Source organism: Passer domesticus, chromosome 6, assembly GCF_036417665.1.
Source record: "Passer domesticus isolate bPasDom1 chromosome 6, bPasDom1.hap1, whole genome shotgun sequence".
Lineage (NCBI taxonomy): Eukaryota > Metazoa > Chordata > Aves > Passeriformes > Passeridae > Passer > Passer domesticus.
Window position 1 is genome coordinate 18,410,021 of NC_087479.1, and position 72,089 is coordinate 18,482,109.

At 35.9% G+C, this 72,089-nt stretch overlaps 1 long non-coding RNA gene across 2 annotated transcripts; it reads left to right on the forward strand.

Moving 5' to 3' along the window:
* The first annotated feature begins 15,597 nt into the window (after positions 1-15,597).
* LOC135302085 (uncharacterized) lies at positions 15,598-47,148 on the forward strand. Of its 2 annotated transcripts, none has more exons than XR_010363777.1 (4): positions 15,598-15,741; positions 42,718-42,883; positions 44,416-44,509; positions 46,863-47,148. It is a non-coding gene; the product is annotated as an uncharacterized LOC135302085 (long non-coding RNA). The 2 variants fall into 2 exon arrangements; XR_010363776.1 differs by lacking the exon at positions 15,598-15,741 and adding an exon at positions 33,474-33,676.
* The last annotated feature ends 24,941 nt before the right edge of the window (positions 47,149-72,089 follow it).

Sequence of the window (72,089 nt, forward strand, 5' to 3'; positions counted from 1 at the left end):
GTGGCCTGTACTTTATCTCTCCACTTTCTCCTGGATGGTGGCTCATGGCCTAGGGCGGGTGGCTGTAGTAATGAAAGAAAACCAACTGAGAATACAGAAGTCATCTGGGCTGCTGCACTGTGGCAGGACATCACCACACAGGTAGAAAACACGACTCTGAAAGTACATCGTGTAGATGCTCACATGCCCACTGAAGAATATCCAAACAATGAACAGACAGATAAGATTGCCAGTACTGAAACAACTAAGGCAGATGTAGACTGGGTGTGAAAGGGTAAGCTATTCATAGCCTGATGAGTCCATGAAACATCAGGACAACTGATATGGTGAGGCCTGGCAAATTGACTACGTTGGACCACTCCCATGAATATGCCAAGGCAGGAGCCCATGAAAGGGTAAAATATCTATCTGTGAAAGGATTTGGGATGTAGTTAATGAAAACGTATGTTTGGTATAGATATGGTTTAAGGATTTAATTTAAATTGTAGGTGTGGGTAAGATGGGATTTCAGTAATGAGAATTGGAAGATATATAAATTATGTGGAATCTGAGTATGATGCAAAATGGCATGGCATAAGGGAATAGATTGTATTGGGTCTGGCTGAACTGGAGTTCATTCTCTTATTCAGCCTTCACTGTACTGTGATTTGCATTTGTAGTTGGAAAGGTATTGACAAAATGTGTTTTGGCTACAGATAAGCAGTGCTGGCACAGCATCAGGGCTGTCTCTCTAACATTCACAAACCCATCAAGGTGCTGCAAGTGGGCAAAATCCTGGGAGGGGACACAACCAGGCCAGCTGACCCAAATTAGCCACAGGGATATTCCATATCAGATGATGTCAGCTCAGATATAAAAGCTAAGGGAGAGAGAAGGAATATGGGTGGGAGTTATTTTTTCTTTTGCACTGTTTGTCTTCTGAAGCCACTGCTAGTGTCCTGGAGCTCTACTTCCTGGGAAGTGTGTGAATGTTGCTTAGTAATGGAAAATAAAGATTAATTTTTCCCCCTTTGCTCCTGTGCAGGCAAACTTTTGCTCTTATTTTTTTCACTTAAGTAAACTGTCTTATCTCAGCCTACTAGTTGCTTTCCGTCTTATTTTCTTTCTTCTGTCCCAGGGGAGAGTGATACAGTGGCTTGGTCAGCACCTGCTATTTAGCCAAGGTCAATCCACTACAACAGCACTCACTTCTGCTCCTTAATCTGCCTGTCCTTTCCACCTCAGAGTCAGTCAACTACAGGCAATGAGTGAAAATGTTGACAGATGGGACAACTTCACTCAAACTAAACCAATTTTCTATAATAATTTTAACATCTTCCCTCTTCAAAGTTTGTGTTTTAAGTGTTTTGCAGACATTCATGCATATTTGTCATTTTTGTTATGGAAAGATTATTGATAAGGTCCATAACCAATTTGTTGAGACAATAAGGAGGGAAGGAGAATTAGTTAATTAGAACTAGAATAACAACTACTCCTCCAGACACTGTGCAATGAAGTCCATGACTGGGATGCAAGCCTGCAGTAGTGGATGTCACCTTGAGTACTGTTATTTAATTGTCATGTCTTCACAGGCACAAACACATCCTTACAGGTAGATGCAAGGCATATTACAACATACACTGAAGTTTGGGTGTGGAGTCAAAGCTCTATGCAGCTGCTACAAACTTGGAGAATGCAAAACAATTGTAAACTTCAGTGGATTATTTTTTCTCACAGAATCAATGACCAAGAGGGTGTAAAAACCTGAATTAATCATCAAATTTTCTGATGAAACATTGCAGCAGTGAAGACAAGTAATCTTAGCGGCAGAGATTACTCTGGTTACAGAAATTTCCATTATTGTAGGTAACTGGCCATAGTGTTGGTTAGAATTTTTTTTAGAAAATAAAATTCTAGATTGTACAACTATGTAGTTTTATTTTTTCTTATTAATTCAGTGAGGTTTGCTGGGTGTTTTTTTGTTTGTTTTTCTTTTTTTCAGGAAACTTATAGAAGCATGCAGGAGGAAAAAAAAAATACCATTAATTTTGCTTTGACTTATATATCTCTTTTTCCTGGATCCTGATTTTTCAAATTTTACTTTGCAGATTTCAATGACCTTTTAAAAAATTCTCTGTGTACGTGGTACAGAGAAATATAGCCTTATTGCTCATCACATCCAATACATACAGTTATCCTTCTTAGGCAGTATCTCAAGGGCAAACTGTAATTGGTTGGGAGCAGGAGCGTGCATGAGCACTGAAGTATGTCAGTATCTGACTGGAGTACATTGGTATATGAGTAGATTCTATAAGACTGCAAAGGTTGCCTGAAACCTCCCAATAGGTTTTCCTATGAGTTATCTGCAATCACCTAAACATGTTATCATTTGAGTTACACTGGGAGACATCCTTTCTTAAAGTTGCACAGTGCTCCAATCCATATCCAGGCACAGGACAGTAAACTGACTTTGTATTCTACTGCAATCATTAGAGAAGAGCTCTCCCACAGATAAGCCATTGTGACAAATTTTTATTTCATCTTACAGGAACTAACATTACATAACAGTTCCTAATTCTGATGCTTCAGACAAGTGTAAGATATTTTACTTATTTAAGATTTTGGAAAAAATGGAATTATTTATTTTGAATGAGAGAATTATGGAAGCAGCTTGATAGTCATTCCCTGTGGAATTAAACGAATAATAAGATCCTAGTTATCTAATTTCTCCAAAATCCCTGGCATCTATAGATCTGTTATAAGGAAGAACTTGGGTTTAGATTAGAATTGTCATAAATTTACCTTAAGTTTCTAGATGGAATGAAACCAAGGCTGATCAACATCTACAAATTACCCTTGGTTTAATGTCAAGTCCTTAAACTCTCTGTGGTTTTCATGAGAGCACACACATTAGCCTGGGATTAGCAAAAAAGTGCAACTGTGGTTTTGCCCTTTTATACTTTCTGCTGCATTTTATTCTTAAAGCAAAATTCACGTTATGCTAAGGTTGCATTACAAGACTTCTGCAGTAATCTACCAAAAATAACCAAAATATATACATATATAAAAGCATAGTATGGTACTTTTGTAACTGTATGTATTTTTTTCTATCCTTTGTTTCCAAGTACCATTTGAAATTTCTCACTGCATGAAAAATTGTCTTGAAATTTCAAATACAAGACAAAAATGCATTTTTAAACTCTAATTTGTCCATAACCATTGTCATTGAACAAAGACAAAGCTAGTTTTGAAACCATGTTCTATAATAACAAGAGGAATGATAATAGCACATGCTGAATGCATAAGTAAAATACCAATGACTGGAAGATTAAGGCTCTCTCTTGACTTCATGGAACGCATTTCACAGCTGGTATTTCAGCAGAAGCACGCTTTGTGCAAAAACTTGTTGCCAAGGAAAATATTTCATTTTAAAAGCTTTTTTTTCTTTATCGGTTGTTTTTTTCAGAGTACCGAAGGGCTTACGGAGAATATTTTGGTTTAAAGCACAAAAAAAAAAAAAAATTGATTCCTTTAACAGACTTGCTCAATTAATCTTTTTCTTTCCTCAAGTAAATTGATTTTATTTTCTAAAAGCATGTTAGGTGTAGAGGCACGTTGGTTGTACAAGTTGAAGGACATGGAAAAATTCAACTTCTGTTTCTCATACCCAGATTCATCCAAGTTTCAGCACATCCTGGACCTGGAAATCAACAGTCCCCCCTTCTTCCTCTTCCATCCTTTCTTCCATGGCATTCCCTGTTGCTCTCCTTTCCAAGTGCTCTACAGTCCTGCAACTATTATCTCCTATTTGCCCATAAAAGTAAATATAAATTATTCTTTGAATCTTTCCCAACTTGAAGCTAAGTGATGCTTCAGAATGGTGGATGGGATGAGATTTTAGAAAGTTTTCACTCAAATTAACCTTTAGCCAGTGCTCCAATGTAGCAGCTCTAGCTTTCAGAGCACCAAGTCTTGGCCCCATAGTGGCCAAGGTTAGAACTTTATTATTTTCTATCGGGTCACTATTTAATAATGAGTTTATGGTCAAATAGGAAATATACCAAAACTGGTTTTACCTACACATGCAGAGAATTTCTCAAGCTTTTTGGTAGAAAAATCAAAACAGTGTTTTGCTATGAACTCCATATAGCATACGTTATTCATTTCAAGAAACATGAAAAATTACAGCTTCTGCAAGCATTTGCAGCCTGGGTTTTTACCTAGTTAAGGGTCCTCTACAAGCCAAGTAGCATATAAACTCAAGATGAGACATAACAGCAGTGGGAACTTGCTATAGCTCTCCCTGTTTCCCTTAGTAGTCCACCACGAATAATTTTCTAGCTGACGTAAGGCACATTGCTGGACTGGAGAGGGACATTCAGCGCTTCACTGCTGCAGTTTTGAACAGAGAATCTTTTCTGCAGCTTCCAAGAAAACATTTATTCACAGAAGGACCAGAAAAGTGAGGGAGAGTAACTGACAAACCACAGATAATATTACGAAGATGCTCTTGTTGGCAGTGTCAGTTTATGCATTTTTTTACTCCTTTTAGCTGAATGCAGGCAACACAGTACCAGTTACCTTCAAGGTATTAGTTTGGAGGCAATTGCTTTAAAAAGCTCAGCCTCTGGGAATTCCTGAAGCTATATTAAGGAAATGGATCAGTGGATATTCATAAATGGATCAACTCTATCATTTAGAAGTTTCCAGATGAAGTGAGAGTAAATGTGATTGTAAAGGACAACTACATTAATTATTATCTGAAGAACAACAGAAACAATTTATGGGAGTGAAAAACCTGGTACAAGGAGATTAGATTTCAGCTAAATGATGAGACAAAAAAAAAAGGAGAAATAAACTCTAAATCCACTGTGTGATGCATAAAACACTGACCAAGAATATACTAAAGATGGTTTGGATTATTACCTCTGAAAAATCAAGCTGGTCTTCATGTTTATGAGCCTCAACTCTCTACAGCTTTCATAAAAATACTGAATAAACTCTACAAGCATATTAGTTTACTATTGTTATTGCAATGTCTCTAAAATGCAACCTACTATTGTTTTTATTACATTTTTAGATCAGGAAAAGAGAAAAGTTTTCACTTTTTTTCATTTGTAGCATTGAGCCTTGTAAGATATATGCTACTGCAACTCCCAATTTTCAGATACATATTAATACATTACAGTTAATAACTTTACAGATAAAAATTGTGTTCATGAAGCTATGGCCTGAATATTAGCACTATTGTGCAGAGAGAGGTCATTCAGAGTTCTCAATAGCCCCTTCCCTGCATCTTAATCCCCACTTAATCCCCTGGCTATTATGGGCCCACAGTTTTCACACATTGCTTTGCCAACATACATCAATCCTGGTCTGTGAAGTATCCCCTGTTATTCCTGTTCCACATCTTTCTTTAGGAGAAAAATATATGTCATTCTTAATGGTACAGTGAAATCTGTAATATGGATAAACTGCACCCAGGGGATCAGACTGAAGCCATTAAAATTATTTTCACTATGAGTCCTGACTCAGAATTGGAACACTAATCTCCAGAGATAAAGGGCATCTAGCTGATTTACCACTTCAGTCCCCACTTTTAGCTTTGATTTTATTATTTGTTTGCTCTGTAACTTTCATCTATATTCTAGACCCTCAAGTGTTCAGCAGATCTTGGAAACATAACTGTATCAAACATACTGTGTCTGACTGATAGCTCTGAAATGTTCAGAGCATACCTTCATTATCCAAAATGGAATTAGCTGACTTTTTGTAGCTCAGAAGATATTGATATGAAATAGGCTATTATACAGTAGGAATACAGCATTTTAAGAACTTATGGAAGGGACACAATGCTTACTACCTTTGTATTGATTTCTCCAAACAGGAATTATGATTAAAACCTAATTTCAAGCTGGGTTAGGTTTCTCTAAGAATGAATAAATCTTTCTATTAGTTCAATTATTACACACCAAAGAGTGAGATAACATTCAAAGAATAGCAGCTTTTTCAGAGTGATTTCTAGATCACTGAGATTCTCTTAAGAACAGGTTTTAGGATTTACAGCATGCATTCCTAAAAACCTCAAAGCTTGATGCATCACTTTTAAATTATTCCTTCTCTCCTTATAGTTAGCAACTTTGATTTTCATTTCTTCTTGTCAATTGAATAGTTGGGAGAATACAGATATTACATACTTTTCTTTGCATGTCCGTATGGTTTCTTCTACATACAAATAAAGAAATTTTAAACATTTGGAATATCTAAATTAAAGAGGCAATTAAAAGAAAAAATGTGTCATTTTTCTTATGCTTGAAGTCTGGCAATGAATTCAATGACTTCACTGTATCCTAATAGGATACTGAGTGTGAAGAGCAACACTTCTGGAGACAGATTTTGAAACATTGCATAAATCATGGTCTCCTGAAACAGTGGATGTAAACTGTTTTGATGGTTCACTGAAAAAATCTTTCAGTGGCCATTTGGTAAAAGAAATGCTGTTTCCCTCCCTTTCTATTTGTCTTGGATGAAGCATGTAAGGACTGAGACATTGATTAGTGATTTGGGAGACCTTGCAAGAAGAAAGGAAAAAGGAGAAAAGGTTTAGCAAAGGAACTGCAGTTTCTAACAAACGCCTCAAGAGACAAGCTATGATCCATTTGTCTTTGTCATTTTTCCATCAGTTATATTCAGATATCTGCCATAGCATGATCTTATTGTCAACAAATATCAGTACATAAAGTATCATATGCGGTTATGGGCACAAACCCCTGTAATGACTAGAAGCGTTGCTAGTAGTATATTTGGGATAAATTCAAAAATTTTGTGCTTGTAAGTGTATCAGAAAAGATGCACTGAATGTAAAATATTTCCTCAATACACTTCTCCTTTGGACCAAATCTATTTATTCTTCTGAGGTGTAGGTATCATACCCAGAGTTTTGATTCCTACTGTAAACAAGGCTACTGCTAGTCAGAACATGCCAATCAATAGAATTTTCATTCCACAGGTTGCAACAAGTCCCAGCTCTTTTCCAGTCTATGGATGAATTAAAGTTGCATCTACAACAAGATAATTATATGCATCTAAATCCTACATATGAAAATGCTCATACTCTTAAGAGTATGAGTATATGCTTAAGATCTTGTTCCCTACAATTTCCTGTAGAGGGGAAGTGGAGAGGGAGGTGCAGATTATCTCTCTGGGACTCAGTGATGAGAGGTATGGGAATGGTTCTAAGTGTCATCAGTTGAAGCTCCAACTGGACACAAGGAAGCATTCCTTCACCAAGAGGATGGTCAAATCCTACAACAAGATTTATAGAGGGGTGACAAGCCTGTCAGAGTTCAAGACACATGTGGACGATACCCTTAACAGCACCTTTAACTTTTGGTCAGCCCTGAATTAGTCAGGCAGTTTGATTAGGTGATGGTTACAAGTCCCTTTCAACTGAAATAGTCTAGGCTAGGCTATTCTAGTCTGGTTTAGTCTTTTCTATAGATCCGTTGGACATGTTCATAATTAGTCCATATTTCTTTAAGTATTAAAAACATGTTAATGTGAATGAAATTCTTTATGTATATTATTTCCTGAAGTCCTCTAGTTAACTTATACACACAAAACAGACTCAAGAAGAATCAAAGCAAGTTTTTTATATCACATGTCAGACAACTCATTCTTTCTTTCCCAGGGACATAAGATGCGGCTTCAGGTGGAGAATGGCTGGGTTTTTGTTGTGTTTCTTTGAAGAATACTTAATGGATGAAAGCTGAACAGGAGAAATAAAAATACTTGAAAAACCCAAGCCAGATAACCTACAAACATCCCCAGCTAATAAAAACATCAGAAAAGCTTCACCCCCACAACAAGCCAAGAAACCAAACGTCAATTTATAAAAATCACTATGATGGGGGAAAGGTATTGAGTGAGTTAACTGAGAAGCTGTTATTACAGCTCCTTGTGCTATTTCAAGTATACTTTCTGTACAATTGCTGATACTGAACTGATCCATGGGAAAAGTGAAAACAGGCCAGAAGAGACCACTGCAAAATCTAATTGGATTACCTCTCCACTCGGTACGCAGTTATACGTTGATATTCTTTGACACAAACACTTGTACACTGTTTGCTGAAGTGAGAGGAAAGTAGCATTACTCTAAGGACCTGGAAATTTTAGGAGGGACTGAATTTAACATATTTAAGATACTAATTAGGAGTTGTTTGTAGTCACAAAATAATAGGAAAGAATAGTGAGAAAAAACCCATCCCCCAAGCCATCTGTAGGCAATGTAAGGTGGCATTACGAATTACATGTATAAGACAATATGAAATAATTGCCTGCTTTTATGACAATTGAATTCACTGACCTTGCAGGTCCTTGTGAGTCTATATTTGATGTCTGTCTTTTTGATCACAGCAGTGGGAAGGGTGGTCCTGCCTTTGGCCCTTGTCTGAGACTGAAACTCAATTTATCATTATTACAGAATCATCTAACTCTATAATTTTTTCTCTTAATTCCTCTTTTTTAAAATTTGTGATTTAAAAAATGTTTTATAGCAATTCCATGTTTTTGCACTCCAGATATTCGTGTTTTTACATTAAAGTAAAATTTAGTTTTACTTGAGTCAAGTCTAAACTCACAGAACATGGAGATTAAGAATCAGATATAAGTATTTATCCCTGTTTTAACACAGGATATTATGATAATAGGTGGGCACTTGGCAAATGTAGAAATTTTGTTGTACAACTGTGCATTTTAACCAAGTTTGAGACATAAAAGTAATACAGTATGACAGAAAGGTTTCCCATAATAACTTTGCTATGTCACGTTGATAGCACAGTAGCAGCTAAGTAAATATGGATGGTTAATGGAGTATACTGCTAGAGCATTGTATATCAAATTAATGGCCCTATTTATAACTTGCTTTAAATTTTCCATCATCTTCTCTTAAGACCAGAGGCTATTTTTTTAACTTGATATGAGGTGTTCTTTTTTTCACCTTCCTCTCTCTGTACCAAGATTAGGCATCACATTCTGAGCTGGCATAAATTGCTGTCACTCTTCTGAAGGCAATGAAGAAATTCAAATTTACATTAACTGAAGATTTGTCCAAATAAAATTAAGATCCTGATCTCTAAAGGGAAATAGGTACACAGTTTCTCTGACTACAGCTAGAGTTGGGAGTGTGAGAACAGTTTAGGATTTAGGTAAAGGTGACTTATTTGTAAAGCTAATTTCTGTAATTGGGAAATTTTATTTCCTTGTTAAGGGAAGCAATTCCTGTTGGGTCATACATAGGTTGCCAGGCTATAAGAGAGAGGATACGAGTAATTATAAACAAACCACTTTTGTACACTGACAGTCAAAAGGAAAAGAAGGCAAAACTAAAAAGTGACCAGCCAAAATAAGAAAAAAAACCCACAAAAAGAACACCACAAAAAAAACCCCCAAAACAAACAAAGAAAAAAAAACCCACACACAAAATTCCTCAGTTTTTAGTTCAAGAATAGTGTCTATTCATGTGCAGTAGTCACATTATGTATCAACTGAAATAGCCATGCCTAGGACAAATATAATTTAATATCTCATTATATCATACATGACATTACTATGCAATGTTCTGCATAGCTCCCAAGTGCGAAGTTCTAGGCCTCAGCACTGGAACTACAATGTACTGTCAATGATCGACTCTATTCCTAAAGTAACAAAAACACATACGGAAGCAGTGCTGGACCCTTACTTGGCTTTGTATACATTCTCCTTTCACAGAACAACTTTACTAAATAATCAAAATGGGTTTATAAGCCCCGAATGATGACATGAAATCCCAGAGTCATTTGTCTACAATCAAACAATGTGACCTTTACATAAACTTGAAGTCCTGACAGTCACAGTGACTGCAGATCAGTTTACGGCATCACTGCGCTGTAGCAGCAGATGTTTGCAATTGCACTTGTTCCACCACCTCTCTAATGATGTGCAATTGTCTTGGGGGAAAAACGAAAAGCCAGCTTAATTTAAGGATCGAAAAAGTGTTTGTTTGAACAAATTAAAAGAAGACAGACAAAGCAGACAGTATGAGATCTCTAAATAAGGCAAACCTTTAGGGATGAATTAGTTTGACTATATCATTCATTAGCTTACAGAAAAATAGAGCTGCCAAAAGTACATAATAATATGAATGAGTGTGTCTCTTCATGTTTTGCTGTTTCATCTCAGTCAATATTAACTTAATATTAACCCAACATAAATCTAGCTGTTCCTAAATGTGTTTCAGATTCACTTCCCTGCAATGAAAGATGCTTTCATTTTCTGCTTCACATAGCACAAAGGGATGCATTTGCATCATACCTTCCTCATTTCACCTCACCTTCCAACACTGTTATTATTTTGGAGATGTCTTATCCTGTTTCCAGTGATTCACAAGCCCATAATTGTGTTCATGGGCCAGAAGGAAAGGAAAATATGTCAAGTTAAGAGCAATTTTGTTACTGACTTTTAAGAAATGAGGGCAAAAGTAAAAAGAAAATCCTCTTAAAATACTTTCATTATTATTTTTTTAATTAAATATTTTTGAAAGGTTGTTTCATCAGAAGATCATTTGCTATATGGTATAGTAAAACATAACTTTATAGAGTTATATTTTGAAATAATTTAAATATAGTGCTTTTAGAGTTGTATTTGATTTTGCCCCTTTCCCCCTTACTTCCCTCTACTCTCTGTTATATTAGGACTGATTGGGAAGCAGATTAATAACTTAATGCATCCTCGTATGTTGATCTCTTGTCAAGGTGTAACCCAGCATTTGTCGGTATCAATGTTAAAAAAATAAGATTTTTTAAGCACAGATATTTCTTTTTCATAAAGTCTTAGAACTACAGCAGATGCAAAGTCAACTAACAAAAGAGAATATTGAAAACAATCTATTTTTCAAGCCTCACAAATCCAAGAGCCCTCTCTACCTTCTCTTCACTGTAGAGCATAAACCTGCAAAGTAGCAAATGCTGTAAATTTCACACAGCATTTCACCTACTTGGGTTTCTGAGGACTGGAAATTCTACATGAATCTTTCCAGTACTCAGAAATATTTCCTTCTACAATTTCTGTCAACTTTTTGTTTTTTTCTTTTTCTTTTTTTTTTTATACTAAAACAAATTTTTAAAGAAGAAGATGTGTTGACAAGATGTTCAAATGTTGACACACTTTCTGAGCTTGTACCTCAATATTAAATGTTCTTCTACCAAGTGATCTACATAACTCCTTCCCAACCCCACCTCCGAGAAATGAGTATACTTAACAGTGTGTGCACACACACACAGACACACACTCACATACAAATCTGTAATGTTTCAATTATCATTCTTTCCATCTCTTTTAGATGTTGTGTTCCAGGTAGAAAAAGCTATGAAACAGTAGTCTAGCTAGGCCCCTCCAGACACTGAATTAGCATCAGGCCACCAAGCAAATACATCATCTCCTCTGTTTCACTTCCACAGCTGTACAATAATTAAATCACTCCTTCAAAAGACTCTTTTATGCTAAATACATTTAATACATAAGAGAAAAAAAATTTAATAACTTAATATGCCCCAGGAAATAATGTTGGCAATGGAATCGCCTCCTGGAGATGCAGACACTGACAGAAAATGCCACAGTTATACTAAGAAGTGGACCTCACTGTCTAAATGAAGGGGAAAAGTCTATAATGTCATTGCCATTCTAACCAGGGAAAGGAAAAATGATAAGCTGTGACGTTTTCCTAACTGTAAATCTGGAAATGGGGTCTGACTCTGACATATTATTGGCTTAACAAAAGCAGACTGAACCATAGTATATTATTATATAACAAGCAAATCACACTAATCAGTCCAGCTAAAATTTTTCATTACTAGTAGATTCACAGAAGTCCTTACCTATGGGCCGACTGGGATCCATGAAACACTTAGAGCACAGTGTTTAAGACTCATGGTAAACATTTCTTGCACTTTAGCTTGTTTAGAAAAACAGCCTTCTCCAACAATAATAAGTCATCAAGGACATCAGTTTCTTCTTTCAGTGGCAAAACAGAGTCCATCTTCCAGTAACACATAATTCAATACATTGATAAAGCTGATCCAATTTATTTGATTTTTTTTACCTGTGCCAAACTTGAACAGATCATTTATAAAGCAAGCCTATGGTTATAAGAAAGGACACCCCATTCTCATTTGTCTTTACCCTGTTGGAACATTTGGGTGTTGTACTGATTTAGTGAATAGTCCAGCATTTCCTCACAATGTGCACTGTGTGTGTTAAGGTACTAAACCTCTACAATGCATAAATATGACTGACCATGTGAGTTGTCTCTTTAACGACATGTTAAGCAGGAGTGGTCAGAGAGTAAAGTTTTCTCTGACGTTTACACCTCTAGTGTACTACCAGATATATCAATAAGAAACGACGGCCCCAATGGAATGTTGTTGCTCTTAATGGGTATTTAACTTTCTTCATATTTAAGGGCAACAAATTATTGAAAATCCATACTCTTATCAGACTGATCTAATATCAGCCATTTAGACTTGTGGATACTGATATGCAAAAAGGAGAAAAAAAAATCCTCTTTGGCTCAAGGTGCTCATCTGCCATCTGGAACAGCTTCACCAGTTTCATCCATTATGTAAATGAGATGTAGTATTCATTATGTTTCATCTACTGATACTAATACATTAATGTGGATCTTACAGTTTAAACCCCTGAGAAGGAATTAGCTTCACATCACTCACTGACTTGAGATCACATCCCGTTACTTTTATTGGCCCTGTGGCATTTAAAGTCACTTGATTTTTAATAAAGCAGGTTTCTGTGGTGTCAGTAAAATGGTAGCTGCCTCTTTCATTTCCTTATCTTTCCTTTTCTCTTCCCAAGAGGTTATAGTATTTCAGACTATTGTATATCTTATTTGTTCTACAAAAGTAGTTTCTTCAATTACCTTCAAGTCTTTTTGCTGTTTCATAATAAAATAGATGAAAAGGTTTTTTTTCTCTATCCTTAGGATAAAAAAGGGGGTGAAAGTGCCAGGAAAATTGTTAACAGAATTAGTAAGGAGATATAGACTGGAGCTGAAAACCAGTTCTGTCAATGTTTCATTTGTCTTTGATTTTTGATATGTTAAATGAGACAAATTCAATCTGGTAATGTGATACCTGTGTAAACAGCCCTTAGTCACTCAAGTGAGTAAGCTGAAATCAATGTGTAAATAAGCATTATAGCTGTGTCCTTGAAAGACACAGTTTGAAACTGTTGCCAATGCAGTCAGTCATATTTATAGCGATGAAGCACCATCCAGGACTGAGCCCTGACAGAACAGAAAAGCACACTTTGATGGAAACAGTAAGCATACTCCTTTCCAGTACCATTTACCTTTTAAATAAATACTCACTACATGCCAGGGATTTAATATACTTGCTCAATATTCCAAATCACTATAGTGTAAAAGAGGAAAGAAAAGTATGAAGTGCAATTAAAATCTGTCATTTAGCATGGATAATTTAAATATGATTCTTCCGTATTAAAAGACCGCTTGCCAAATTCAGGATGGAAATGAACTTTAAATGCTATATGAGCTTTCACTGAGCTTTATGAAGAGAACTATCTGACTAGAAAATATAACCAAATTGGTTTTTTAAGTTATGGAAATGCATTGCAATAAGCAAAAGTAAAAGTAAAAGTAGTAGAAGATGCAGCTGCATTGAAGGAGGCAAACATGTATGTTAATAATAAATAATTTCAAACCTCTATTTTTTTTCCTACTCAGCTCCCTTCACTACTTGATCAAACTCAAGGTCTACAGCAGGACTGTTTAAATGAGAAAAGATAACCAGGTGTGATTCTAGAAACTCTTCCTTTGAAGATGAGGGGTTTTTTAGAACAAAACAGTTCTGTAGAACAAAACAGTTCTATAGAACAAAAAAGCATTTCATGAGGATGCACCACTACATTTATTTAATAAAAACACACATGTAGATTTCAAAGTGAAGGAATAAGTTGAATCTCAATTTTTACATGTTGAGGTTGGTTCATCAGATCATAAATGATAAGATGTAATAATATACATTTTGGTATTAAGACAGATACAACCACATTATTTTCCTCTTTTGGATTATTCTTCCATTTTCTGTACTTATGATCTTGAAACAAATCATAATGTTTTGCCTAAAAATTTAATTGAGAGAAAAATACATTTTTTGCATTCTTCATTTTATTATAAACAATACCAGCAGACATTCATTTTAACTTTAAAATCAAAATGACAATGATAGATAGAAATTATGTTTCTGAAGGAATTGTCCCCTTTCACATCCAAGAAGAACAAATTCTCTTCACTGATATTAGGAAGGAGCTGTAAACAAACTACATTTTTACTATTCTGTAGGACTACCTTTCATATGATGTAAGGATGATTTAATACTGTCATATTCTGCATATTCAACACAACTATTTTTTTACACCATGATTTAGTTTAACAGGGATAAGGAGATGTTGCCAAATGTATCTTTTCCTGTTTGGTAAAGGAAGGTTTTCTTAAATTATAGATGTGCTACCCTTTATCTGCTTTTTCACATTTTTGCTGCACTTTTTTTGCTTTCTGAATTCAGTTACAGGGGTGGTATTTAGCTTCATGGCTACACTATCAAATACAATATTGTTCTTTACTCCACATATCCTATTTGAAAATTATTTGTGTGATAGTATATACTGTGCACTTTCTACCTTCAGCAGCACCTAATTATAAACACAGTTTGCCTCCAACCGAGAGCCGGAGACTTTTGAACAAATTATGATGTAACACTGCTATCAAATAAGCTTGTAAAATTTAAAGCAGAATTGGGTTCAGAGTTTTGCAAGGGAAAAATAATGCTGGTTTTGTGGCTTCTGCTTCCTATATTGTTATTCACTAATGCTAAATGGAAGGTATGAAAAGTCACCGGTACCAATTAACTGTTTAATTAGAATTGCAAAGATAATTGTGCTCTTATTTCATTCAGCTGCAAAAGTTTGCTACAGATCCAAATTAAACAAAAAATAGAGTAAAACCAAACAATTTGAAATACATTCTTTGAAGCTGTCATGTTGAAGTTAAAATATAATGATTAATTCTTGACTGGAACATTTTACAGAACAATACGAAACAGATTATCAAACATCATGGCACAGCTGGAAAGAAACAGGCTAGTAACACACTGGTTTCAAAACAGGCTAATTTGATCAGAACTAACTAATAGCTTTGAATTTCTGCAGCAAGTGCAATTTGCAAAGTCAGAATGATCTCACTGAATTCAAGCTTGTATTGTACTTGTTCACAAAGAGACACATTCACTAATTCAGATTCCACTTGTAAATTAGGAATAGAATCCACATATTTGAGACCTGGGACATTATTTTAGTTTTGTAAAAGGACCACATTCTCTAATATACTGTAAAATAGATTGCACCCATGGCAATAAATATAGTGAACAGAGAAAATCAAACCTTCATTTTTTAATATCTCAATTTTGTATATCTCCCTGTTTTCCATCTGCTCACAGTGCAGGATGGGCTATTTTGGTATATATTAATAGAGGATTGAGTATCAGCATGCTCCTAATCTTGAGCATTCTCCATGCCAAAATGTAGTTTTTTCTGCAAGCACTGTGGGTACTGAACAAGTCCAGCCTTGAGAATGGGCTTAGAGTTGTTCTCCAAAGCCTTGAAGGCAATCAGAAGTGGGCTGCTTTGGTTCCTCAGGTAAGTGAATTAGTATATGTAATTTCTAGTGCTTATATATTCTTATTTGTTCTGTCAGGTTATAAACATTGCCCTGCAATGAGCCATGTGTGAGGCACTGCACTATCTGTGCTTCAAGATCACACTATGATATTAATTATCACTGTTAACAGATTTGAATGAAGCACGACAGTTTTTCTGGTAACTCTGGTTACAGACAGAAGTTCTTTGTCTATGTAAGAAGGATTAATGAAAGATAATTTTACAGCAGGAACATAAAAGAACTTGGCTATTCTAAAACAGGCTTAAAATTTTATAGAAATCCAGATTCTGTTTCTATATGCACAATCATGGTATGACTGTTTAGTTAAAAAGTGCAATCAGATTATAAAAATCTCTGAATCATTGTTCTAATTTACTGTTTCTGTCTAAAAAAAGGGAAGATAGTGAAAATGGTCTATGAAAGAAGCAAATCCTGAAGAATGTCTTAACCTCTGCTTGCAAGCTGAGGAGACAATTTTCCAATGAAAAAAGGCTGCCTGTCTTCAGAGCAACTTAGCAGCAGATTCTGAAAAACTCTGAGAACATACACACTGAAGAAACCTCCCTGAAATCATACTGAAGCATTACTGGATCGATGGGACAAGGCAGATTCTGTGTATGTCAGTCAGCTCAGAACAGTGCTGTACCAAATCCCGGTGTGTGATAAATGTGAAAAAGGATCTCTACTCTCTTAGAAAATGGGTCTCTATCTTGTTGTGTGCCCTCATCTTGCTTTTCTATCTTAAGTACAGATCCTTAATGAGGTTGACATATGTTACATTTGCTGCACTTGCTCCTAGTTACAATTTTTAAATTTTTCTGGTCTTTATCCAACAAACAAATTTTAAAGAAATTACTGGGAAACAGCTAATGGCTCATGGAGCAGAACCTTTATGTAGGGAAGGGAAGAGCTGCCTTTTCTTTCCAATGAAAATAGCCATTCAAGGTAATTTGTCCAAGAATCATCTGGGACTGGTAAGTCTCTTATTACAAAAACACAGATGTTGGGACTGGAAATTAATTTACTGGCTTTGTTTGTCACCTTCTGGAATGGAATTAAACCAGTGCCCTGAAGACTGCTCTCTGTAAAGACTAGTCTGTTTTCTGTTTTGCTGGTTTCTTCCCTCTTCAACATCCACACAGTGTGAAAATGAAAGACATCCTCCCTGCCTCTGTAATGCTGAAATCCACTGGTGCTCTTGCTTTCAGAGAGCAGGAGGAGGCAAAGATCTGGGTCTGAAGAAATCTCTGGCATACCAGTTTACTTGGTGCTACCTTTTGTTCAAACAAAGCCATGTACTGAATACAAAGGCAATTCCAAATGTCTGCAGTCTGTTAATCAGCATCAGTACATATCACAGCAGTTTCAGCAAATTGTTTATTTTGGTACATGACTCATTGCTGCAGGTGAGCAGTGCCTGAGAATGTACTGACAGGACTGCCCCTAGACAGTTGCACTGAATGCCCCTATTTTGAAAACACTTGATTCTCATTCTCCTTCTTTGCAAACAGCTCTAAATTGAAGATTATCAACTGTGTAAAATCCAGACAGGGAATTTCAAGCTGCTGACACTGTGGCATTGAATATACAGAGCTCAGCAGCAAGACGCCAGCAGCAATCTGAAATAACCTTCACTAGACCCCCCATCTAATAACTACAGATTCAGAACGTCATTGCATGTGCAGCCTCACAAGGTTATTGAATAACAATCCTATTTCTGCTAATAGTAGATGCTCCTAGTTCTCTTATAATTAGTCACTGTGGAGGTTTTATAAAGGGTATTGAATTGAAAGTTACCACTGTGAAGGAAAATACACATACACATACATAGAGCAGACAGAATTATTTTTCTACCACTCATTTACAATAGTCACAGCTACCTCTGGCACTTTCTGTGTACACTGAGGGCCTTTTATGCTCCGCACTCTCTGAGTGATTATTGTTCTGGGAGAGGCTGGGACCTGAACATCTGCAGCTCCCCTACAGCCTGCTAAATCACTTCCCTCTGCAATGGTCACCTAACTGAAACAGAACAGACATTCCTGGTTCTAACAGGGAGAACAAGAAATCTTTCCTCCAGCAAACAACGTGACTGTGCTTCCCACTCTGGGTGACAGCCAGTGTAAACTGGACGAAATGGCTGAAGAGCACAGAGAATCTCCTTAATCAGTGATGATCTTTATAATTTATGCTGTTTAAAATAAAAGTTCCCAACTTTGCCAGGTGAATCAACAACGATGTGGTCAGCAGGCTGGCATGACATCAGATTGGTGCCATGAACATCAGTCTGTTCCAGACTTCCCCCTAAAGGTCAAAGGAATGAGGCGTGAATAGATAAACAGACTCATCAATAATAATATCTTTTATTTTCCAGACTGATGAGCTGTAAGTTAGATTGTTAGCACATTGTGATGTGTGGATGTTGGCAGATTTTAATACTCATAAAGACAGCTGTATCTGCAACATGGGAAACTTAAATTTTAGTGTAAATATTTGAGGGATGAATACTGAGATGACAGATTCCACAGTGCTTCCACCATAATAAGCACTGAATGACCTAACCAAGCTAGCTCAAACTGGGTTTGGGTCCCAACTGGTCTCTTATTTCACTGCTGAAGAAAAATAGAACCCAGTTCAGGTGCTCTGCAGAAATCTGACACAAAAAGTGTTGCCTGAGGGGAGTGCATGTGCATGTTCAGTGCTACAATAATGAGTGGTCTGCACAATCTTGGGGATATGTGCTTGCTTTGAATGCTCAGATCTATGCAAACACATCAGCATCTGCCTGCCACTGCCCTTGACTTCATCAGTGACTGCATCATTTGCATTTTAATGCAGAGGTTCTCAGTAGAGTTTGCCTAAGCTGCACATTTGTGAAAAGGAGTTAAATTACTCTCTTTTCTTGGTTATTCCAAAGTCTCAGAGAGAGCCATAAAGTAAGATTTCTGGCTGAACATCAGAAAACACACATGTTCTTTTTTTCCAGCCATGTAAGGCTCAGTGCTTTCAACATTTTCTGTTTGCAGGGGTCTGTGTTGTGTGAATAACTAGAAAGCTATCCAAACACAAGCGATTCATTGCTCTGTAATAATATAATTTGTTTTCTAAAACAACCAGAAAGCTAACTCAAGCTTCTTTTCCTATAGTATTTTATTATGAAATTTCTTCCCTAAACTACAGAAATGAAACTATTTATTATTCATATTTTGATAAAGTAAGCAAATATATTTATAAATCTTATACGGAAAACCTCTTAAAGCCACTTTTGCAACCTAAATATCTGTCACTTGAGACCCAAATTTCTTTTCTCATTGCCTCATCTATATTTTCACTTCAAAGGCTGTTGTTTTGTATTCAGCAGCAGCATGCTCAGCTATTGTTTCCCCTATCACTCTGCTATCAGGGGTTCTGCAGGTTGACAGCTATTACCGTGGGCCAAGAGAAAATGAAGTCAGCACAGCTACATGTGCTTTTTCTGTGACTGGCATGCATGATATCCTAATCAGTTATCATTCAGTGGTCTTCTCACCTCGTTTCCAGCCTTGATTTAAGAGACATTTTGAAAGCACAAAATCAGTGTGTGTGACATTCTGTTCTTTTCTACTCCAGTACGGAAATAATTTTAAAAGTTACATATTGCTGAGGCTACCTGTGATTCATTAAATTAATATTCTGCTCCTGGCAAATGACCTGTGTCCTATGGAAGGATGTAAAACAAGAGGAAATTAGACTTGAAAATTTCTTTCTTTTTTAAGTGACACTGGAAAGATAAAATTTGTGAAATGAAATGTGATGAAAACTTATTGCTAATATGTAACAGTACTATATTGTTCAGAAACATTTATTCTTTGTATTTCATCATCTTAGACAATGTCTCAAGATTTTTTCATCTTTCTTATACTCCTTTTTTTCTTTTTGGTGATTTTTTTTCACTGACATGGTATTACAGTGTTCTGATATACCAATATGTAGACTTTTAAAATTTAAATATAGCACTAAATGTAAATAAAAATAAAAATTTCTTTTAAACTAGTAAAGATTTTTGAAATGGAGCATTGAGAATTTACAATGTTGACATAGAAACTTCACATATTTGAATTTTTTCCCCTTTTTTTGATGAAAGAATCAATAATTATTTCTCCAAGAATCTTTAAGAATATTTTCTTTTAGAAGTCTTAGGAATGAGTGCTACAAAACAAAATTTTTCTAAGTTTTCAAATAACAAAATTCTGGCTTCAACTTATACAGTAAAAAAATTAAAACCAAAACCTTTTATAGAAAAAAAAGATTATTAATAAACTACCCTGTACTATCAGGTTTTATTCTAATGTCACTTAATAAAGAAACACGTCAACAGGGAGTTTCTCCTTCTGAAAAAAATAGGAAAGAAAAACTATACAACCCTCCTGACCTTGTGGCTAAAAAAGGAACAGATCTTCCGATGAACTGGGTTTCATCTGCAGAAAATTGAACATCTTAGTGATGAAAATTATATATTCCTCAAAGCTGGAAAGTAAGAGGTGTTTACCATGTTATTTATTTTACAGCTCATTTGATCTGGCTTCAAGCTCAAAGGTCAAAACCAAAGAGTCCTCCTCTGCAAGGTTCCAGGAACTCCAGGACCTAACATCCTCTTCTTATCACAGATCAAATTATCACGGAAAACTGTAGCACCCCAAACACATCTAAGAGAAGAATGGTCAAAACATTACAGTCCATGTTCCTAGGCAATGTAGGCTGGAAGACAGACAAGGGAGCCTCCTCTCCATCCCTGCTGCTGCCAGGGCCCTGGGGGTACCCAGGAGTCCTGACTGACCTGGCCAGGGACCCAGGACCCCCCAGCTCCTCTGCCCCTTCCCCAGGGCTCCATTTCAGCTTCAGCAGATGATATTCAGGAATGTCTCAAGGGAGAGCTGGATCCAGCTAGATTCTGGCCCTCAGTTTGGGTGAGACGACATCGGCTGGGAAACATAAGGAAGGGGAATGGTCCAATGTGCCGGACCTTGAACTATGAGCTCTGCCTTCAGGCCCAGTGAAGGGGCTTCAGTCTGTTCCATTTATCTGTGTAACACTGGCCTCAGGACACTCAGGGACTGTTTCTCTTGGAATATTTCTTTAGGGCATTAAAGGAAGTGAAGAGTAAATACTACCGAGTATGTGGCAGTCAGACAATTGTCATCAGGGCACAATGACTTTCAAATATCAGTGAAACACCTCACAAACCTCAGGTCTGAGGCCTCACTTCTGGGCCAGAACATTAGCTTAATAAAATAAATGGAATGCCTCTTGCTGTTCAGAATTTGTCAGCACATGTAGTTTTCCTGACTTTATTTTTGGCACAGTTATCAATCTGCTGTTCTCAGTCCCTCATGTAGACTCCAGGCTGCATTACTGGGCTGTGCGTACGGAGGGAACCAAAGAGATCATTGCTTTGTCATGGAATTGGCTTGCCAGAAACACATGAAAAGCCACAGGTCCGCTATGGAAAAGAGAGAAAACCTGTATTTCTGGTATTTCATAGTTACTCTTATCAAATGACCTTCCAAATATGTAACAAAAGCAATCAGCTTCTGCTGTGATGCTCCCTGGAAAACACTTCAGAAACCAGCACAGTTTGCACATCTTAAAACAAAGCACAACTTTGTAGGAGCTTGTCTATTAAACACTCAAGTGCTTGTCACCATTCTCCTACAAAACCACTCCTTCTCTAATCATTGTAATATGAGAAAGTTGGTATTTGAGAATGCAGCACTGCAGAGAGACAAAGGCTGGATGTACTTTACTCATCAACATGACTTATTTTACTATTGTTCTGCATTTGTTGAGAATTAATCCTAAGCTAGGTGATGTTTGTCACAGTTCTAAACTTACAGAAATCAATGTGATATGACAGTATTTGCTTGCCTAAAAACTTCAGAGAAGTTTTGCTGTTTGTTCCAAGATATGTCTGCTATATTTGGGTGAAAGAGGGCATAGAGAGAATGTCTATGTGACAGATTTTTTAATTACTTCATCTTTTCAGCCATGCAAATAAGAAATCAGTACAATTTAATATATTTACTATAAATTTGGTGCCTGCTATCCTCTTTCCTCCTCAGCCCAAGTATCCTCAACCTTTACAAAATTTAGACCCTCTTCTATATATTTCATCTGGCAGATAGTTACAAGTAGAGAAAGGTAAAAAACATGAGGTAAAAAGTAGGGGTGTACTTCAACACACTGCAACATATTCTGGGAATAAAAAAAAGAGACATTTCAATAATGGTATAAGTGAACTTTTAAGGCATCTTACAAAAAAAAAAAAAGGCTTAAATAAGCAATGTTTCTGAGAGCACAGTTTCATGGCCCCTAGGCCCAGAATAATCCTGACAAATACTCTCTGTTTAACTATACTTTTTAACTTAAGCAAATCACTGGATTCTTGTAAGCAATCAGAAAATATGGCATCTCTAGAGTTTGAAATGACCTTTGTGCAAGGCTGTGAATCCTTTGTACCTCCACTGTTGGCTGACGAAGATGTGTTAAATGAGGTGCATTGCTCACAATCCTTTCTGGCAGACTAGTACTCTACTTTAGCCTCACAGATTCCCTGCTTTGAATATGGGCCTAAAAACTCCTTTAAAGCACTTTTTTTCTTACTACATTTTCTAATTTCTTTGTTCAATAAAGAATTCAGAGTTGAGATTTGCTAAATTGTGATCTGTGCATCATGACAAATTATTTAAGCCAGTTCTCAGTTCCTTTCTTGGCTTTGAGTAAGAAATGTAGAATATGTTTACCCACAGACATGGTCTGTCATACTGAGTTCATAAAACAATTTTGAAATGCCATTCTGGAGACACATGTAGTCAGTTATTCATCCTCTCTTACCAAGGTAAGAACTGATAGGGGCCTGCTTAGCTGAGAACTTTCACAATGCCTGTTGTTCAAGAGTAGTCTAACTTTTTTATGACTTCTAGCAGAAGCAACTCTGATTCCTTAAACCTCTGAACTGTTGTTTAACTACTCCATTTCTGACCTAGCAAATAAAAGCATTTGAGACTTACACCTTACTTAGCACAGGTGAAATCTACAGTTGGAGGCAGTAAGCAACAAATTTAAAATGCAGCTAAGTATAACTGAACTATATTTTCTTTTTCTTTTACAGCAAATACAGAAATAAAGGTAAATACAGTAATTCAAATTGTGCAGATGAGTTTATTAAAATGAGTGTATTCTCCTTCAGTCTCACAACACAGTCAGTGGTACCATAAAGAGAATTAAGGAGTGCCAACCCTTTCTGTCATTGTGTAAATCACTTTGAGGGAATTAATTTCCTTGAACTTCAGACAAACTGCCTAGCTCTTAAAAGCCTAAAGTAGTCATTCAAGCACCTTTAATAGGGGATAAAAATGACCATGCTCAAAGGCAATTACCCATTTTCAAAGCCAGGTATGCAATGCTGTAGTTTTACAATCAGTTTAAACCAGATTAAGCTGTCAGGGTTCTAATTCTCCCTTGTGTCAGCACAAGCATTTACCTTCTGGTTAAAACTAAACAGCGGATTTTTTGCTATGTTAGTTTTAAGCAAGATCAATTCACCGACCTGGTTCACTGTACAGCTATACAAAGCTTTCCCAGGAGGGAAAAGATGGCAGGGAGGTGAAAGCGGGGTGATAGATACACTTCTCTGGGCATCAGTGCCAGATGCTGCTTCTGCGAATTGATTGTGAAGTTACAGCATTAGAGGCAAAAGGTTGCTGTCTCTATTCATTACAGATGGGACCTCACTGGCTGACCTGGGCTACAGGGCAGTAGAAAACACCCTAAAGATACAAGTGTAGAGTAGCTGAAAAGACTAACTTGAAGACATTAATTTTTTCATGTAGAATATATTTCTTGATGAAATGGAAAAGTATTTTCTTTTTTTTTCTTTTCATCTTAGATCACTTCCAAACATTCTGTGTGCATAAAACTAAAGAGGGTAGTTTTTTACAGAACAAAACAAATTCATTTTCACAATACTACAATATGAACACATATTGTACTTATATTTTAATTTAACTAGGCACAGGGGAACTAAATACATAGTCTAAGTCAAATAGAAATATGGGAGAACTAGACCCACAATATATCTTGACTACAGTTTCTATCAAAGGCTGAAGCCCTTTGGGATTCATATGGATTGATAAAAAAATTAGAAAGGAAAAAAACAATAAACTCTAATGGAAACCATGTTTCTGTTCTGTTGCCAGAAGGGGTTATAATATTCTTAGTACTACAGATCTCTCAGAATGAAAAGCGGGCACAAAGAGGGAAGACGCAACATGAGGGGAGGGGAGGAAAACAAGCTTACATTTGGTTTTATATCTTACAGTGTTAATGATTGGAAGGGGGTCATTTGATGTGACAAATAGGTCTGTCATCTTCTAGCTTACCAAAAAGTGAAAAAAATTCAGACCAGTGGCACAATTTGTTTAGAAGATGATAACAGAGTAGAAGCTTCCACATAGTTTGGAAATGGCATTTAGAGGCATTTTCCAGAGATAGAGGATTGTGTTTGTGAGACTGACTTGTTTCTCTGCCCTCTAAAGACAGCAGTAAATTTCCTCTGCCCATGACAAATAGTCTACCCTTAAGTGCAGTAGACCTGATCCAGACCCAGGGACAGAATTTCTCTACCATTTAAGGGACTGAAGACTAAGTTCTGCAGGAGCCTTTGACTTCAGAAGTCTTTTCTGTTGCTAAATTTTGTTATTATTTGTCATTTAGCTACAATTCAAGGACTAAATCTGCTATGAGAAACTCCTGTCCCAAGCATGGAATTAGGGTTTCCATGGAACATTGTCTTCAATACACCAGATCTTTAGTGAAATTCAAAGTTTGTTACACATGTAAAACTCAAAGCACTCTGCGCTCATATCTTAAATGAAATTTATCTGAGAGGTATAAATAAAGGCAAGAAGTTAGCTGGGCTAGCAGAAAGGTACTGAAATATACAACAGTAGAGACAGTAGTGTTCTTTTCCTGCCTACAACTTAATTTTTAGGTTATCCTAAATCATGAGCTTCAGGTGGCTGTCAGATACGAGTTTTGTTGAACTAGTTTGGATAAGATCTGAATTAATTTGTCTTTTTAGTCTGTTTGCCCCATGTTGTAGTTGATCCTCTTCAGGTTGTAGGTACCAAGATTCTTCATGATCTGTGGTTCTGCCCCCCTGTTCTGCTCTGGTGAGACCCCACCTGCAGGGCTGCAGCAGCTCTGGGGTGCCAGCACAGGAAGGACAGGGACCTGCTGGAGTGGGTCCAGAGGAGGCCACCAAGATCATCAGAGGGATGGAGCGCCTCTCCTGTGAGGACAGGCTGAGAGAATTGGGATTGTTCAGCCTGGAACAAAGAAGGCTTTGGGGTGATCTAATTGTGGCCTTCCAGAGCCCAAAGGGAACTTACAGGGAAACTGGGGCAAGACTATCTACAAGAGCATGCAGTGACAGGAAAAGAGGGACTGAGCTCATCTTGAAGGAGAATATGACTGAAAAGATCACTTCTGCTACTTTTTGCATCCCTCACCCCTGCCCCAAAAAATTTTCATTAGGTAGGAGAGATACTATGACTGTTTTTGATTGCAATTTTACATTATGCTCTCTACATAAATGCAAAAATATAGAGGATATCAAGTAGCAATGAAAATTCATATTTTTTGAGCTGAATGAGAAATGGTGAAGAAATGCTGAAATGCTTCCTTTTAAAAAGTAGCTGGAACAATGACTGGAAAAGGGGACTGTGCACATCCAAAGTGTGATGCTGTGATTAATTATCTTACTCGTAAGAGGAAGAAAACAACTATTATCATGGTAAAATAAGATATTATTCAGTGGGAAATTATATCAACAGAAGCTTCAGGAAAAGAAAAGAAAGCTTTTGTGTGGTCTTTGGCATGAAAACAAAACAAAACCTGGATCAAGTTATAGTTGATATAAACAATAGAATCTGAGGGTTTTATGACATCATTTATGGAATTTTAATTAGTACAGAGACTCATGAAGCTGTCAGACTACAGAGACTGAAGCAGAAATTAGGAGTATAGAACTCCAATGCATACAACAAAATAGTCATCTATTTTGAATGCTAAAACTTTCCTTTATATGTCAAAATAATACTATAAAATTAATGTTTCATTGCTTCTATTGACAATCTTTCTTTTCACAGTGCTGCCTTGGTTTACTAAATGTCAGTTTAGAGTGCAATGTGTCCAACAGATAAAGAAAAATATATTTTAAAATGTTAAATTATTTAATGTTATTAGATTTGTTAAAAAATTATTATTGTAAATTGATATTATGCAATTTGCTTTACCCTAGAGAAACCCTTTGCACTTTTAAGGACTTTCAGTGTCTGGAAGACACTAAGATAACCTCTGTGACTTTAAAAAGCAGGTGGAAAATAACTCAAAAAAGTCACATCCAGCTCTCTTTTTTGTTAATATGAATTGAGCCTGCAATGAAACAATCAGGAAGGGGAAAAAAAAGCCCCAAGGAATAAAATCAAATACTGACATAAGTTCAAGTAACTAATGAGATCAAATACTGATTTTTTTTTCTTATTTTCTTTCTAAACTGAGGATGTTCAGTCTGTGTAGCATCTCAGGCCCTCAAATAGAAACGGAGCCTGACATTAAAATGTATTTTTTCCTGAAGAGCAGTGCTATCTCCTGTTCAAAGGCAGGAAACTACACAGTATTGTGTCTTCTCAAGTTCAAAAGTAAATTTGAGGTTAAGGATGTGCCTGAATAGAAACCAAGGTCTTCTGATCTAATCCTTAGTAAAGTGTAATCTTGACAGAAAAGGTGGCCTCTCCCCCCATCAATCAAGCTGTATTGTCTTCTGGCAGCAGGGTAGCTATCCTTACTTAGGTGTCTTTGGGAAATGCATACTTATTCTTGAGAAGATACTAAATTACACCAGTCTGCCTGGGAGTAAGTCAGAAATATAGTTTTTGTCTTTTAATTACAGTAATTACTTTTTATGTCAGAAAAACCTAATGTACCTTATTTGCTCTTTAGCTAATTCTCCAACACCAACTCAATGGCTGTGGGAAACAGCAGACAAATTAATTTTCTTTTCTGTGTTGTAAATCTATGAACCTAGGGAAAAAATCCAGTTTTATAATGGTATATGCAGTCTCTAAAGTAAAAGAAGATGGGGATGCAGTTTGAATTAAAATTAGTCAACTAGCATGATAAAGTTAACCAGCCTGGTGTAAGAAAATTAAGGACAAAATTAAATGATAAAACGTGAAAAAACCCCCAAACCTATAAATAAAAAAGAGTATGGGAATTTTCTAAAAGAAAATTCAAAGGCAGAAACATAAAACATTCAATGAAGGGAAAACAAACAAAAGGCTTGAATCATGAGACATTGCACCCTGAAATTAGAGCCACGTATGATAAATGGAGGGAACAAATGTAAGTTAAAAAAACACTGTTAAAAGTTTGGACATATGTGAAACTTTGTCTTACAGCTAAAAAAAGGACAGAGTGGAACAGAAGGACAAGAAAAGGCGACTATATAAATTACAGATAAAAAATTTTGCTTTTGGTTGGTTAGTGTCATCACATGGTGTTAGATTTCAATAGAATAGAACAGCACACATCACTATCATATGAGTACATTTTAACACCACTGAAGAGGAAGATATTCAAAAGCACACAGTTTGAATATAGATATACACAAAGCCAAAAGCCAGCAACAACAGAATTGTAGACAGGAAAAAAAAAAAAGAGTTTAGGTATATTTAGTATGTGCTTCATTATTGCAAATTTCAGGGATAATATTTAGAGCATAGGGCTTCTTTTTGAAGTTAGATGATGTGGCTTTTTGTAAAAAGCATGCTTTCATCTATTTCTCTCCAGTAAGCAGGACAGCTGAAGCATCATTTGAAATAAGTAAGTGACCAAAATATGAATGGAGGTGGTATTCAATGAATAGGAATTACAATAAACAACTTTAATAATTACAAACAAACATAGAAGAAAGGACTCAGAGCAAATAAGCAAAAGCCTGAAACAGCAAATTACAAGAACTGTGGAACTCACCAGAGTTTTCTCAGTGATTCCAAATGTCATCCATAATTAACTCAGAAAAATCCCCTGTTCTATGAAAGAAAAATTTAAAGAGGAAAAGGGTTTTAGACATCTGCGCTAAATGAAAGTAATGGAAAGTGCCATGGTAGAATAGGAATGTAAAAGTACAAGACTGAATGCAGATTAAACACAGATATGATAACTCGTATACAGAACAAATTACAATGAGTTCTCAGTTCTTTTGAAGAGAGATCACGAAGGTACAGACACAAAAAAAAACAACCAGGTAGTGCTCTTTATAATGCCATGTAAATAGCATTCACAATTCACAGGACAGAGAGCAGGAGATGCTAAAACAGGCAAAGGAGCATATTGGGAATTCAGACAGACATCTTGAAATGAACCATGTCAGAAGCAATAAAAATATTTCAGGTCTGGTTTGCTTTTCTTCTCCAACATGACAATAAAATGAAAAGCTTAGATTTTCAGAGATCGGAGAGAGCAACAAGGACTGTCAAGATGATAACGTCTCTTTAAAATCTTTTCTGCATCTTCTGCTTTTGAGTGTGCTCTGGTTATATTTTAGAGGTAATATGTACACTATGTAAATGAATGCTTGAATCTGCATGCTCAAAGGACAAGAATGCCTTAGAAGACAAAATACCACTCCCATTTGTATAATTGCTTTATCTCTGCCACAGATACTTAACATCTGTTCTTGCTAACACTTCTGAAGTTGTCTGGGAGCTTTGACTCAGCTCATTAGCAGGTTTACTGCAGCCAAGAAGTCAATGGACCACAGAGCAAACTGTCTTTTTCAGAGGCAAAAGGGAAACAGACATATGAAAATGGACTAATGCATACACCACTAGAAAGGTTCAGTGTCACTGCCCTGTAACACCTGCAGTGCTTGTCAATGCAGTAATGATGTATTAGTGTGTTAATGAGGACCAAACACAGACAACAGGACTCACAGGCACCATCAGAGTCCCTGCATAAACTCAACCGTGGCACTGAACTAGGATAACAGAAATAATCATCCAAATTTTAACCTATCTGTGCACTGGCCCCCGGCACATATTTATTGTGCCTCTTCTATCTAGGTGGAAGTTGTTACACACATACAGGCTGACAGACAATAGGCTTTTTCTAGTTTACAGGGAGAAAAAAGTCTTGATCTTAAAATTATTTTAGTAACATGTATTTCATGCAGAAAGAACTTGTAGCACTGCAGCTAAGCTGTTCCTGCACCTTACATTCCAGCCAGAGCTGAGGACACATGCAAATAATACCATGTGAGTGACATTAAAAGCTTCCAGAGGGAAAAGTCATAGCAGAGAAGATCACAGTATCAATTCGTGTCAGCACTTCCAGGAGACCTACACCATATTAGGTATCCTAATCAGGCTAAAGCAAATTTCATTGCAGTGTGCTCCATATATTCTTGGTCTTTTACAACATTTTTAGTGCTATACATTTCTTACTCAAGTGGTCACGACTAGTTGCAAATCCTCTCTTTTGCCTTAAAATCTTTTTTTTTTTTGGTAATAAATTTTTGTAATTTAAAATCACTGGACAGCTATTTTCACACTGGAAATAAAAACTTTAATTATTGATACCAAGATATTAAAGTATAATTTTCAATACTTTACTGTTTATTTGTACAGCATTAAGCTAAAAGTATGGTCTAATATTTTACATGTCTTTTTCTTTTTAAGTGCTGTTTACAGACTGCCTTGACTTTTTAGAGTAATATCTATTGCTTACCACCCCTGCCATATTCAACCAAAGAGAAAAAACATTGGGTAGGTTTTCTTCATCCAGAACCACAAAGAGTAGAGTCAATTAGAACATTTTCCTGACACAGCTGTCAGTAAGGTGCAGGGTAGAACTGAAACCATCTTGCTTTTGGGCAGGTGATGTGCATGCCTGAATGCTGGCAGCAGAACACCTTTCAAGTTGAAGGTGAACTAAAGAGCTCAAAAACGGATGCAGCAGATATGAAATAAGAAGAAATTGCTCTGGAATACTTATATATGTTTCAGCATTATGTGAGGTCAAATTATCCCTCCCCAGTATTTTATATTTAGAGCTCACCTGCTTCTAAGAATGGCATGAAACTCAGGTGCTTATCTTTAACTGCTTTGTGCTAGAATCTGCCAAGATTAATTTCTGTGCAGTACATTTCACACAGCTGCATTTAACAATAACTTTCAAAAAGAGATCCCAGACATAGATATGGATTAATAAATAAGCATGGCTCCTGGCTCTGATGGAAAGTGTGGGCCATACAATAGAAAAATACATGGCTTGGGAAACAGGTGGGACTGCTGAACACTTTCAAGCTAGGCAGCTGTTTCTGTATTCTTTTCCTGATAGTTACATCTCTGATCAGTGCATCACTTTACAAGTACAGTTCTATGTAATTTTCCAAAGCATTACTGTTTGGAGTATGTACTGTACGTATGGAAAGCTGAGCTTCCTCACCTTCCTTCTGCAAAATCCCACCAGGCCTCTCTAATCCATGACCTAAGAGATGAATGGAATTAATGGTGAATATCTTGAGGGCCATTTTAAAATTTATCAAAAGTTGCAGGATCTAATTACTTGTAGAAAATATATGTGTTTGACAAGTGCACAGAAAGCAACTAAGACCCCCTCTTAAAGCGTTTTTTTTTTTTTTCTTTAACTGAGAGATTGTCCTTGTTTTATGTAATTTCTCTATTCTAAAATGCGCTAGTATGTTAACACATTATTCAGTCCCACTTGGATATTTTCAGCATACTTAATCACAGTATTCTGTGATAATTTTTTTTTAATCTCTGTATAATCTGATACTAGAAATTTCTGTATTAGTGCTTTATGGCATCTGAAGATTTTTTTTGTAGCTATTTACAGCTATTTGCAGTTACAATGATTTGAAGCAACATAAGGTACTGCATTAAGCACCTTAGACAATTGTTTCCACAGTTGAATTTCAATGACACTTCAAATCAGTGATTTTGTATGCCTAATTGAAAACTTTTTTCCTGAACTTTCTTCTTGACAATAGATAAATTTATCCTTGTAGTTTCCTCTGAGAGAGATGAATACTACACTCTCCCATTTTACAGATGAGGATATGCAGCATAAAATCAAATCACTTGTCCAAGATCAGACAGACAGTCTTTGACAAAACTATGAACTCTAAATCCCAGGATACCAGTGCAGTCACTGGACCACTTTTCAGCTTTAGAGAACTACCCTTTCTGTCAAACATCATCTTTAAGCTTGTTGACTTTTGAAATTACTTGTCCCTTGAAAATGGCAAAGTTGTGTTAAATGCTTTACAATATTGGGAAAATTGTATGTTATTCAATTTTCATCAAAGCTAAATGAAAGCCCTGAAATATGAAAATGACAGCATTTCCCTCTAGTGGCTTTCTCAATATTTCATAGTGTCAGGAAGACAATTTTTTTTCTTTAGCTTTTCTCTTTTGACTTATTCCTTCCATACAGTCTTTTTTTCTCTCACTGAATAACTCAGGTTTTAAATTTCTTTCAAATAAATCTTATTTCTTGAACTGTTACTTTTCACCAAAAAGAAATTAAGAGAAAGAAAAAGGAAAAAAACTATCAATTTTTTTTTTTTTTTTTTTTTTTTTTTTTTTTTTAACTCAACACTTTTGAGTAAGTTAATTCCCACACCACATACAGTTAAAAAAAAATGAAATATCCTCTCCGCTCCAATTTGGTGAAGAGTAGAGTTCTAACAAAAGGTCTTTCCATTCCTCTTCTGATTTCATTCTTTCTCTGTTCATTGCTAATCACTATACAAAAGCATTTGGTCATCCTTAATGCATCTTAACATCCAGGAAAAAAAAATTATAATCAATTAAGAGAATCAGACTTTTTCAAGAACCTAAAGTTGTAAAATAAAGAAATGAAGAATCTATATCCATATGTACTGGCAAATCAAGTCTTCAACTTTTGTTTTATGAATTAAGAAATATACCAATGAAAATGTGAAGTTTGTTTGTTGGGGTTTTTTTTCTAAGACAAATTTAGGAAAAAATAGAGGGCTACTTTTTACATTTCAGGATGCTGAAATGTAAAATTCTAAAAAAAGTTTTTAAAAAGTTGATACTGTCAGTTGCTGGATTTTTGGTTGGACTTGTGTGTTTAAGATTTTTTTTTAGTGTTACTTAAAAATTCCAAAATAATTCAAAATTAATTGCTTTTTACTCAATATGAAATTGGTAAGCCTCAACAGTTAAAGATAACAGCAAAATTACCAGGAACTTCATCTACCTTTACTCCTGCTAAATCCATAGATCTCTAACTCATCCTAATATTATCCTCTAAGTGCATAACACTGCTTTCTGATGCAGATCAGCCAATGCTTTTTCCCTCTTATTTTTCAGAACACAGAAGAGTGCTGGGCTTAACAATAACTTGATGCCTCAATGGGCTTGGCACACCAGTGTATTGTAATGCATTTCTTCCTCCTGCTATTTACTCTGAATAGAGTGTGCTGTTAGAGATAAAGAGCTTTAGTATGGCACTGAGCTTGGTTAGTTTTAGGGATCAGACAGGAATATCAGTAGCTTCAGAAGCATAAGATAAACAGTCAAATGCTTTCCTAGAAGGCCTGTGAAAAATTATGGCTACTGTGTATAGTTTTTAATGCCTTTTCTACAGAGACCACACATATATTTGGCACATTGCAGAGTGTGTAGGGGGAAGGGAGTTCAAGATCTTCAGAATATATGTAACTTCCTACTTTGGCTTTTTAGACTTATGAAGAAAGCAAGAAATGAATTAGCGACAAAAACAGAAATAAGAAATCATTCCACATGTATCAGCCTTGGGAATCATCTAACAATGACCATCCATATTTAAATATAGATGAGTGGTGGGACGAGAAACTGTCTGTATTTTAATGTTATTTCTTAACAGCACTATTCTCAGGAATATCAATGCATCCGCCACTAATTTCATGTAACATTCAAGGTGACCCTGGGAAAAGTCAGATACAGGGATCAAGTGAATTATTGATATTGTTATAGCAGAGAGAACTATTCCAATAATCAACTGTTCAATAAGTAAAAGTAATTTATCTATAGTTCCTTGTACATTGGAATACAAACTAGAAACCAAAGTTTGTTCAAACCAGGACTCATTGAAAAAGGTACCTGGCAAATGACTGAAGTGATCTGTACTCATTACCAACCTAAGTGACATGGACTGTTTATTGAACACAGTGTTCTAAAGATAACAAAGCAACTTTCTGTGGTTTATCATCTAAATAAAACATTGCCTAGGATATTATGGATAATGGCAACTATATTATTTTAATGACTGACTCCTTGAAGTTAATTGAACATTTCTTTGCAAAAACAGCTGTAAATTTAATTAGACACAGTTATTATCCTAGATGGCTCAAAACATTTTAAGGTTATATAAGAGAAGAAAAAATTTGGAATCTTGTTTATTTCTGACATCTGATTGCATTCCAATGTATTTCTTACTTTGTAACCTTGTATGTTTTATAATTTTGTTCTCCTATCTAAAGGGAGAATACATAATCCTTTTTTGTTGAGATTCTGTTCTTTCAATTAGCCTTTGGTGATAGTTTCAAATTTAAAAGGTATTTGTTCATTTTCAGGGAATCTGCTCCTACTGCTTAAAGAAAAATGGAGAAAGACAGGATGAGATGAAGGTGCCTGAAGCTATTGCAGACTCCTGTTGGCTTGTTTGACAAGATCTTGCTAGTACAGATGGGAAATAGGCTATTGCAGAGATGGATATTAGTACAAGAATCACAGAAGAAATACATTTCATACTGAGCCTGATCAAAGATCAAGAGCAAAGGTATGAAACAAGAATAGCCTTTAAAAAAAATCATGTCAGCCTGGTTCTTATGAAACATACAGATAAAAAGAGAGACATCTCACACTAGGTCTCTTCTAAGATAAAGAATGAAAATATAAAGTAAAAATTGCCCTAAAAAATTTATTTGCACCAAGATAGTAGGGTCCTTATAAAACCATAAAGAACTACAGAAATGGATATGAATTTTTAAAATTCCAAATGAAAGTAAAACTTCTGTGTTAATGAAGTAGGTCTAGAAAGTCTTGAAGCTGCTGAAGGAGCTGGCTAAATAAATTAGAATAAAATTTCATGGTTCCTGCTACATGTCATTGAGAGGCTGGTAGTGCAATTCATACTTAACATTAAGAAGATATGCAAATAAAATCACTGGCTGCTTATCAATGGTCTACTCTTGTTAAAACTCCTTTGGGGGCAATAAACGATTACTTAAACAAAAAAGTTTAAAAAAATTGTAATTAATTAAGCCATGCTCTCAATAGTTAAAAAGTGAACACCATTTTGAAGACTCCTAGGGGTAGAATGACACTAACTATTTACTGTCATTCTACTAAACGCTATCAGAGAACAGGGGTTAGGCTAAGCACCAAAGCAATTTCTGACCTGAAGAGCTGTCTTTTCTAATTATTCAGTTTCTTAGAAATTAACATATATTTTCTGACATCTTATTTTCTGGGCAATGTGGTTGAAATTTGTGAGTAGTTTTAGACAAACTTTTGATCAACAAATTATATTGTTTCTATAGTCAGCTGATATATATTGGATCCTCTGAGTGGTGCTAAGCACAGGTATCAGCATCTGTACATAGATGAGGAACAAATTCCCTGTTACACCCAGATTTCCAAAGGTATGTATTGGAGTATTCCCAACAGCCCATATTTTATTTTGGTATAACCTAGAAACACCAGTTGCACCTACCGTTTTTCTACTCAGATTTAAAGGACCAGTTTGTAAGAGATGGAAATTATCACAAAACCTTGTAAGGTATACGTTTAGATGTCTTCTTCCTGCTTCTTTTGTCTATCTTCATGTCATTAAATAAATTTTTTTCTTATAATTTCATCAAGTTGTTTTGGGTCAAGGCTTGTACTGTATCAGAAAACAGCATAATGGAAAAGGCATAGAGAAACAGATAAAGTTTTTATGAGGAGTCTCCTTCATGCATTTATGCAAGCAAGTAAATGAAATATTTACAAACTGGGGACTCAAGAGCACATTTGGTAGTGAGAAAACTCTTTATAAAATAATTTGTTCCACTGTATTTTCTGATTCCAAAATGTCAAGTTTCTTAAGATCTGTATCTTGATCTTCATTTTCTTCTGTACTGGTGAGGGAAAAATATTTCTTTTATCAGCTCCTAGAGAGAAAGAAAAAGGGAGATCTTGAAAATTTCAATAGGTTCATAAGGAAAAAGAGAACCTGAAGGTCTTTTAATACTAATGAAACTCTAGAGTTCAGGTCAGTACAGAAAGCCATTTGGAATGGGAACTGAAATAGTTTTGAAGAAAGTCCTATCTTTCTATGTTTTAAAGGAGTTACTGTTACTTCATTTGGTCTAAAACATATTAATAATATACTTCTTAGTCTTTTAGTTGTTTGGTGAGAGACAAAAAAAGTTGTTTTCGAAGTATAAGGTTCTTCATGAGACTTCACAGATTAAATTATTTTTTTAACCATTCCATTTTCTGTTTTCCTGTCATTTGTTTAGAAAACATTGAAGCAGCCCTTATGATCTGTCACCTATACCTCTAACTTCTTTATTAAATTGAAGGGATTTTGTGGTTTTTTATTACTCAATTATTTTAATATGGAGCAGTTCAGGCCTCTTTGAGACTTCTGAAGTATTTGAGTAGAACAGCTGTCATCATGAATTTCATAAACTCTTTTTAACCAGCTGTTTTCTTTGTGGTTGAGGAAGGCTGGGTTTTGCTGAGAATTCTCAGCTAGTTCTATAGTCAATAGAAAGACCCTTTCTGTAGCAAATTTTTAACTTGTAGATCTCTAATATGAAAGCAGTGTTCCTGTTTCTTCCATTCTTTGTATTTCTTTTAATTAAAATTAACGTTTGAGTATTGCTCACAATGACAATGACAACTAGAAAAACATGACATATCCTTAGTAAACAGAGCAAGAGGAAAGAGATCTTATTTTGTGTTTTAGTAGCAGTGGTGAGTAAAGATACTTTTCTCTCTGGAAACAGCATACAAAGATTCAGGGATAGCTAAGCAAGGCTGAGGACAAACTTGAATTGTCTTTCTTCTATTGATGGACAGAAAATAGTACATAAAAATGGTAAGCTCAAATCAGTGAAACCTGCATTTCCACTTCCTTTTGCTGATACTTGTTTCTAGTTTAAATGTTTATCAATATGGTGAAGAATGTAAAAATTTAAGGACCCTTTATTACCCACAATTTATTTAATTTCAATTATTATTCCTCTGGTGGTCTTCAGAATTCTGATTTTACAGTAATTACGATATTACCAATTGAGAACCAACAATACAACACTTCAAATTTTCAGACTTAAATGCAGATATATTAGACAAGAATTATAAAATTGTTACTTATTAGTCAAGAATTCAGAAATAACATGGAATTAAGTTGGCATAGTGAACACTTCCACCTGTTATTGTAATGAAATGTATGTTTTTTCAGTATCAGGGTAAAGAAATTTTATCTAAATATATCAGAGTTCAGGGAACTGTGCAAGTCTGCACACGTTGCACACGCATGTTGCTGTGACACTCCATGTGTCCACTCAGGGGCTCCCAGCTCGCTCCGGCACAGTGGAGAGCAGGGGACACTCTCCCATTCCTCAGAAGGTCAGGAGGGTGGCTAAGGCTGTTGGCCTTGCTTGGGTGAGACACTTCCAACGATGGCGGAAGTAAGGAGTTGACTCCAGTCGGGCGTTAAGTCCAGGTTTATTGAGGAGAGCTCTAGAGAGATTCACAACCCAAAACAACCAACAAACAGAGGCATCAAACTAGGCTGTGCAAGACAATATAAATGGGGGTGGAAACAGGGGAGGAGATCACCCATCCACCAATGGGAATGCTGAGGGGAGCGGGACAGGGAATACTGACATTGGAGGAGGCCAATAGAGCTACTTCAGAGGAGGGACCCCAGTGCCTGAGCCAATCACTTGATGTCCCTAGTGGAAGTTTCTGGATTGGTGGGACGGGTTGTTGAGTGACTGACAGGACACTGGTGGAGTCGAGGGCATGACTAAGCAACCTTTAAGGAAACTGGGCAGTGGAGTAACAAGATTGACAGGGAGGAGCCAACAGGGGCAAAACCATTTCACTGGGGGGGTACCAGAACAAATGATAAAAAATTGTAACTGCACTTAAGATTACATCCACAACTTGAACAACACAATGCAACATATGCACGTGTAATTCAGGGCAACTGTGTATGGAAAAATGCATTAGCTTCTGGAAGGTTTTTTCACCAGAAATGTTCAATGTTAATTAAGGTACCAGAAAAATGCAGTGCTGGAGGCAATGAAAGTACAGCCATCTAACCTTTCCATTTAGTTTTTGTCACCACGGTCTTTCTGTAAGAGGGGTCTGAAGATTCACTGTCTGGCAGAAGAGCTGTGTCAGCTCAGTTGCAATGCTGTGGAGTTTTCAGAAATTGACCAAAGCTTCTGCTCTTTGCCTGCATCAGAGCCCACAATAGAGACCTTGACAGAACAAAAAAACCAAAAACCAAAACAAAACAAAAAAATCAAAACACTTCTTTATTGCCAAAATTGTGGGCCAAAAATCAATGACAGTGTGATTGTCTGAAGTGGCTGTGTGATTGTCTGAAATGTGATTGTCTGAAATGCAGTGATAGGTTTATAACTATCTTAGAAAAAATAAAATCTAAACAGAAACAAATAAATGTAAGTATTCCCTCAACAGGAAGATTACAATTTCCCTTGTTTGCTTACAAATAACCCCGACTCATGCTCCATATATTCTTTGTCTGCATTTCAATATTGAATTTTCACTCGCCCTCCCCATCTATAAGTTCTTATTGTTTTGAAATACTTTTATTCACTTTTTGGTTTTGTTTTTTGTTAGAATTTGATTGCAACTACTGACTGAACTCATTCAACTTTTATGTTTGAAGAAAGTGATGCAGTTCTAAAATATACTCAAAATCTGCAATCAATTTGTCTTTTTGCTAGTATCTAAGGAACAAGCATTCAGAAAAACAAAAACTCTTAGTAGGACCTAAATAATTTATCAAGTTCTTTGTAATTCCCAAGAGACATAGAAGACAAGCAATAAGAGAAATAAAAAGGCAGCATCTAAGAGATGGGCAGGGGGTGGGTGGACAGAAAGGAGAAAAAACAATTAAGACAAAAGCTAGAGATTTTGTATTTAAGAATAATTTTGTGCTTGTCCAAACACATGCCCATATGTGCATGTGCACGAAAAATTTGAGGGGAAAAGAAAGAAGGCAATGTCTCATTTTTGGCTATTTTCAATGGACGAGGGAAAGAAATGCTAAGATTAAAAAAAATAATAAAACTAAAAACCCAAGCACTTACACTCAATTTGCTCACATAACAATTAAAAACATACAAACAGAACCAAGGAAATAGAAGCTGGTGCAGCTTTTTGCTTTGTCCAGACAAACTATATTTTTCTGCTGCAAAATAAAGTTTCAATTTTTTCTTAGTTTTTGATAGAAGCAAATGTCAGAGACGTGTGTAACTTCAGCACAGTGCAGCTGAGGAGTGGCTAAAAGGGCTTTTTTGTCCTGCACTTGTTCAATATAAAAAAAAAATAAATTAAGAACAGTAACAAAAAAGAAGATCTCAGTTTTTGTTAGCATTTCTGGCTGTTCAGCAAACACAATCAGGAGTTTAATACTTGCTCTTCAGACTGAGAGTTTCTGGTTCAGCATTCCAAGTGAAGTCCCAGTGGCTAAAGAGCAGCTGCACTCAGCTTTGTGTGCAGCACGAGCCCACAGGCAGTGCACCCAAATGTGAGAGCCAAGCTGACTCCACTACTAGCTCATTGACTTTAAATCATTTTAAAGGCCAATACATTTTGAAATTATTCATTTAAACCATGATAGATTGCATCAGTTTATATTCAGAGAAGCAATAAAGAGGAAACCTACATTCACCTCTCAACAATGCATCCTCTCCCAACGCTGGGTCTCAATGATAATAGGAATACTATCCCTTATGGCTTTTCTGATAGTTAAAGACCATTAGAGCTCAACAGCATGCTATGCACTGGTAAACACTGTTTGACTGATGAGTCCACTTTTTTGAGGAGTGACTGTAGTAATATGAAATCAGGTAATAAAGAGTTCAGGAACTCCGGGTTTGCGCTTCAGTTTATTATATTCTAGGAGTGATTCAATAGTGTTGAAAAGATACAGTGTAATTCAAGTGCTTCCCTTTCAGCACACAGTCACTGCTACAAACTGTCTCTTTTTGGAGAGATAGAAAAATGGAAAAGGCTTTTGGAGGTCAGGCAGTCTGACCTCCTGCTCAAAGTAGTGGTGACTTCAAATGTAGACCCCAACATGCTCAGATTCTTTTCTAGCCAAAGTTTTAGAGGCTCCAAGGGGGAAGATTTCATGATTTCTCTGAACTATCCTTTCTAGTGCTTAACCACTCTAGTGGTGAAGATTTATTCTTTTGTCCAAAGGAAGGTTATCTGACTCAAGGCTAATCAGATTAAACAGAAGTACTCAGTGTGGGTCAGGCAAACAAAGATATGATGAAAATAACCCCTGAATCTTAAAGTCCACCAGAGCTGGCTTAAGCTGTCTGGAAAGGAGAAATCTTCTGCCTCCATATTTCCACCAAATTTAGCTATATGTAGTTTTACAATATTGTAACTGATTTTATCATATCCTTTCACTATGCACTTTTTGTTTGCTCACTTCCCAGCAAAAGGTTTTTCCTTCCTTTCCATCTTCTCTGCAACCTTTCTATAGTGTTGTTTTTTTCTCCTGCTTACAAAAACTCAGTAACTCTAGCTCCTAGACATTTTATGACCCTCCACTTGATTGTCTATAAAATTCATGCAGAATTTGGTAGAAGACTAAGTAGAATTACCAGTGTGGAAGGCAAGCATCAAGACTATTAGAACGGCAGCTTTTATTGGCAGCTGACTGTTTCTAGGTCCTTTAACAGAAGAGTTTTCTGGACTGTTATTACCTGACTTCCCCTGTGGCACTGGAATGGATTTATCAGATAGGCATGGGTCTTCCAGAGGCCTGCCTTGCCAGAGCTTGCTCTTTCTCTGCTGTTGACAAAGGCCTGTATTTTTTCCACATCGGCAGGCATAGGATGAGTCATCTAGTGGTCAGAACACACCATCCTTCAGTTTCCATCACTGAGGAGATCCACCTATGCTGACTGCAGCTTTTCTGAGTCCCTGCTCTTGTGTGAGTTAGAACTTGGATTCCTTCTCTCTCTTCCCCATCTTGGAGTCTTTGCAGAAACCCACTTCATCTGCCATTCATACCTCCTTTTCTATGCAGCAAGCTCACTCCATCTCTCACCTGGTAACTCAGTGATTTAAGCAGATCACACACCTATCACTGATGAAGCTGTCACTACCACCAGCTAAAGCTTCAGGGAAGAGCTATGAAATCAAATTGCTGCTGAACAGTCACTTCTCAGCTAAGCTCTCCTCCCACTGATGTATCTTTTCATCCCTTAAGTAGCTTTTGCTTTTTTATTCCCCCAAATATACTAAGATGCACCACATGTAGGACATTGTTGTAGTATAAATGCACCATTAAACTAAGAGATATTCTTAGCTCTGCCTCTTCATTTCCAAACACATAAACAGAGAGAGAATATTTCTCTTCTACACATTCAGGCTTATAGTGATTTGATTTTAGTATGAATCAGCACAGCTTCCAACCCTCTGGCACTTCTTAGAGCTGAACTTCAACGTGTGACTGCTTCAAGCACGTGTTTATGAATGCAGCTAATTGCCACCTCTTTAACACTGATACATGACATCATCATCATTCAAAAATACAGTGAAGAACAAGTAACAGAATCTGTGGATGATCACCAGCCAGTTTACTTTAACATTCAGCAGATAAGTCTTTGAGTATGTTTCCCATCAGGGTAAGTCTCTAAAGAAAGGTCTGCACAATTTCATTATTGGTGAAAGAAAAGGCAGCACCTGCATTTCATTAAAAATTCATAGTAGCTTTAATTTTAGACAATCTCTGTTTTACTTGGTTATATCTTTTGCCCCCAGGATTCTTGACCAAATCTGAATTTATTTGGAAAGACCAAATGCAAATGGTCCAGCCACTTTTACACATGATGAGGATTAGAATATAATTTTTTGTTGTTGTAGAAATATTATTCTATCATTAAAATATTTTCTTGAACATGTATATAGCTTAAAAAACAATTAATAGAAGATTGAAATTTTATTTGGCATCTGAATGGTCTATTTTGAGGAGACATGACTGTCTGTGTCCCAGTGTTAAATAAAATGGGACTGAAAAAATGGAGGTTTGCCTGTAAACACCTGTTCCTCACAAATAACCTATTCTACATTTATAAAGTTTTACTTAAACAGTAGTTGTGTTTTATATCCAGCCATAACTTAGCTTGAAAATTAGAAGATGTAGTCGGGCTGAATAAATGCTTGTTGTTTGGGATATGGAGACCCTGAGAAATGGAAAGTTTTGATGGAAACAAACCACATGATACCCCATTCTTATGGTCACACAAAGCAAATAAAACATTGGTGAATAAGTTTTTGGTTTTGAGTACTATAAACAGATTTTTAAACTCAATATGCAGTTAAATAAAGTAGAAAACAGTCAGAAATTGTCTTTGTTAACAATATAAATGTAATCTGTAAAGAAGTATTCTATACTCCCATTCACTTCAAAGAGAGGATCCAGCACAGAATTGACTTTTCCATCTTTTTTCTTCTTTGTTTGATAGCTTATGCTATCACTAAATAAAATATTATCTTTACACACACTCACTCTCCCCAAGAAAATAAAGATACTTCTTTGAAAACAAGGCTATTTGATATTCAGCCTGATCTTTATTCTCCTTCTATATAAAGTTTACACAATCCACCATAAAAATGTGGAAAAAATACAAGAGGAGAAAAAAAAAAGAATTTTATGCCTTGTGTTATCAGTTTATATATTTCATCCATTTTATATCTCATCTTCAGCATCTTATGAGTCCCTCCTTCTTGCTTTTTGCTCAATAAAATCGTAGCCTGTAAGTCTCTCTTGAATAGAATGTGCAATAAAGGTGCAATAAATTCACATTAACTAACCCCAGTAAGTCTGAGGAGACAAGTCAAGGTCCAGAACTTGGAGATGAGTGTTTACTATACGTACCTTTGCACAGTGTGGATGTAACACTCAGCAACACTTAAAAGAAATCATTTCTCATACAAAATTCATTATATTGTAACTACAGATTTAGTAACATACTGGCAGTTTCTATTGATTAACTCAGGGATATTGTGGAAACTTGAAGCATGCTGAAAGTGCCTTTAAAAGGAAATACTGATTTTTTCTGGGGAGGGTGGTACACAAGCCTGCAAAAATGAGGTGAGCAGTGCAATTCTTCTAGAGCAGTAACAGCAGATGAGCTGGAAGTTTTCCCAGTGCACATGCTCTTCTATGTGAAAACCACTTCTGTTTCAAAACTAACTTTTTCCTTTATAGCAATTTACAATGGTAAAGATTGTAATTTGTATTGATGGAGGTTAAGAAGACAGAGATACATATTTTTGAATGAACAACTAGAACTTGAGGAGAGCCCCATAAATCCAGAAGTTGATCAGAGCACATTGTCAAGCATATACTGCTGAAAACTCACCTTGGGCTTGCCTGATACTTACTACTTGCTGAGTCTTTAAAACATATGGATTAGGCAAAAACTTGATGACTTGCTGCACTTCAAGTCACAAAGATGTTGTCAAACATATCAACTATATTTCATATCTTATAAAATAAATTGGTTTTTTGGGACAAATTTAATATTATTCCATCTAAAACAGGCTATCCAGAGATGTTTTGAATATCTCATCATTGGAAGTATTCAAGGTCATGTTGGATGGAATTTTGTGGAACCTGATGTGCAGAAAGATGTGCCTGTCCATAGCAGTTGGATTGGATCAGATGAGCTTAAAATGTCCCTTTTAACAGAAACAATCCTATGATTTTGTAATTATTTTCTGCAACTTGCCTTATAAATTGATTTTTTCCTATATCATTATCTGGTTTGAATTAGTAATGGATTTTCTTGAAATTACTTAAAAGCAAGAAACTTGAGAGGCATTTTACAGAACTGAACCACCATGTCTTGATGATTTATTTTCACATAATATAATGCAATATCCATCTTTGCTTTTGTTACACACCTGAAGTTTCTGTAATTTATAAGAAAAAGGTATCATTTAATTTATTGAGAATATGCACATGGAATTCAGATGGTAAATATTTATATCAATGTTGAGCATGTTCAAATGAACCACTGTCATTATCATTGGCAGTTCTGTCATCAGTAAAATCACTGCATGACTACAGTCTTTCCTGCGTAATTTTCATATATGCACAATGTCTTGGTTGCAGCCCAGAGAGGGTTAACTTTTTCAGCAGCCAGGAGGGGTGTGGCCAACACCCTGGGTTTTTCCATATCACCTGAGGACATGCAGAGGGGAGACACTGGAGTGGGGACCCTTTTGCATTGATGGACTGTGTGGTCTGTGTCCTGTGAACTGTCCACCTGTATGCACTGCTAGTAGTATTAGCTTTAGTTTTCTTATTTCATTGCTGTTTCCAGTAAAATGTTCTTATCTCAGCCTGTGATCTTTATCTTTTGTGCCTCCATTTCTCCTCTCCATTCCACCACAGGTGGAGGAGAGTGAGGAAAAACACGTGGTCTGTGGTGTTTCAGTGGGAGTACTAGATTGGGGAGCACCATTTCTAAACCATGACACATGCATATATAGAGAGATTTGTGTATGTAAATATACCAACCAAGCTGAAAACAAAAGCTTAAAAATGAGGTCAATCACAAGAGACAAATGACCTTATTTCATAAAGATTCTTCAGTTGTCTTCATTTACAAAATGTTAACACAAGTTTTCTTTTTTTAAACAAGAAGAGCTTTGAAAGTTAAAGATAAGGAGTCTATTTCTTTAGTCTGTCTGGTGTTATTTGACTAGATTCCTCCCTCCACCTACTGTCTTCTTAATGTGATTTGGTAATTTCATGTCTCTGGAATGTCAGCAAGAGTAATAAAATAGCAATTTAAGAACATGTTAAAAGCCAATCTGAATGGCACTGTTCTTCTGAAGCTATTAAAATCAGGACTCACAGCAAGTGCTCATACTAGACAGCTCTGAAACTTCCATGCATAAAAAGAGTAGTTGTTTGGCTCAGGGGATATGCTATAAAATGAGGTGCCAAATCAGAATTTACAGATTAATGCAGATTATGCAATTCACCTTTTTGCACTTCTCTAAAAATGTCCTCCCCATCCATCACTAGTCTTCATCTCATCTTGATTTTTTACGGCACAACTCTTATATTTTGTGAGTCAAAAGTAAATATTACTGAAGAAGGAGAAAGCTTGCACAGTTCAGAGTTCTGGCATAACACCCAAAGACACGTGCTGATTTCAGGTTTTGGATCTGCTTAAGTGGTTTCCAAGTCTTGAAAGACTTATATCTCTTGTTTTGATTTTTTTATAGCTTTAATATGCAGCAGGGACAGCGAAATGATGGACCAGGGAAAAAAATGGGAAAAGGAAGCCTATAATTAGGATCTTTCATTGCGGAGAATAAGGTGAGGAAAAAAATAAGTCAAGAAATTTATTTTGTTAATGTGTGTCATTCCTTCCTCAAGTTTGGAATTGTCAGCTGAATAAGATTATTAAGAAATATGCATTTTCTACATAATTTGGTGAAATATTATTTCTCTGGTTAAAAAAAAGGTTTCCCTGAAAATAGATACACTATCAGAAATTTATTGTGATATGGTTTTTTGTGGTTGTGTCTATAAAATAATTGACATTTGAACCAAAGTGCTCCTGACCAAAGGCTGTAGCTTTAACCCAGGGAGAATTTCACACCACAGACATATTGCACTCCAGGAGAAGAACATAACATTTTTTTTGTCTTGCCACCATCAGATCATCAATCATGCACAGCACCTATCTTGTACACCCATCATAGCCAGTGCAGCGTTGTTTGTCCAGGGCTCAGTGTCTCTATCCTTGTTTCATAAACACATGGCCCTTGGTCAGCATCTGGATCAAAGAGTCAGAAGCCAAGGAACAGATGTGACATTAATGTAACTGTTGTGTGCCTCAGGTGAGGATTTAGAGAGGGTCCCAGTTTAAATGAAACTTAAAAGCATGGGAGAAGAGAGTCACATCTTCCATCGTTTTTCTCATGTGGCTTTTCCCACCAGCTCTTCTTGTGTAGCTAGTTATACTTCTAAAGGAAGGAGAAAGGGCACTTCATGCCCTGACAATTGTTTGAGCTGTATTGAGCTAGATATGAATTATATCCCCATCAGATCCTCTTTCCCGCAGGCCACCCACTACCAGAGGAAAGGGAATACATGACTCCCCATCATTTGACAGCCACTAGCTAGCCAAGTACCAAATGTGTCCTCTTCAAATGGGTAGTTTGTCCCCCTCTTCTAAAAAAGGTGATTTCCTATTCCTTTATTTCTTTTCCTTCTCTGGATGACCAACTATTCATTAAAACTACTTTCTGCTGTGCCAAATCTTTTCTAAAGAGACCATTATATTCAACAAGGAATGACCTTAGAACACAGTTGAAATTTTGAATAGATTTTCAAGGGTTTGAAAAGATGGGACAATATCGATGAAAAAGGGGAAAGAGGAGGACCAGTAAAGCCATTGTAGGCATTGGTTTGCTTATACTTTGTAAGCAAATTTGCTGGAAAGGTTACCATTAAACTCTAAACAACAATTCCAACAAAGTAATTGTTTTTTTTCCACAAAAGATCCATTGTGTTGCATTCACAGTATGTGTAGCAGTTTTGAAATTTCTGCTACAGCAGTTGGTCTAATTAAGTAGCAACTATGCTTGTGGCTGGGTATGGATGGGAAAGGTTGGGTATGGATTAGGAAAGGTCTTCACTCCAGGAGAGGCAAATACAAATACTCAGATTGCTTTTTCTGGTTTTGATGGTCACAAAGAATCTACATGTCTGTATCAAGTACAGAATAAAGTTAATTTTTCCTGCCGGCCATTGCTACTGCCCAGCAGTGGGACCTACCCTGTGTGAAACTCAGAGATCAGATCACAGGCTGTTCTGCTTTTGAAATTTGATTCTTGTTCCAAAGTCTACATCTGGTGATGTCCTCTACTGCCAAAGACAGCATACGTGGCACAAGTATGCATAAAACACCTGGCATTCGGCTTCTTATAGTCCCTTGGAGACTGATGTGGTCCAATTTATCTTTTCTTGTCTCAGTGGCCAAGACACTGAAATCTCACCCTGGCTGAGAAGTCTGAAATATTGGCACTGACCTTAAAAGCTGGGTAATTGGTAAAACACCAAAGCTGGGTAATTTCTTTCCATCTATACATTGTATCTATTATATTATTTATAATTGTGATATATACAGCAAGCAACCCTTGAACCATGTCTTTTCTCCATGGCATAGACATAGGAAGATTTCAGTCCAAGTTTAAGTTGGCACTGACTGCTGCTATAACCTTTTGGAAATGTATAAACCCCCAAATTTTCAACAGTATCTTATTAATCCTCTCTGAGTTCCTGCCAGGGTGGCAAGCACAGTGCTGAAAATGTTTGGCCTTTTCTCATATGAAGTTTTATGTACAGAGGTGAAGGTAAGTGAAATGTCTCTGTGTTGATTTGTAGCTGACAGAAAGTTATGAAGGAAAGATATAGGAAAAGTGAGTTGGAGATAGAGCTGGCAGCATTTTGTCTGTATTGCACAGAAGGGGAGGATCCAAGTAAGCAGTAGCTTTAACATTATGTCACACGGTGGCAACACCAGGCTGATCTAAGAGGGCAGACCAGTATGTAAACTGGTGATATAGGATGTCATGACACAACTATAATAGTATGTAAGACTTCATTATGTCATGAAATAAGAAAATGTATAATGAATTTTCAAACTGCTATTTCTGGACAGCATTTCCAGAGTAGGTTCCAAGTTATAATCCATATTCTGAAGAGAAATCAATTTTCTGAAGAGAAAAATGTTCAGAAGTCAAATTTTTTGAAGACATGCAACTGAGAAGTCAGCAGGATTCTCTTTGCAGGTACTTTCTACAATGAATGAATTGCAATAATATGTGTATACAGGAATGTCAGTTTTCAACAATAGGAAAAAATTTGGTTGATTTAAAAAAAAAAATTATTTCATTAATTTCATTTTAAAAAAAAGTAAATACATACATTTCTACACTACCTTCTATTTATTGACACATTTAATCCAGCAGTTTCAATAAACTTTACATATTCAACCTTTGGAAATGCATATACAGGAGACAACCAATTAAACTGCCAGGAGTATTAAAATGGACAATAGATATGTTTGTAAGAATGTTTTTTAAATAGATCCCCTCTAATAGAGGCAATTTTGCTTTCTTATTTTAATTGTTTTTGTGAAGCTTTGAAATGTATGAGTTTAAATAAATCTTACTTTTTTCAAGTAATGTAATTTTAATGAAGCTAAATATAAATGAAGTTATACAAATTATAAATTCTTTTAGGGCAGCTATGAAAAGAAGATCTTATTTGATTATGGTAAAAAAAAAGTCTTTCAGTTCAATTTGCAATTACATTTCCTTTTCTTGTTCTTTTTACTTTTCTGCTGTACTTGTCTGCAGATGGATTTTTATAAGACTTTCAACTGACATACAAAGCCAATAAACTACTCTTTATATAAACCAAAACTCTCCATTCTCTTGCCCAGGTGTTTAGAAATAAGTGACAGTGTACATTTTGAACTGTAACTCATAATTTTGTATAAATGCTGGTTGATACTAATTGCATAATCAACTTTCTCCTACAACCTCTCTTATCTTCCTGAGTAGATCAATAGGCAAACCTACATATCTGTAGCAACATGAGCTTTGTCCAGTCCCAAAAATTGCTACCTGTTTTAGCGGCATATCTTGTAATAAGGCAGAGATAATGCCTGGGGAGGGTGGAAAAGAAGAGAAGGAAGATGTACCAAGTCTACCTTACAGCTTAGTACCTTGACTAAGTTATCTTATAGCATAGAAAGGGTTAATGAATTGATTTCAACTGTGTTACACCCAAAGGTTTCTTCCTTCTTTCATAAGTTATCACCTCTATCATTTTAGTGGTGAGAGAAGGAATATTATGTTGCAGAGAGGTGGTGGGCACCCTGTCCATGGAAATATTGAAGGTCAGGCTGGACAGGGCTCTGAACAACCTGATCCAGTTGAAGATGTCCCTCTACATTGTAACAGGCTTCGGCTAGATGACCTCTAAAAGGTCACTTACAACTCAAACTATTCTATGATTCTATTCATTCTATTTATTATAGCAGATATACTCTTTCTGGGCTTTTGTCATATTTGGGTGTGGTGATTTTTCCATAATCACTCCTTTATGCAGAAGAACATTGATAAATTTTAATAAACAAGGGTAACTCCTTTAAATATGTGTGTTTTACAGATTCATGAGTTAAAAAATGTGAGGCAACTCCACATCCAGTGAGCGGTTTCAACAAGTAGAGTTTGCTAGATGTGAAAGTCTTAACACCCCTTACATGCCACACCTATGACCTTCCCCAAGCCCAGTCATAGCAACTGCTTGTGTGAGTATTTGCACTGCTTAAAGTCTGCCACTTATTCCTTTGCACCACACTTGTTGCCTGCCTGGGATCACACAGCATAGTGGTCAGCTGAGCCTAACATGCAAAGTGACCCTGAAAGATCTCCTTCAAGTGCCCCTCCCTTCTCTGCTTCATTTTAATGTGGCTGCCATATGGTTCAGGGGCCATTATAAACCCTGTGTTTATCTAGTCCTGCTGTAAATGTTTCATTTCTCCCAGGAAGATAAAAGGCCTGTTCCCTTATATTAAATGCAAAATTGCCTTTTTTGATCATAAATACCCAGCTCAAAGAATTGTGCTGGTTTCAGCTGGGCTAGAGTTAATTTTCTTCACAGTGGCTGGTATGGGGTTATGCTTTGGATTTGTGCTGAACACAGGGTTGATAATATAGAGGTGTTCTTGTTATTGCTGAGCAGGGCTTGCACAGGATCAAAGCTTTTCTTGCTTCTTGTATTGTGAGGTTGGCAAGGAAGTTGGGGACACATGGGAGGCTGAGAGGAGACAGAGCCAGGACAGGTGACCCCAGCTGACCAAAGGGATATTCCAGACCATATGATGTCATACTCAGTGCATCAAGTGGGAGGAAGGAGGGGATATTTGGAGTGATGGTGTTTGTCTTCCCAAGTAACCATTGCACATGATGCTCTACTCTCCCAGAGATGGATGAAAACCTGCTTTCCATGGGAAGTAGTGAAGTAATTCATTGGTTTGCTTTGCTTGTGTGTGCAGCTTTTGCTTTTCCTTTAAAATTTTAAATAGTCTTTTATCTCAACACATGTATTTGGGCTTGGGTTTTTTTTTGGTTGGGTTTTTTTTTGGTTGGGTTTTTTTTTTTTTTTTGTTTTTGTTTTTTTTTTTGTTTTGCTTTTGTTTTTTTGAGGATTCTTTTTGGTGCCAGTGTGGGGCAAAACCACAATGAAAAGCACTGTCAAATAAGTAATGTTACAGTTTCGTATCAGTATGAAGCCACATTGATCAAATACTCAGTTCCACAGCTAAAGGGGAGATGGGAAATTAGTTTCTAAGGATATTTCTTCTTTCTGTTGATCTTGGATATATTTGGAGGGGACATTTATATTTATATAAATACGTGCAAGTCACTTCTATCCGCAGAAATGTTATGCTGTATCATATGAATTTGTGGAAAACAAAGGATTAGCTCAAACAAGATACTAGAAAAGGGATTAGGGACTTGCCATCTTTCAACTATTTACTTTAATTTGCATGCTCATTAACTATGTAATAGAATGGAAGGGCTTAATTACCTCATTTATAAAAACAACATCACTGACAATTTAATTGTAATGATAGTTCTTCTAAAAAAATTTTGGTTAACTTGCAGTGGCAAACACATGATAAAATGAAGTTGCTATACTGCCAGAAAGACATCATAAAATGTTGATATGTGGCAGTACTGAAATAACCTGATTATTATCTGTCTGTGAAATAGATGAGAACTAAAAGCATGTCAAAGAATGGAGTTAAATCATATTTTTCATCACAAACACAGAATTGTTAAAATTATGTGTTTTGTATGGATCACAAACCTTAAACTTTGCTGCTAAGTGAAAATTCATTAACATGACTTTAGTGGATTGTAAACAGTTTTATTAAAGGATATATATACTATAAGTGTGTAGGTGATAGAAATAACTCTTTGAAACAGATCTATAGAGCCACATTTTTTTATTGTAGCCTCTCCATTTCTTGAAGTGTCTTTTTATGCAGCCTTTTGCAATGGATTTGAAAAGCATATTCAGAAAATAATATTTAAATTATGCCTACGCTTTAGATTTCCTAATATGACACCTGGAATACTATGTCCAATTGGGTATACCATGGTTTAGAACTATGTAAAAAGAGATTAAAACCAAATAAGAATTGCTAAAAGAAATTTGATTTGTTCCTGATGACTTAAAGGATGAGGAAGAGAATGATAACAATATTCAGTAGCTTGACAAAGCAGTTGGAAAATCAGAGGATCTGATACCCAAGCCCTGTCCCACAGGATAAATAATAAAAGATTTAAAACTGAGAGAAGGAAAATGAAGGTTCATGATATGAATTTGGACATCAGTGTGTTGGCTGTGGTATGGCTACAAGGTGACCTCCTTGAGAAGAGTGCAGGGACTGTCCCCTAACAGACACTACTCACTACTCCCATCAAGCCACTGCAGCAGAGCATATCTGCACTGGATAACATTCCTAAGCATGAAATACGTGTCCTACAAAGCCTTACCAGAATTTTGGAATGAACCAGTGCATTATATAGCACTCACATGTATGCTTCACTGATAGATCACATACCTCAAAAAGTACTGTTGCAGCCATAGTCTGTGTCTATGTGTCTGAATATAGAGGATTCAGAGAGGAAGGGAAACCCAAAATGGAAAAAGGGGATTTCACTGCAATCTACCACTTTGGGAGAAAGTGAGTTTGGGTTGTGCTGTGGTAGCACCACACCCTTGCCTTGATTAAAAACTGAGAAACTGCACACAATGAGCCACAATGGTGCAAACAGGTGATTTTATTGGCAGCCTCTGCACACACCCAGCTGTAAAGTCCCCAGGAACTGTATGGAACATTGTTAGGCAGATACCCTCCAGGGTGCAGAAGAGGATAGGTGTATGTTAAGCTACTGCACAGACCAGGTCTGCCAGTCCCATGTGTGCCCAAGTGTTATTTGGTGTTCCACCCCCTTGACAACAAGCTCTAGTCCTTACTCTTGGCACTTGTCTTTGCAGCTGATCTTAGCCACTGTTTAATATAGGCACATATAAAGTGTGCCTTTCCTCCATGTGTGCCCTTGCTGATTATCAACTGCTGGACCATTAAATGCTATTAAAAAAAAAAAAAAGTAACAAGCTTTTTCTTTCCCACCTGAGACCCTTGTCTTTGAAGTGATTTATTTTCGTAGCCATTGGTAATTTTTGCATGATGCCTGACATGTCATCATCTGTTTTGCAGTATTGTTCATTTTAGATTGAAAACAAATCATCCTGTGTATTTTAATACCTTGGCTTGCATTTATATTGTTGATCACTGCTCCAGAAACATGTCCTTCTTCTATCTTATTTGCCTTCTTCAAAGTAACTTCAATTATGACTGAACTGTTCAGAGACATTTTGAGGACAATATTTTTAAAATCTGTTTCAAGGTCATTATTCTTCAGCGCTTCTCTATTTAGCAGCAACCTATTTTATTAGTTGATTCAGACAATTTCTTTTTCTCCTATTTTTACTGAGCTGCATTTCAGCCTCTATTACACTGGCTGCTTCAACTAAACATGGGCAGGAGTTCTGTGATGGTGGTCAAGCACAGACCCTCGTAGCAAACTGCTGCAGACCAAAATAGACCATTAAATACTGCTGCTCTTGGATAAAGATAACAAGCACGTGACAGATCTTCAGCAGTCCTTTAATTTTTAATAATGCATGCATATGCTTCAGCTGTGCAAATCTCCGGCCTTTATCTGACTGTAGAGACAGGAGGATTCCATTCTCCTGGATCTATACGATAAACAAGTATAAGGTCTTGGATAAAGCCCCTTCTTTAGTGGGTGGTCTGTTTCTGAATCTAACTTTTCTTTTTGTTCAAATATTTAAAGTCTCTGACCATAAGTGACCTGCTTATCTTTCAATTTACTGGTTTCACAGTATATTAATGCAAAAGTACATTTACACTTCTCTTAGTAGGAATTGTTACTCCAAAATTTAAGTAGATAAGCTCATGCACCACTTACAGTGGTTTTAAGTGCACATTGTTTAAGGTACTTTAAATTATTAAGTCACTGCTTAGTCACAAAAATATTTCCTTTTCCTGTTTATTATATGGCACCTGCAACTGCCTATAGGAAGTTCTGTAAATCTGTAAGAGTTGAAAACTGAAAGGAGTAGAAATATGCATTATAATTAAAGAATAAACAAAGTCTTTGCCCAGAAGAAGCTAAAGTGTAAGTTATATGAAATAACAGATATGCAATCATATTTATGATCTTACCTCCTTTATTTCCTAGTTAGTATAAAAAACCTCATTCAAATTCTTTCACATGTTATTGTGCTAATTTTACTGCTGTAGTTGAGTTACCCCTTTGTACTGACATATGTGGAAACATGATCGGTCATGTGAATTTTAACAGTTGAATTTTGGTCATTAAGAAGAAGATGAGAAAATAAATGGCAGATGCTATTTAAAATTTGAAAAAAAACCTCTATGTAACTAGTAATGAAGTATTACTTGATCTTCTACCTTTTTGATCTTGGATGTTATTATTAATAAAATCAATCTGTCCACAGATTGGGAGCAGGAATCAATGACAAAAAAGGAACAAATTTTATATTAAAAATAAAAATCCCAGAAATTTGCAAATGTTTTTATACTTTTATACCATAATTAAAAAAATATTACTTCAGAGTGAAAAATATCAGAGTTACATGGGATAATAAAAAAGTGTCTCAAGCTTATATAAAAAAAAAAATAAGTGAAGGTAGTGGTATCCAACAGAAAAAACCCTCTGCATGAGCATTCAGAGTTCATCAATGAAGAAAAGAGCAAGAGGACACGTAGCAATAGAGCAGAACTTTATTACAGACAGAAGGTAAAGTGCTAGTATTGATACATATCAATATTTAGGACAAAAATAGACAGAAATAACATTCCGCGTGTTTTTGGGGAGTGGGGGTGTGTGTGGTTTTTTGGGGTTTTTTTGTGTTTTTTTTTTTTTTTCTTGTTGTTGTTGTTTTTTGGGTTTTTTTTGTTTTGTTTTGTTTTGTTTTGTTTTGTTTTGTTTTTTTTGGGGGGGGGTATTTATTTTAATTGTATAATGGTGAATAATAATGTCACTGTTCTAATTAACTGAGGCAACTTCAAATACCTACCAGTGGTACAGGCTTAACTCATCAAGCCTGAGCCTAACTTGTTTTTGGTACAGAGCAGAATCCCTCCAAGCCAGCTGTATTTCCTCTTTGTTTTATGCAAGCCTTCCAGAACATGCTAAGTGATTTTCTGAGTCTGATCTCGGGAGCACCCTGAAGGAGACAACCTATCATACTCAAAACCTGAGAATTAATGTATCCTGGTGTTTACAGAATCTGAACAGTCTGAACACCACAGGGCTGGCCAGAAATAGAATTACAGATAAAAAATTTTGAAAGTGAAATATTATAAAGCATAATATCATAATTAATGATAAACAACTGTGCTTTCTAAGGAATTGATAATTCATTATGGTTTCATGCTGGGCTGGGTTGCATGTTTAAATTATGAAAATTGTTAGTTGTACTATGATTTTGGAACTCAATTTAGTACAGGTTTTTTTAATAAATTTATGCTACACAAGGACTAGAACATGTATTCAACTGAAACAATACAGGCTGTCAGGTATGACAGAAAGTCATACTAAACAGTCAATATGATACAATTATCCAAGTCAGACAAACTGTATTATTACATAGGTGAAACAGGATCACATAACTAAAAGGGGAAATCCAGTAAATCCATTTCTTATGGCAATCTGTATCCTAGGAAAAAGTCACCTTGAATAGATTTTGTGCTGTGTTTGGCAAGAAAGCTGCAAATCCCAGGCAATATAGTAACTAAAATGTGCTAATACAAATCTTGTGTAAATCAGGGAGGTTCTAAATGAGATTATTTAATTCTATGTATAGAATTTTGTGTGTGAAAGGTAGAAATGTCTAATTGTGAAATACCTCATTTTGGCTCTCAGGCTTTTAAAGGATGACGAAAACTTTCAGATGATACAGGAAGAAATTAAAGAAATCTAGGGAAAATTGCTTGTAATGAAGTACTACAAAGGAACAGTCTGAACAACAAACAAAGGTGTTACAAACAGTAAATTTACATAACTGGCAAAAATGTGTTAAACATGGTTATCCTGTAAAATAACCCCACAGAAATTCACACAGGCAAAAAAATTACATTGCACAAGAAGGATTAAAAATGCTATAATAGGCTACCAATTGCAATATAATAATTGTATTTTACAAATTGCAACATATTTTTTCTTTTTATCCTCTAAACCAAATATGTTTCTAATACCAGAGATTATACTTTAAACAAAGGCAATTTTTTTTTCAATTCTTGTTTTATTTGCTTTATGTTTTATATGAATCTTTCCTAAGTTTCATAGAAGCTTTCATACAGTGCAGAATTCCTAGCACTAGTCCTCAGGAATAAAATTTCTATAGAAAGGGTAATATATAACATGGGCAGCCACTATGCCTCTGCAAGCTGATATCTGTTCTTAGATCCAGTCTCCAGATCAGACAGTAATTTAAACAAACCTTTATTAAAGGTTTAAAGTGGCATTAAATAATCAGGAGTGAAGTGTGCTAAAAAACAAAAGTCAGATATCAGGACTAAATTTACTCTCCATTAAAGACTGAAGTAAGAGATGTAGTGGGAAATTGTTAAAGCTCTCTTTGATTATCTATAAAATAAAAAAGTATAAGGTTACGCTAGCTTTTTTATATCAGTCTTAAAAATAAAACCTGAATTTAATAATGCTGCTGTATCTGCCTAGATGGTTTTAGAAGAAAAATCCAAAATAACATAAAAGTTCAGATATGAATTACAATATGTTAGTAAAGTCTCACCCTATTCTTAATATCAGTAGATTTTTCAATTATAATTGCTTTTAATTTTTTTAAGCAGATCATTTGACATTCGCAATCTGATTGAGATTAAAGTGTTGCACTAGCTTTTGTTGATTCAGCTGACAGAGCTAAAGAGAAATAGGTAGCATAAAATGTAATTTTTCCCTAATCACACCTAATATAGCTTTTGAAAAGCCTGCAGATGAAACAAGTTCTGAGATATAGTGGGGGGACCCTTTGGGCAGGATTATGGCTTTCCTGGCCTTATCATCTCGTTCCCCTGCCTCTTCAACTAAAAGAGCAGGAAGAAAAGTACTTCTCTGCAGATCAAAGTTACAGTGGAAACTTTGTAAAACTGGTTATTTTTTATGGACTATCACAAATAATTTCGATACAATAATGAAATTTTTAAATTTTTAAAAGATAATCAAAACAGAATAAAAATTAAGGATGAGAGAGATATAAAATCATTCTTTTGGAATTTCTTACCCCATCAGAGAAGGTAGACAGCATTTTCAGGAAGTTTTATGAACGTTTTCAAAAATTCATTATTTTTAGCATCAGAAAGTCCTTGGACAAACCTGAAAAATTATATAATAAAATGCAGATCTATTTCAGAGAAACAAATGTAGCCAGATATTGAATATATTTTCCTTGTTTTGAAATAAAGAACATAAGAATTTATGAGACTTAAGTTTAGCAAAATATATTCCTGATTCTATTTGAAATGTATTATTATTAAAAAATTCATAATGACTTACTATCATCCTGTATCAAAAGATCTACATTTGGTCACCAAGAAAAGAGTGAGAGAAAAAAAAATCTAACAATGAGGAAGAAAGTGAGAGTCTGGTTGAGGTCAAGTTATGGACACAGAACCATACAAATCCTTATTGTCTAATCTTCCCCAAAACAAAACAAAACAAAAACTAAAAAAAAAACCAACCAAACAAACAAACAAAAAAAAACTAACCAAACCAAAACAAAAACAAACAAAAAAACCAAAGCAAAACAGAAATGTACCTGAGAAAAGGGGTGTTTGGAACTAGATGTTCTTTAAGGTCCCACTCAACCCAAACTCCTCTGTGATTCCATGACTCTTGTAGGTCTTTGCAGGCACAGCTCAGTGGAAAGCTCTATGTCAACTGTCATCTCAGCTTTGAGTACTCTTTTGAATAGTTAACATATTGAATTCAGTTTGTATGGAAATGCAAAAGCATCTTTTTTGGCATGGTGAGTTCAAATGTGTTAAACCAAACAGTAGTGAAAAAAAACCCCATTAAATTAACATTGAAAGAATAATTTTCTTAAAATAATCTACTTATGTATATGGAAAATAATTTATATACATATGCTAGTAAATATTATGAAACAATAATTTTACTATTTTTTCTCTAAAAATGTCAATGGCACTGATTGTGTTACCACAAATACAGTGTTGTCTATGTCACTGTATCTTCAAATTCTCATTTTGATTACATTTATTTGCTTATTCAGATTCTTACTTTTCTTAATTGCAAACAACCAATCAAAATCACTTCTAAAAGATTTTGATAAAATAGTTCCTAACAATCCTTGAAAGAAATTCAACAAGTATTAGTAAAAACCTGTAGTATGTTCTTTTTTACTTTCTTAAATATAAGAATGAATTAGTTAGTTTATCACCTAGTTGAACTTTATTTGCCCATTGTCGGAATGACTACAATGTGTTAAATTCTCTTGAAAGAGGGCAAACAATAGGTCAAATCTCCTGGAGCTTTGAGAAACCAATTAATTCTATAAAAAAGAAAGAAACAGCAACCTTCACTTCATTAGACACTACCCAAGAGGGTCAGTACTGACAGTTAATATAGAGAATGAATAATAAGAGAAGGATTTATTTTAATGAAGATTTTTCCAGGTTAAAATAAGTTAATATAAGATGCAAAACTGAACAGGTTTTTTTAGGTTTCTTGAAATAAAGTGGATTAAAATGACATTTCAGGATTTAAATGTAAAATAACTTTAATTTTATAAAATACCAGAGACCACTTAATACCTTTTCTAAGGATAGAGGATAAGACTTGGAAAAATAGATCATTTGGAAATCAATGCTCTCTGCCCTTCCAAACTACATTAATTTCCCTAGGTTCAGAGACTAATAAAACATGATTATCTCCATTCAAGTTTGTTAGAAGCTCTTTACTCTATTTCTCAGTTGCTATGAAGTCCATCCACACAAAGCAGATGACTGCTTTTTCCACTTCCAAGATCAGGGGTGTGGGGAAGAGTACCAAACATCTAGCTAGAGCATATTTGAAGTGACTAATAAAACCTCTGTTTAACTCCTAAAACCTCTCTTTGATTATGTAACCCGGGTAAGAGTATTGCATGTGTAGTATTTCCCAGAAAGCAGAGATTTTATTTCCCAGCCACCCCATTTTCTGTGTGGATGGAGCTGACAGGAACCAAGCGCTCAGGGCACACCTTCCCCTGGCTGCGGGCAGGGGAAGCTGCAGACCCCTTCTAACCAGCTCACTCAGGGCTCCCACAGCTTGGGACCATGCTTTGACCACAGTGCACCTCAGATTGATGCTGGTACCTCCCAAAACAAGGTGGATGTTAAGGTACAGATGGGGCTTTTTGATTTTCTACCACAACTTCTTTGCTGACTTGGACTAAAGCAATAGGGGTGTGGAGATAAATGAGGGGATGTCCTCCAACACAAGGTACCTTGTATATCTATAAATTTCACTTTTCCTTTCATAATTTGACCAGCACTGCATCTTGATGTCTTGGTGGCATGGATGTATTCTATCAGCTGTCAGGCGGAATTTTGAGCTTCCTCCAGGGAAAACTTCAAAATAACATGGATAGTTTACCTTAAAGAGAATGAGATCAAACTGAGTGAAATGATGACAGTGTACTGAGTAGAAATGATGATGTACAAAAGCTACAGCCAGAATATTCTAATTTTCAGTGGGACTTGGAAGAAGAGCAGGCTACAAAATAATTTTCTGTCTATTAATCTTATTTAATTAATTATGTTTCTCTTATTCTTCAGATAGACTATCTAGCTGCAGGGGACATTCCCCAGAACTGGATCTAAGAATAGTCTCAACTTAGCAGGTGTGAACTCATAACTGTTCCACAGGAAATAAAAATGGTTATTTAAGATTTACACAGTGAGCAAAGTGTGACTTACTGAGTCCCATTCATGTGATCATATGCATGAACACAAAATGCAACTGCAAGAGACAAAAAGGTGGAGCTAGAACAGCAGCAGCATGGCTCACGAGATTTACTGTTGTAGTCCTTATTAATTTTTATTTTTAAGCATTTGATTCTTCTGTTGGAAGGATCATGCAATGAGACAACAGATTTAGGAGAGAGAAAAAAAAATCTCACTTTTCAGTACAAAACACAAAGAATTTTTACCTCTACAGCAACACAACAGAAAAAACAAAAAAAGCAGCTTCACAATGTCTACAGAAAATGTAGAGAATGAAGCAATTGTAAGGAATAATGTGATTAAGTGTCAGAATAATTAATCTTAATATCAAGTTCTTCCAGTTTCACAAAATATTGATCTGCTTTGTAGCACAGAAATTATTTTTGTTCTAAAGTTCTAAAAGCTGATTTATTTCATTCATTCATAATATTATGTAGGGTGGAATGGAGGCTGGAGAGTTTCACTCCATATGAAATTGATTGCCTTTCCTTAGCAATGTTTTAAGCACACCCTTCCACTGAAATTGTTTTAACTGCCTCTGGGCTCTGTTATTCCTTGATAACCCCTAGAAATATATGCACATGGACCTCATCTGGCTTGTATGCTCAGGAGGAAGCAGAACAACCACAGCAATCTGCACTCTTTTATTCTTCAATAATAAAAAAGTTTCCCAACTGTTTCTCATCTATACATCCAAATAAAGCACAATTTTCAAAGAAGTTCTTCAGTGAATGTTTCTTTTCTTAGTATGGGATTTTTAGGATGGTGGAAGCAAAGAGGAGGAAGAAAAAATGGAGGAAAGTTTGTAAGATATTAGACAACTCAGAATATTCTCATAGCATATATTCTACTGGAGGATGAATTTGAGATTTAAATAATTGCCTGTAAGAAAAGCTAAATCCCACAGCTAGTAGATGGATTTTACAGGAGAGAGAGATATAGGTGCCTTTGCACTTACATTTGTGAATGCCTCTGTGTACATTGAAGAGGAGAGTGCAAAGGAACAGCTTCATAGTTTCTGCTTTGACAAGAATTTCTACTTAGTGGTCTTGAGAAAAATATTATGTAAATAGTTACATTTGCAGGAAAAGCTTGAGTTATAATGGAGGAACACATCCAACAGAAACTGTTTTATAAAACTACACTAACACAGTATCTCACAGAATCATTGCAGGATATTATGTACATAAAAGTTTTGATAATATAAGGCTGTTGAGATGATAAGATTCATATGCTGGGACAAGAATATCTGCAGGGGTGATACACAGGATTAATTTAAAATGCAAATTGTTGTATACATTAATAAAAATCTAATTTTTATTTCACAGATGGAATTAAGTGGCTAATGCTTATAATAAAGGAAAATAATATCAGAAAATAGACAGTGTTTCATTCCTCATCAATAAATCATTGAAAGCTTTGCAGGAAAGTTTTTGTCAAAATTCTGTCTCAGGATGGAAATAATCTATGAATTAATTTTTAATTTCACATTAGTCCACTCCATGATCCAAGCCATTCAGTGGAATGAGATTTTATATGAAATGAAATTCCATGGAAAATTTTCACAAGTTTCTCAAAAAAGAAAATAACATCAGAGTCAAGGAACATAGCCTAATAATGCTAATTTCCCAATTAAAACAGAGCAAAAGAATGGATTAAAACATAAAAAGTAGTTGGCTTTACATGAGCTTTATTAATAAAAAAGTTTTTTGTGTCATCTTGGTGTTTGCCTAGTCTGTTCTTTTGCATTACTTGTCTTTCACTTAGACAAGCCTTTTTTAAGAGGAAGATGGTGGCAGATTTCCTGCTGAATAATCTAATTCCCAACACCGTTGTTAAATGTGCCAACTAGGCTTTACATTACACAGTGACATAAAACAAACTGCCAAAGAAGTCTTTTCTCTAAAGAAAGATTTCCACAAACTAGAAGGCCTACAGCTTGGAGAAAATTGATTGGGCAACACTCATAGTAAAAAAATTGAAATCACTTTCAACTTCATTCATCAAGGACAAAACCAGACAATTTTGTTGCATCACCTCAGTGCAGCCAGAGAAGATAAATCCTTTGCACTCATGCCACTCACAATTTCCTGTGAATAAAAACAGTGGAGGAACTAAGTACCTTCATTTGAAGCAGGAGAGGCCATCATTTTACTCCTTTCATATGAAGAGATACTCTGAGCTCTGTTCTACAGCAGCAGCTCTTTAATTTCAAGCACTACACAATGTTTCCTCATGTACAAAGTTATTTCCCTTTGAGGATGCCTTGACTTTAATCTGTTTGCACAAGAAAACTCCCCACACAAATAGTGTCCCTTGAATCTCATAATTTTCCCTGCCCTTCCCTGAATGTTAATCTTGCTGGTGTGTTCCTTCATAGTTAGGTGATCCTATTTATATTTCGTGATGCATTGTACAAGTATGCAATATTAGAGTGGCTTTATTACAGCCACAAATAGCCACTGGAGCTCACTGATCTTTCCTCAGTTCTCTCCAGTTCAAATTACACTACATAAAACTGAAATATGTTTATGAACATTTCAATAGAAGATGGTTACATTTTGTGTTGTGAGTAAATGGTGGAATACCCTTAAAAGGCTGAAATACATAAAAATGTACATTTTAGAATCCCAGAGGAAGGTGTCTTGATGTGATAATATAATACTTAAACCTGGGAAGTAAAAAACCTGAACTTTGAATCTGGGAGATTTTGTTATTGTATCACAGACAATTTTATGCACCCTTCATGGCTTCAAACTTGAATTAGAATTTTGAACTTTTGTATTAATTTATTTTTTAGCTGATAATAGAAGCCATCTACTATGCCCAGTAGATGTTCCCTTTTTATACAAAGGGAATAATTATAAAGATGTACAGTAAACAATATGCCACACAAACTGCATTTGCAAGAATACTCCCTTTATTGCTCCTGTGCTGATAATTTCCAAGAAGAATGGATGAATTAAATTTTCCTCACCAGCTGACCTGCAGCTATTCAAATACCATAGGAGAAGAGGTATCTTTAAAAAGTAATACATTATTTCACAGTTCCTGTGTCACACTTTTCCTGTGTAACATATTAATTAATATATTGTAAAAAAGTGGAAGAACATATACAAAATTAAACACCTTTCCAGGCTTTGTGAAGATATTGCTGTTTCAACATCTTGCAAAGCAATGCTTCTAGGTTCAGGCAGTTTACATTAAGCATTTCTCAAAATGCCTGAAAGTTTTAAATTTTGAAACACAAACCCATGATGACATCCAAGGAATGCATTACTTACAGGTTTAGAAGGCCAATCTTCCTCAAGACAGATGGTCACACTCCAGGCCTTCCTTCTATATTCTGACTTTTCCACTGTATTATCATTCTATAAGAATGAATCAATCATTATCCTGTTCATTAGCTGCTGCAGATCTAGAAATAAATTCATAAAGTCATGTCATCTTCATAAGAGACTAAACAGAAAAGCAAGGTATAATATGAGCACCTTTGTATGGAGACAAAATCATCAGATTTTATTTAATCAGTTTTCTTCTGTAATTACTTTCTCCATAATTTCTTTCCCACTAAAAATAAAGCACAACTAAAAGAAAAATTCATTTGTGAACTGCAGTGACATAGAATTGACAAAGCCCAAGCAGGCTCAGTACAGTACCACTGTTAGAGGAAATAAACTTTATTTTACTAATTAGATTACAAAAACAATAGGTAAAATGCCTGCTTATGAAACACTGACTATATCTGGTATATCAACACTTGCAACAGTTTGCTGAGTAACCTACAGAAAACAGAATTAGTTTGACAGTTTAATGGTAGAGCTACTTGAGCTGTACTTCTTCTGGGAAAGGTCTGCATTGATCATTATTCTTTCCACATCTGTTGTTCTCAGCAGTGAGACCTGATGACCCAGCAAGCTGCCTCCTTCAGATGCCTGGAAAATTAGCCATTGCTTCAGAACTTGCCCTATAAATTTAGAGTGAGCAGACTTTATCCTACCACTAAGCTCAGTGATTTAAAATGATGCGTTTATGGTACTGGAGAATACAAAAGAACCGAAAGAGCTCTGTAGTATTTGAGATCTAACTCTTAGGTTAGTCAGGATGTGAGATATTTAGAAGTCAGATTCAGTTTCTAACTGAAATTCCTGGGAAACTTGCTAAACTGCCCATGATTTGGAGCATTTTTCCCTCTTTCTGGTGTCTTTGCATTGCAATTCTATCAGCAAAGCGTATCCTGCAACCCAGCTCATCCACAGCAGTTATTACTCAGCTAGGTAATAGTCCCTCATAGCACCATCTGTCACTCTTCAAACTCCCCTTCCCCTTTTGACTCAGCTATCCTTCCAACATACAGGACTACAACTTCCTGCTAGGAAAATAACAAAGAAAGAAACAAACAAACATAATGAACTTTTCCATCCAGCTCAAAAAAGGAGTAAAATGAGTCTTTTCACTAATGGAAGCAGGGAGAATTCTCTTCTGTGTTTTGTTAGGCTACACTAACCTGCTCTGCCTCTGTCTGCTCCCACTGACTCTGGTCAGCTCTGGATTGGCTTTGGTGTAATGGAGAATAGAATTTGACCTGGAGACATTGACATGGCAGACATCAGGAATGATTGAAAATCTACAACTGTGACTCAGATATAGGAAAATACATATTGAATTTCTGAATGACTGATCTTTCTACTTAATACCAGCAATAACTGTGGTGACTGTTACAGAAAAATGTCCACAGAGATCAAATGCAATAAAGCCCATATGTCAGAAAGCAATGACTGATGTAACTCATCTCAAGATGCTTTTTACAGTTCCCCATAATTAAAGGAATTATATAAATATACATATATATATATACTTATAGAGAGTTCTTTCTGCAGATAATATACAACTAATTTTGAAGTCATCCATGTAAACCAAATATATCAGGCTTGTGTGGTGAGTTTTTGGTAACAGAGGGGCTACAGGTGTAGATTCTGTGAGAAGCTGTCAAAAGATACCCTGTGACTGAGAGAGTCAATACCAGATGGACTGGCCAAGAGTAAGCCCATGCATGATGATGGTGGTGCCTTCTGGGATAGCATATTTAAGAAAGGGAAAAAATCCTGAGCAACTGTAGCCAAAGAAGGGAGCATATCTGAGAGAAGCAGCTGTGCAGATACCAAGGTCACTGAAGAAGCAGAAGAGGACTGGAGCAAAGATTTCCTTGTAGCCCGTGGTGGAACCCTGGTGAGGCAGCTGTGCCCCTGCAGCCCATGGTGGTCCATGGTGGAGCAGAGATCCACCTGCAGCTTACACTGCAGACCCGACACTGGAGCAGGGGAATGGCCAAAGGAGGCAGTGATTCCATGATTCTACAAACTCAAGAAGCTCCTGGCAGAACCTGTTGCCCCAGGGAGAGAGGATCCCATGCCAGAGCAGGACTGCTCTTGGGACTTATGACCCTGTAGGGGACCCAGGCTGGAGCAGCCTTCTCCAGAAGAACTGCACGCCATGAAAGGGATCCACACTGGAACACTTGTGAAGAACCAAAGCCTGTGAGAAGGACTCATGTGGGAGCAGGGGCAGAGTGTGAGGAGTGGCAGAGACAGTGTGTGATGGAGTCATCGCAGCCCCCCTTCCCCTTCTCACTGAGCAGCTGTAGGGAGGAGGTAGAGTGTTTGGAATAAAATCAGGCTTGGGAAGAGAGAAGGGTGAGGGGAAGGTGTTGTAAGATTTGGGGTTTTTTTCTGCTTGTCCTGCTCTGATTTAATTAGTAATAAATTCAGTTAATTTCTCCAGGTGTGTTTTGCCCATGATGGTAATCTGTGAGTGACCTCTCCCTGTTCTTGCCTCAACTTATCAGCCTTTCATTGCATTTTTTCTCCCCTATTCAGCTGAGGAGGAGAGTGACAGAGAGGCTTTGGTGAACACCTGGCACCCAGCCAGAGTGAACCCACAACACCAAATATGATATGACACATCTGTGTCAAACAGCCTGCAATGGACACTTGCCATATCCTCCTCCAAATCCATGAACAGTGTGCATTTCCAGCTAAAGTGTTTTGGTTCTGTTTGTTCTCCAACACAATTATTTACCAATGTCTTCTGTCCCATTAATCCAAGCAATTCATGTTCATTTCAGATTTCTCTATACGAAGAAGAGTGTCTGCCTGTCTAAAGGTTTTAATCTTCTGTGCAATAAAATGATATTGTGTTTCACTCTGATTGAAAACTTGTGCTATCTAGGGGATTGTAGAAGTACAGCAAGTGGCACCAATCATCAAATAAACTCCAAGGGGGACCAGGAGGATTTGTCCTTTTTCTCCCTGTATGAAAGACAAAATTAAAAAAAAGAATCTTTTAGTTTCTTCCCTCCCCCAACTTTGTCTTTCACAAGCACTAATCCTCTCTTGGGTTTTCTCCAAAGGTTCTATGGACCACTGTATGAAACATGCTGTCATACTGATCATTGCAAGATGACACTTTAAAAACATAAATCCAGTAAGAATGTGATAACCTTCATTGTCAAAGGGAAGTTAAAAAGGCAGCAAATGCACACGAGTGAGTTTTTAAAGCTAAGAAGAAGGTGTCAGAAGACTGAAGAGCTAGTCAGCCTGGCTGTCTGGAGGTTGGAAGGAGTAGAACATGAATCTAACATGATTATTTTCAGGATTTAAAATATTGCAGATGATATTGTGTCTAGAGGAAATCTTCAATGAAGAACATCCTTTATTTAATAAGCAATGAACAAAGAAAAATAACTCAAACCAGTACAAAATATCACTTTCCACCACCACTCTCAAACAGTTGTCTGGCTTAGAGGCGAAAATATCAGACTCTTCAGAATTATTTTTGATACGAAAAGTAACACAAAATTATGTCAAGGACAGGAAGAAGCCCAGAAGGCAAAGCATATGGATCCAAACATATGGATCATACCCCCTTTTAGAGCGTGTTGGCCTAGAGCAAAAGTCACATAGTGAAAGAGGAATAGAATCAGGTTACGATGTATGAACATCTTAGCAGTGTTTATGTGAACTGGAAAAAATGCTAAAATAAAAGTAATGAAAAACATACACCAGTCTTTGCGAAACTAATCAGTTTACTTACTTTTCATTGGAGTTTTCTTTGTTTTCCTTTTCTCTTTCCTAATTTAGACCCTCTAGCCCAGTAATACATAATATTTAATGGGATCTGAGTTAATGCTAATTGTTTTCAAAGCAATTGTGATCTTTAAACTGATTTGATTTCTATTGCCTGCTTTATTAGTTTGAGTTAATTCTCCTTTTGGGTGTTTCTCTTAAACTATGTAATCCTTAGCTAAATGAAGTAATGTCTTTTGAAGCTGAAAATCTAGCACCAAGAAAATGAGGGATCTAAGTTTTATTCAGTAGTTGTAGGTGATTTTTGTCCCAGCTTTAGTCACAATGGTGGAGGTATAAAGGAGTAGTTATTTCTCAGGATGACATATCAGTTTTAAACTCTAGGGGGAAAAAGTGTACAGGCACAATGGTGTAAAGCAGTGTTCATTCACTTATCAGTAAATATACCTTCATCTGAGCACTTTCCCAAGGCTGGACACCATGCCCTGACAGCAGGCAGCTTCTTCCCTATCAGATTACCTCTTCAGGAAAGGGGAAGAGCCACCCCACATCACAGTCCCAGATTAACCTCAGGTCTTCTAGACATTTATATATGGTGTCATTCTTTTCCCCAGTTCTCATTCTTTTTTTCTCTTTTGTGGATATATTGGGCTACTGGTCTGTAATGCATTTGTAAAGACACACATCAGGGTGTGTGCATTCCAACAACAGGTACATACTCTGCACTTTTTTTTTTAATGAACAGACTATTAACTCTGACAAGGGCCTGTCAATGTAGCAGATGATCCCACTCAAACCTCCTCCAGTCCCTTGGCCTGAATCAAACCAGTGAACCTTGGTAGTTCAATCTACAGAGATACGTTAAAAAAAGCATGAGATAGACACCAATCTTCTGTCCTTCCCTGAAACATGTCTCCCCATGCAGTCAATGGATTTATCATGCATCACTCACTTTGTATCATCAGGTGGATATCAGATTGCAGATACATCAAAAAGAATAACCTCTAAAAATCAAGGTGGTTTATTCAATGCCAACTATTTAGCTAAATTAAAAACTTCAAACATAATGGCTATTGTAATAATAATAATATTAATGAAAAAATAATAGATTACTTTTAAGTAGGTTTTTTGGTTTTTTTTTTTTACTTTAAACAAGGATGAAATTGTAGAAATTTTCAGACTAAGAAAAAACAATTACACTCAATTCAAGTGTAGCTAACTGTGATTAAAACTGTATATGGAAAACCAGTTCAGATGTCTAATCCCCTGGAATTTAACTTGTTTTATAAAAGCTGTGCTTAAGCGGGAGGAAGAGGGGGTGTCTGTTATTCTGCTTTGTTTACTAACATTGTAAATGTATGAAGAAGGCACCAGCTTTGCTCCTGTTTTCTGCTCTCCCAGAAGCTTTTTTTAATTTTGTTTAAAGTGTAGAAAAAGGAGGAGAAGGGACATTTGAAGACATTCTTAAAAGCAAAACTGGAATTTAAATAACCATTCCCCAAATTTTTTAATGGTATTTGAAATAGAATTAAGTTCCAGTTACAATGGAAATTATATCTTTAAAGATAACCATTCAGGATTTTACAGTGTAACAGTTTCAACTAAAATCTACAGGGATCAAGCTTTTCTTCCACCTCCATAAACCAAATTAGCTGTGTCCCACTTTAAGAAAAGCATTTGAAATTAAGCTGAATTCTCTGTTTCCCAGTTTCTCTGTTCTTTATGAGCCTCAATAAGAAACAACAGAGGGGATGATATCTCATAATCTGTAAAGCTGCAGGAGTAGATAGCTTTCCTTAGCATCACTGATTTAGCACTGCATTTACAAATTAGTGTTTCTGCTCCCTGGCAATACATCGCTGTCCAATTCAGTTCTGCTAATCAAGAATGTCAGACATCAAGCAAGTAATGCACAAAGGCACAGATTTTCAGTTTAAAAACTACTTCAACATCAGACATCCATCTAAAAATAAAATAAAAATGAAAGATTGGTACTCTTCCCCTCACAAAGCAGGAGATTCCAAGTGCCTCACACAAATATTGGTACTTAGTACATTTGGATGTACCAGTAAAACCTATCAAACTCTTCCTACATTTCCATAGTCCCTTAAAGCAGAACAAAAGGAAAGCTACCTGCTCAGTCATCCTCTGTTTGTTTCTGTTCTTCCAAAAATACATTTTTGTTGTTGCTGTATAAAATTTCAGTAGACTTTCCTTTTCTGTTCCGTAAAAATGTCCTGCAAGAACTGTGTTCCTAATACAAACCAACCACCAGAAGAATGCCTGCAAGCAGCATGGTGGATCTTGTGCATGCATTGAATACACAATAGAAAGTTTAAATTATAAGAGGATTTAAAAAGAAACCTTATTAATTTCACATTTATATCTCTAGCAGATGTTTTATTTTCACAGATTAACTAGTTATTAAGGTACTAACATCACTAAAGTGTTATAAAAGATCTAACTTTTTTTTATATTCCAAATCTGAAACAGATGTCTGATATATATATCTATATATATATGTATAGATATTTGTCTTGCAGCTTTCCAGCAGTATATGAGTCATTGGTATTGGATTTAAAACTATGCCCATTGTCTGCTTTTCAGTGTTTATTTTGTGATTGGTCATTCTGTATGATCACTTTTGGAACTTTCTGGCATTTTCATCAAAATATCTTCAGATTTGTCAAGAAGGTCAGGGAAGAAATGATGTATTCTTTATCATATTAAAATCCATCTGGATTTTTACAGATATCAAAGCTGCTATTTAAAGTTTTTCCTTCAACTGATTAAATGGAAATGTTACTAAAATCACTCCTTTCTAAATAAAAACTGAGAATGCTTATTGAGAATTCACTTCTGTCTGGCATGTAATTGAGTTTCTAGAAAACCCACAGACAGACTTCCTATTCAGCACCAGTCATCTATTTCCTAACTCATTTTGGACTAGGGACAATAAAGTAAACAGGAATGCCATGTATTCCATATTGTTCTAAAATTAATAATGTCTTTTGTGACATTTTTGTACATCAGAGATTTATACCTTAACAAAACCCCTGCATAATTTATTATTAGAATCCAGATGTCTGACATGATGGACACAGGTTACCTTCTGTTAACTGCACTGCCTCTGAGACAGTGTCTCTGACGGTTAAAGCAGTTGGTAGCCTGACTGTGCTAGGTATGCACACACAATCCTCTATTCCTATGCATTATGAATAGCAATTGGTATATTAGGGGTAACAGTTTATACAAACTCTAATAATTGGTTCCTTAAAGGAAGTACTAGAAATTTGTGAAACTTTTGTACACTGAAGATCAATGGTCCAAAGCTTCATACTTTATTGATGAGGGCATTATACTGGCTATAACACACTAGGTGCTTTTGTATCTGAAGACTTAATGATTGTCAAACAAACTCATAGAAACAAAATTATTGTTGAGGCAACAATCTTGAGCCTGCTATTTCTTTAATTTCAATAATTTTGAAACCTCTAAACCTCTACTGAATTCGTTTGATAAACCACACTACCAGTTTGGTTTAATATCATGCTTTTCTAAATGTATTCATATTTCTTCTACAAATATTCAAATTCCTTCTACATATTAATCAAATTCATTCATAAGCTTTAATTCCCCCACCAATTTATCTAACTGATATTGGCATCTAGATTTCCATTAAGAAGTCAAGGAATATAATCATAGATGTTATGGAGGGTCATGTAAAAGGATACCATTAACTTTTATTTTGAAGAGTACATGAGAGTAATTTTATAGTTCTGTATTTACAAAATGCGTTTGTAAGTACTTGGAGATTGTTTGTGAAGTAAGTAGCTGCCATTAAAATAATTGATTTTGATAGACACTTTTCAAGAAATGGGAATTTGCAGGTTCATATTTAACACTTTAGGTTTTATAGGAGAAATGCATTTTAAAAAAAATCACTAATACATACAGAGAGCTGTCTATTTCTATTGTCATTCTGGTTTACTCATACAGAATGTGTTAGTGTTTACAGACCAGACAGTCCCTTTTCAGCACATTTAATCTTCCACAGATTTGACCATGAATCGATCCTTGTTGAGAGATCATTTGAGAAAGTATTAACCTAGCTGAGCATGTGAGGTCAAAAATAGAATGGAGTAAAAAATAGTCAAAGCTTGAGAGACAAAATAGATGTTCCTAAAGCTTCTCTCTCTTTTTATAGAATCTTGAACTTTGACCAAAAAACCCAACAGCAAACAAAAAGGGAGAAAGCTATTGGGTCATCAGTACTTGTCGGGAAACTTGAATAAGAAATCAAGGAAAAGAAAATGTCAGTCCAATGATATTTAATTTGGCTTCTCAGACATAAGGAGAGGGATGAATGCCTGGAAGGATTTACTTAACACATTACACAGAAAACCAAGGGAATTTAAAAAAAAAAAAATGACATTATGGAAAGCAGATTTTAGGGTAACAGACAAACTGATGAAAGATGAAAACTGAGAACTAATTTTAAAGAATTGACTATCATTAATGTAAGCAAAATAGATATTAAGTAGCTTCCACTTTTTTCAGGATTTTGCTGAAAATCTCTGTTCAGGAGATAAAAAGAAAACCAGAATTTTTAGAAAAAAAAGGCTTCTGTAACTATGGAATTTGACATTAGATAACAACTATATTGGTTATTCTGGAAATGAAATTATTCTGACATTCTGCATGCAGTAACAAACTTGTGTCACACCCTTCCCGTCACCATGGGATCAGCAGGAGGCCTTTGCCTCGGTGCTGCCTTCCAGAGAGCCACACCAGCAGCTCCTCTCCCCTATTCTCATTCAGCCCACCTTCTCAGGAGGAATTAACTTATATATTTTTAAAAGAGATAGATGTTGTTAACATCCATGCTTTACACATTATAACATGTTTAATTGAGGTCCTTGAAAATATGATGACCCTTCTGAAAAATTTCTTGTAAAAAACCATTTCTCTTCCAAACCCTTTATAAAACAACACAGCTGCTAATTCCTGCCCATTCTTGTTCACTGTGTGACATGAAGGATTCTATTGTATGCCTTAGAGACCATACTTTATTGGACAGCAGAGTTACACAAAAGAGATGAGTGCCTCATGGGAAAATATGTATAAAATAACCGTGGAGGTTTTTACTCCAACACTAAAATATTATATTCTCCAATAATACCAAGACCAGACATGTATTAAGAAAAATGGAACAATGCAACTGGAGTCAGTAAGGTTTAAGATTTTTGCTAAGGTGGCTGGACTAGAAGGCAGAAAAGGCAGTAGGAGTTACGGAATGGTAAAACCATTAGCCTGGGAGCAAGGAATTGAAACTGAGAATGTGTTAAATTGAACCACAATATTGCTGTATAAATGAACTCAGAAGTTTTTGTGGATTAATCTTTGAGCTGCATGTGTGGTTGGAGAAATCAGGACTGTAATTAATACTAAATAGTTGGCTTCTTTTATACAAACGTCATATTTCAAGACATAGCATCTGGAGAATTGGTGAAAAAATGTTTAAAGCAGGCTTCAGCATTGTCAGCTCTGCTACTGAAATGCTGTATAAAATTTAGAAGTCACTAAATTCATCACCCATCTCAGTTTATGTATCTAATAGTTAGTGTATGAAAATAGTCCCATCTTTTCCTTTCCTCCTGAAAAGGAATGTGGTGAGGAAGAAACACCACACATCGAAAGTGTGATGCAGATTTTGAGTACAGTGAGCTTCCCTGTCCAATAGTGTTTCACATGAAAAAGAATTGCAGCTTCCAAAAATGTTACTGGATAAACCTCTGTAAAATTGTATAGGTTATTTATTGCTGTTTTTTTTTTTTTATTGTTCTTCAGGGTGTCAATGCTTTATGGCAGCAGTACCAAGATTTCCTTAAGTTTAAGTGATACAAGACCCCAAAAAATAATCAGCTTCTCTCATTTATGTCACCAGTGAAAATATTGACAATTATATACTATTTGTTCAAGATGTCCTGTTATACTAACTGGATTTTATTGTTTGTTTGCCAAGAACAAACAGTACAGATGCCTGAATGCTTGGTGCATGAACAGTCTTTGGAGTTTAGTGTAGATATGCACAAAAGATCAAAGCTGCTGCTTTGCTAAAAGTGAATGTCTGTGCCAGTGGCTCATTTATTTCATGATAAAGTCATTCTGGAAAAATCCTGTACTCTGAAAAATTTCAATTAGGTTAATTACATTCTGCTTCCCTAAATTTCCCCTGCAGCTTCAAATGGAGACAGCTTTCTTAATTTCCTTTCCTAGCATGTTGAGAGAGTTGCTGTTTTGGTAAATAGCTTCAATGTTCCACCCAACATGTGGCTGATCTAATCCCTTTTTCTGCAGTACTTCCACAGTGTAAATTTTGCCTTATTTCACTGGAAAACCTTCTGGTTCAGCAAGAGAAAGGGACAGATTTCCTTGGTGCTTTACATTTCTTGCAGTGTAAAGTGGCTTAAGTGCAAATAGGAATCCTGCCCTGAACCCTTTTTTCTGGATTAACTGAATTTAGGAGAATAATTTTCTATGTGTGTTTGTTGTGACAATGAAAGAACAACACAAGCTAAGTCAAAGATTTTGACATGCACTTTCTTCAATTTTATATTTTATTGAGAGGTATTTTCTC